This window comes from Physeter macrocephalus, chromosome 19 (assembly GCF_002837175.3).
Source record: "Physeter macrocephalus isolate SW-GA chromosome 19, ASM283717v5, whole genome shotgun sequence".
Lineage (NCBI taxonomy): Eukaryota > Metazoa > Chordata > Mammalia > Artiodactyla > Physeteridae > Physeter > Physeter macrocephalus.
Genome location: NC_041232.1, coordinates 36363338 through 36425764, shown reverse-complemented (window position 1 = coordinate 36425764; position 62427 = coordinate 36363338). Strand labels below are relative to the sequence as shown.

The 62427-nt window shown below is 44.6% G+C and overlaps 1 protein-coding gene across 2 annotated transcripts; it reads right to left on the bottom strand.

Annotated features, from left to right (window-relative positions):
* Positions 1-2432: 2432 nt before the first annotated feature.
* Positions 2433-32773, bottom strand: GATA6 (GATA binding protein 6). Of its 2 annotated transcripts, XM_024120970.3 has the most exons (7): positions 32717-32773; positions 30150-31312; positions 25704-25870; positions 21441-21566; positions 19695-19782; positions 19499-19602; positions 2433-3880 (listed from the first exon to the last, which is right to left on the bottom strand). In XM_024120970.3, exons 2-7 carry the CDS (start codon positions 31273-31275, stop codon positions 3713-3715), a joined length of 1779 nt encoding a protein of 592 aa, XP_023976738.1. In that variant the 5' UTR covers positions 31276-31312; positions 32717-32773; the 3' UTR covers positions 2433-3712. The 2 variants fall into 2 exon arrangements, with proteins under 2 accessions (XP_023976738.1, XP_028336089.1); XM_028480288.1 differs by lacking the exon at positions 32717-32773 and having other exon boundaries at positions 30150-31362.
* Between the last annotated feature and the right edge of the window lie 29654 nt (positions 32774-62427).

Genomic DNA, 62427 nt, shown 5'->3' with positions numbered 1-62427 from the left:
CCCGTCTTACCCCTAGGTTCTTCATGACCTTTTTTTTTTCTTAGATTCCATATATATGTGTTAGCATATGGTATTTGTTTTTCTCTTTCTTACTTCACTCTGTATGACAGACTCTAGGTCCATCCACCTCACTACAAATAACTCAATTTCGTTTCTTTTTAGCAAATTTATTAATTTTTTTTTCTCCTTTTAAATAATCAAACATATCTGACGGCCCATCAGAGCTTCCAAACAACAGAAGGTAACTAGTTTTGTCACCAAACTGACCTGCTATTTCAACCCAGAAACAAAACGCATTTTAATTAGCCTGAGCTGCCTTATTCTGAATAAATGTTTGATTCCTGCTCTGCCCTCCCGCCCTCTCTCCACACACCTCAGAGTCACGGGGATCCGAAGACCCCATGGACAATGCCGGTATATATACTGAAGCCACCACACTGCCTCGACTTGAAAGCAGCCTGGAATCTGGCAGAGCCAAAGACTTGCTGTATTGCCCTCCCAGCAGCAAAATTTATCTACAATCTGAAATTACATCAAATTTCCAAGGACTGGGGAAAACATTTCCCATGAGCAAGAAGTTAATTTATTTGCAGGGGAAAATGAATGGTTCCCTCTGCTTTCCTGACTCTCCCATAGGCACCGGGAAACAACACGAAGTGACCCTGAGGAGAGACCCCAGACAGAGCCCTCACTTATGTAAGATGACCTAAAATCAGCCAGGGCTGACAGAGGACATAAATTCTGCAATGCACAGTAATGGGTCTGAGGAGCCTTTAAGCCAAGATCCAGACTGGACCTCTATTTAAATGTACTCCCTAGTGAGAAATAACTTGTTTTTTTGTATGTTATACTTCGGAGGAGGAGTGCTGAAATTGTGTATTTGGAAAAAATTATCAAACTTATGCCTTATACAATTACAGGTAAACAAGTTATTGAAAAGGCCCAGGTTAGTGGAGTTCATTGTGTTAGGATAGGCCACAAGAAGCCCTCTCCCCCTCTTTCTGCCCCATGTAATTTATTTCACAAATTCCTTCCACTTTGTGTTCAAAAAAAAAAGAAGAAGAGGCACTTTAGAACTTAATGGCATCTTAGGATTAGAAGAAGCACTGTTTGAGACCATCCCCAGGAAAAAAAAAAAAAGATCCTTTGGAAGACCCAATAAGAAAAATTCGTTTTCCAATCAAAACATATTAACTCTAACATCTCCCAACCCACCAGAAAGCACTCAAAGTAATGAGAACCATAAGAAGAGGAAGGGGGGGGAAAATGAGTCAGTGGGAGTAATTTTCTTCTGCTGTTGACCATTCCTGTTCTGTAAAACAATCTGCCAAACTCAGACTAATATCTCTGAAGCAACCATCTCTGCCACCACCTGGGCTGGTGGGGATCCCTCATTTCATTCTCCCCAGCTTTGTTCAAAAGTGCAGGTAAGCCAAGGGACATCAGACTCTCGCAGGCCATAAACTTCAGATACTCCACATGGAGTAAGACATCCAAACACCCATGTGCTAAGAGCTCACACCACCCTCCTTCAAAGTCAAGTTAACACTTAGTGCTGGCTATGTGCCAGGCACCATGCTAGGCACTTCTCATGGATTATCTCACTTAATCTCATGAGTTATATGCCTTATTTTACAGATGAGGAAAATGAGAGCTGGGTAACTTGCCCAAGGTCACAGAGAGCACAGACTTGAAACCTCGTAGTCTAACTCCAGACCCTGCTCTCTTAACCACTGTCCCAGCCCACCATAGGGTGGTACAAGCGAGCTTCACCGACTTCCCCAGACACACACGCACGCACACACACACACACACACACACACACACACACATCCCAGGCCTGAGTCTGGCTTCCAGCACCACCCCACCACAAAGGAAGACTTCCCTTCTCCTGATTCAGACTGGACGCCATAGACCGCTGTAATCAGTACATGAAAAATGCACCACAGTTAGGGAGCCAAAATGAAGTGCCATCATTTTGTGTTGTGAAACAGCCTCCTGATTTCCTGAAATCCATGCAGCAACATAGAAAAGACAAAGCGGCTGTTCAAATCATTTTATATCTTCTGCTGAGTGTAAAGACTTTAACTTCAGATGAGCTTTGAGATATCACAGCACTTTGTAAAAGGGAGGAACTAGAAAGGAAATCATTCTGTTTCTGGGCCACAGAGTATTTTTCATTCCGAGGAAAAGAAACTCTGGCCTTTTTAAATGTTTTGAAGGATTGATCCTAAACAGAATGCTTATAATCACAGATAATGTCTTATAATGCTGGGTCCTTTTCACTTATAAAGTTGTCCCCAATGCAAGTTGAAAGTTGATAACTTGACTCCATGTGCCAACTTCAAATGAACCAAGGTATAAAACAGCTCCAAAAGGACAATTCATTGAAAAGAAAGCCGTAAGGCAATTTGCAAACATCACATGCACTTGCTTTATATGAATAGCTATAGCCACATACAGTATCAAAATGAAACCATAAGGGAAGGAATTCACTGTACAGAAGACAAAACAATACCCTTTTTATTTTTAAAACTCTGGTGAAATAGGTTTCCATATGACATCCCATTTTTTTCAAAATTAACGTAAACCAACCTGCCTGTGGGTTAGTCACACTAGAGACCTCATCATAGTGTGTACAGATGCCTAGAGTATTTACAAATGTTATCTGTTAGGTAGTAAAGTTTTGTTGCCATTTTTCCAGCACATATTCCACAGTAAAATAAAGGGGAGATATTGGTGTTCTTGTACAAAAATTCTTAACAAATGGATAAGGCAATTTACCTGAGAGAAGATTTGTTCTTGAAATATTTCTCTTTTCACAATTGGAAATATAGAAATGGGATGTAGTTGTAAAAGAAGCATAAGAATGTCTAAGTTTACATTTTTTCTTTTAAATTATTTAAGTACCATTAAGTTAAAATGTTTACATTCATTATAAAAAATGTTGTTAAATCTTATGCAAATGATTTAACACTGATTGCTGCAACGCAAATTGCACTTTTAAAAAAAATTATTGTATACATGGAAGAAAAATATCTTTTGTCTGCTACCCTGTTTACAAATTCAGACTGACTTCAGGTCAGTCACACAATATGAACTTTGAGAAACGTCAGTCACAGTGTATGTTACAGTTACGATGCAGTCCTGCAAACCGAGTGATATTTTTGACAGGAGACCTCAAGAACCGACTCAGCCTCCAGAGGCGTGTACCAAACAAATGGTCTTCTCCACGAACGCATGTGAAATCTGGGGGCGGAAAAGGTATGAAGAAATTCTGGAATAACCAAAACCGATCAGAAGACGCACATGAATTGGGGCAATACACATAAAACTTTTGTTAAAAAATCTCTCTCAATATTCCTTAGCAGGCAAGGCCCCGGTTCCCAGTCCAGGTTTCTGGAAGTGGCACACTGGACATCAAATCCCCTGGCCGACCCCCGAAGTGGCCGTGGCTGGGGAGGCTGTGGGCTGCTCCGGCCCTTCTCCCGAGGCGGTCCATCTTCTCCCTGGGTCTTCAAGACAGGGCCAGGGTGCTAAAGGCTGAGCAAGCCTCGCGGGAGATACATCTCTTTCAAATAAAGGCACAGAAATACTGTGTCAGAGGAAGATGTCCAGTCAGCATCCTCAGCCCAGTCCGGACTGCTTGCCAAGATCATGAAGGCGGTCCTGCGGGCCCCGGCCGTGTCCTCCTCCTGTTCCCCACGGCCACTCAGGCCAGGGCCAGGGCACACCAGGAATCCTGTCTCACCGACGATGTGACTTCAGCCGGCGAGGCCAGGCTGACGCCGATGTACAGCCCATCTTGACCTGAGTACTTGAGCTCGCTGTTCTCGGGATTAGCGCTCTCCCCTGCTCCAGACATCACCGAGGCGCCTGCCTGATGGAAGAGGGGGAGACGGAGAGAAGGAGAGAAGCGGAGAGACAGTTACCAATAAATTGTCAGGCAGCTGGTCCCTGCTAGGTAAACATTCGGGGACAAGTGAGACGGTAGCACAGCTGGCAGAGCTGCTCACTGGGCGGTACGGTGCCATTGACCTAACTCTGGCGATTTCTGCTCTTAGAAACAGCGTCCTATTCACGTCATTAACTCGTGGCAGGAACCACCAGGCAAGATGCGCAGCTGGACGCAGGTAGGAAAGGGGAACTGGAGGTGGCCTATTTGTAAAGAGTGCCAAACGCTCAGATCTCTGACAGTGAAACAAACCACACCACGTAGGTCAACAGGCCTTAAGGATGCCCACACAATCTAATCACTGCAAAAGAGAAAAGGCAGAGCACTGCGCGTACACACGCGCGCGCACACACACACACACACACACACACACACACACAGCGGAACCACGAGGCTTAGCAGTTCTATCAAAGTCTCAGAAGGAAAGATACACAGTTCAGCAAGACCTGATAAATGAAATTTTTGAGCACTGACTTCATGGAAAATTAACCCATGCATACACAGGATTTAATTCTTCCCAAAAGCACAGGCCATGTTTGAAGCAGACCATGGGATAAAGAAAATGCTAACATCCTATATCTGTCATGATCGTGGCAATTATTTCTTGAAGCAAAAGGTCACCTTTCTCTTGTTTCATTCCTTCCTTCCATCCAAATAAGAAAAGCCAAATAGCAAACATGATATAATTTAGTAAAATCGCACCAAAATAACTAAAATCATGTTTAGACTATGGTTTGAGAAAACGGTTGCATTTGACTTTTTTTTCTTTTAAATCTAGCCATAATCACATACTTGTGAATCTTGCTTTCTTTCCTTCTAAAAGCTCTGAAGCCCATTATTTCTTCTGAGCTTTCAGGGTTCCATTCCATAAACTACTGGATACTTGTTTTTCAACACAGGTAGAACATCTTGTACTTTTCAAAGCATTCCTTTTCTACATTCACAATCCCATTAAATCCTAAAACATCCATCTGTCTGGCCAAGTTGATGTTACATCCACTTCAGAGAAATAGAGAGCACCAGACACTGAGCGAACTGAATGGAAGGGTCCCAGACCCTCCGTGGCTCCACTCAGGAGCCTAGCAGTCAGAGTGGACCTACCCTCTCCCGGAGAAGATCTGGTCTTCTCTCTGATCCTCACAATAACTGTATGGGACTGAGAGGTAGGATTTGGGGAGGTCTGACCATGGAACTTCCTGTCTGCCCATCCCAGTTCCCTCCCAGCTGGACAGACCAAGTGTGGCCCCTCCACAGGTAACAAATACTTCCCTTTCCTAGCAAAAACGAAGGTCTGTGCAAATCCAGCAATGATAGTCCCTACCCCTGCCCCCAAACTTCTTTTTAAATAATACAAACTTAAAGATGTAAACTAAGGGCTTTGGGTGCCTAAAAAAGCAAATTTCACAACCTCACTGAGATGTCTAAAATTTAAAATAGATTCTTGTGAAATAGATGAAATAATCCTGTCAAAGAAACTAAAGCTATGGATTTAGTTACACGTACAAATACGGTGATTACTTTTAGCTCAGAACCTCGGCTATAAGCAAACTCAACATAGATCCAGATTTAACCCCCAAAGAAATACACAAAAGGATGATATTCAATTACAAAAAGAGTCTTCATTTTAGAAGAGAGCTATCATACAACTAGTAGAAAGAGTGAGCTCCCTTATAAATGACTAATGTCATACCCAGCTTGGTATTATCTACCTATTCCCAAAAAAGGCACATTTGCATTTATCTGACTAAATCTGACTTCGCCACAGCAAGTGCTATTTTCTGAAATGGAGGGGGTGCCTGGACTGGCCCAGGAAGCAGCCCACCTCAAATGGCCAGAAATGCTGAGACAGCAGAGGGGTCTGCCGTCACAAGTCGCAACAAGAGACATGAGCAGGGCACCTCGGCCCTGGGGCCGAGAGACAGTCATTCCCAGGTTGTGTGGGGAACTAGGACACGCACACACATACGTATGTGCCATTGATACTATGAGAATTTTGTTATTGTAGTGAAGGAGCGTGCACCTAACTGAATCTCCCCAATGTCAGCCTTCACCAGGCAAGGTGCCGCCATCACTGGGTGGGAGCAGCCCTACGAACTCAGCCAGAGCTAAGTGAAAACCACCACAGCCATGACCTTATTCTAATCATCACTGACAGCTCTGCGCAGAGAGAAAGCAAGGTGCTCTTGCAGCCCTTCAAAAGGCTCATCGGCCCTTTTTCAAATAAGCCGCATTAAAGAAACCTTAATACCCTGAACATTAGTCTTACACCTGAACAACAGTCCAAAAGCTACTGTTGAAATACCTATTTATTGTCTTCTTTGTTCAGACAAAAATGTCAAGCTGTATGGCAGGCAAACCCCAAATTACGTGAGCGATGAGCTCCTGAAAAAAATATCAGCTCGTTGGAAATCAAAAGCAACATCTGAGTTTGTCAGAAAAAAATAAAACAAGTACTTGTGCCCAAGGTTTGAGAACCTTATTTTTAAATGGGGATATACTATTTAAACACGGAATGCTGCAATGCACAGCGTTTTTTTCTATGTCAGTCATACCTCAGTAAAAAATAACTTGAAATTTCATGTCACAATACATGAGATCATCATGATGAGATCAGATGGGATGGATAACGCCAGCCCCCTCATCCCTGGCTGGCGGGGTTATACTCTGGCACATGCCTTAGAAGGTAGTTGGCAAAGCCATCAAGAACTTTCTACCCTACTTAGCTCTGTAATTTCACTTCTGGAAATGGATTACAAGGAAAAAATTCAAAGGGACGTAAAGGCTCCCCACAGGAAGACATCCATTGCAGGGTTACTTATAATAGTGGAAACCATGGAAATAGTCTAATGTCTCATAATATGAGGATGGTTTGGGAACGAAGGGATATCTGCTTAATGAACTATTATGCAATTATTAAAAATAATAAGATCATGTAACAAAATGGAAAAAATCCTGTAATGCAATGTTAAGTGAAAAACAGCAGGATAGAAATTCTAACTAGGTCATAATTAAACTTACCTATGTGCATGCAAAAGTATTTCAATAGAACCCAGTGGGGGGTGGGAGACTGGGGGCCACCTGAGAGGGCCCAACCAGTTAGCCGGCTATACCTTCCTTTTGAATATTTTAATTGAGTGGCTTACTGCAGTCTAACTCTGGGGGAGAGGAACAGAAACATGATGCTCCAGTACTTGAGAAATGAGCCAGCCTGGACAGTCATAAAGCAGCATGAAAAACAGGGGGGAATCAGAGAGGAGGGAGGATCAGATGGGCCCCCATGCACCCCTGAGGTCGCCTCTGAGCCACCTGGCATAGGCTGGAACCCAGCCAGCCATGCACGTGTGAAACACAGTTCCAGGTACGTGAAAACACCAAACACAGTACACAGATGGGTGCAACAGTATAACATGAGCTCTTGAAACTGGCATTCTAGACGCAAGAGGGAAGAGATATGGGAACATATGTATATGTATAACTGATTCACTTTGTTGTAAAGCAGAAACTAACACACCATTGTAAAGCAATTATACGCCAATAAAGATTAAAAAAAAAAAACACCAAGAAACTGGCATTCTAACAGCAGAAGAAGACTAGAATTAGCACAACTCTCCTTAAGAAAGCTGGCTTGTCACATTGTCATCTTAAGTGCCTTCCCTTCATTGGGGATATTCAAGAGCTACCTCTCAAGAATCAGTTCAATGTGGGGGAAAAAAATCAGAGATAACTAATTAGGACCCTGGACCCAGTACACACACACACACACACACACACACACACACACACACAAATATAAATGCCAATTGATTAAGGTTTTCCCACGTCTACTTAAATCCCTGAAAGGATCAGATCGCAGACATCTCAACACAGCCAAAGCAGGCACGTCACTAACCTAAACCAGCCTAATCCCCCGAAAGTTCCTGAACAACAGTAGAGGAGAGTGCGCCGAACGCCCACAGCCGAGCCATCCTTCCTTCTCTGGGAGGCAGCTCGACAGGCGAGGTCCTGGCTCTTTCTCTGATCAAAGTGCAAGACGAGGGTGGAGCAGAAATCTGTTCTGTGTTATCACTCCCAGCTTATCGGCCTCCACCCTCCCACTGACGACTGAAAATGGAGGCACTTCCTGTTGAAAGAATGTGTTATCAGTACCGACCCAGGCCGGGCTTAGCACTGCAAGTAGGCCGGGTCAGGTGGGGGACCCACAGCAACCGGCCGGACGCCCCCCTCCTAAAGGAATAAATGACTTCAGGGACAAGTCGCGGCTGCAGACCTGGACATGGAAAATCTCCACTCTCCCGTGAGGCAGCAGCACAGTGATCTTTGGATCACCGAGATTGTTTTGCTGTGAAAATAAGCCTTCGCTCATTTTCGGACACGTAACTAGAAGTCAAGGATTTCTGACTTGATGAGCTCCTCTAGCTGATGCCCAGCAGTGTCTGGCTCACAGTGGGCTCACCAACCATGAGCCTTGTCACATCCCATTACAGGCAGGCCCAGAGACAGCCTCCCACAATACCCACGAAGCAGCTCTGGAAAGGTGACATGTCAGAGCAAAGGGAACCCTTAAAGGACACAGCCTTCCCAGAAGAATTACAGAGGTTCTCTGGCTTGTGAATTATAAACAGGAATTTCATTTTTGAGGAAGAAAACCAAAAAGGAGTCCGCTGGGGTGTGCTCTGTCTGCCTGCCATTCCATAATCTCTCCTAATGCTGCCTCACAATCTGGAGAAACAAACCTCGGCACCCCCGTCAGGCTGGGGGAGTGAGTGATCATTCCCAGAGCACAGGATTTTGAAGATGATCACACTGCCTCCTCAGTTTGGATTCGGGCTGTCAGCTTCCATGGCCTCTGGCCTGTCCTTCCTACACATCTAAGCAAGTTGTGGTTACAGCTTTTCCTTGTGTGAGGGGAAGCCAGCCGCCCCTCACTGCCAAAGCTTTCTTCTCTGCTTTCGTCACCTCTAGGTTAGACTCTGTGGTGTTTGATAGCATCCTTCCTCAAAAGAAAAATTAAAAACTAAGTCTAAGTTCCTAACAAAGGAGAAACACTTTCAGATAAACCTCAACTTCCACTCTAAAAACCAAGGTCATTTCAGTTTGGATGGAGGGAACAGGACCAGACACAAAAGTGACCCAACAGTTGAGGAGGTAACACTAGGAAGATACACAAACACACACGGGTTCTATCTCCATCAGGACACATGAAAACCATCAATCACAACAAAACCCTCTAAGTCTCCCACAAGGGCTCAATAAAGCTCAATAAGGGAGAGTCACGGTCACCTCAGCCGATGACCCAACTCAGTGTTTAGCAGAATAGTTTATTTTTTTGGAATTTAGCAAACAAATTCCTTACTGAGGAGAGCTCACTGGCTGTCCCCTTGACCCCTCGTGCCCCTTCTGGGCCTGAGCTGGCAGGGTTATATCCATAGCCAGGATGCTGCTCTTTTCAAGGAGGGAAAGAATTATTCTACACGCACTCTACTCTGGACAAAGGAGCAAACTGTTTTATGCATCTGTACATACACACAGCAAGCATGTTGTGATAAAGACAGGCATGGCCCCAAGTTTATAAGTACTCTGGGATTATCAGTAAAACACTGATGTAGAAATATAAATTGCAAGAAGAAGGGTTTGTCCCACAACTTGAAGTCACCGGCCTGCTAAAGAAAAAGTTTATCTTTGGAAATGAGTCAAAATGGATGGCTTTATTCTAGTCAAGTTCAGTGGTAAAAGATCCAGAGGTAAGATTTAAAACCTGGTGGATTATGATCTTATTAAAGACTGGCTTTTTAGCAGCTTAGATGAGCATCTTCCTCTGGCCATATCTACCAGACAAAGCAGACCACAGTCCAAGAATCAAGCAGCATTTACAAGAAGGCATTATGAAAGTGCTAAGAATCATAACGAATGAAAAATCGCTGCTATCAGGGAAATAAAAGTATTTAAACATGGTTACTTTGTTAACACAACAGCTTTACATCTCTAAATTCCCCCCATTAAGAAAGGGAATGACATTTATGTCTAATGTCTTGGGATGAAAAAAATGCCATGCAAATAAAGCACATCGCTATTAACTTCCAAGGTCATATTTAAATAGTGCTCTTCTTCTTGAGCTTCAAAGTGGTCTGCAGGCATCTCCCACTTATGCTACACTACACTCCTAAGGACCAGATGGTAGGAATTACTCTACCCCTTTAGCTGAAGGAGGAAAACCTTGGCAGTTTGCTATAGTCACACACAGAGCTGGAGCTAGCGCTTGGTTGCCTGACTGCTTCCTTCCAGCTGCTAATCCGTGAACCCCCAGGATAAACTTCAGACCATATTCAGGCTTCACCACGAATCAAGCGACTAAACATAACGAGAGCTTTAAATTGAAAGTATTTGACGTTTAATAGGATAAAAATATGATTCTGGAGCGTGTGCACCAGCTCCGGTGAAACCATGCCGTGCTAACAACTACCAAAAGGGGCAGTACACCAAGTCAATTATCATTTAAATATCATCAGATAATGACTTGGAATTGTTCACTCAAAAGACTCCAACATGACAGTGAAATCCATACCTGTTATTTGTTCAAAGCTTTCTTAAAATCTGAGGTCAATAAAATAATTTCTTTTTGCTGTGGCTCACAAACTCTTTTGAGTACCGGCCCTGATATGATAGGCAGCTGAATCACGAATGATCACATATGTCAACAGCTATCTTTGGAGATGCTTTTTTTAATTATTAAAGTTTCAGAGAAAATTAACAAATAGGTCTAAACACAGAGTTAACAGATTGTATTTAATTCATATCCATTAGATCTTCATATTGCTAGTAACTCTTTTGGCAGACACCCATGAAATGCATAATAAATTACTTTTTGTTCCAGTAAAGGAATTCATTTTCTTCGAAGATTCATTTAGCAATAACATTTCAGAGTATCCCAAGCCAGATTTCTTAAATTTGGCCCTGTTTTCCGTAACATTATTTCATGTTTTGTGACAATTTTTGTATATTCTTATAGAGGCCGGGGGGAAAAAAAAAACTGCAAAGCATCTGTAATCCGCAAAGAAAAGTTGTGTTCTGAGATGAAGCCTTCTAACTTGAGGCCATATGAAAAGGCAGCCCACACTTATTCTTCACCTAGTATTCTGGCTTTCAGATTGTGATAACGAGTCAGTTATTAAACAAACCACAGTCCTGTGATAAATTGGGTGGACGTATATGTTATAAACTATTTAAAGAGCAATACAGTTTTACTGATTCCTAATATACATACAGGGACATTGTCATATTAATGTAGTAAATGTATTTCTAATCACCATCTTCCCCACGACACGCACGCGCACACAAGAAAGAAAAAAAAAAAAAAGAGGGAAGTCTAGAAAAGGCCTTCAGATCAAAGTGAAAGTATGCAAACTCCACATGCTTTCACATTCCCTGCCAGGGTGACGTGTGACTTTCACGGCGAAGGCCAATGTGGTCAGACAGGAACGTGAGTGAGTTATTAGAAGGGTCTGTGAAAGAAGAAAAGAAAGGGAGCCTGGCACGTAAGGAGCGTGAAGATAAAATGCCAACAAAATATTTATGTTCATGGCCAGCAGCAAGTGGCGAGTGGGATATTAATAACTGTGATGACTGCCAACTCCCTGGGAGAGGTGGGAGACATCGGCTCCAGCCCCGGCTGCAACGCAGGCTTGTCTTATGACCTTACGGAGTCACTCCGGATCCTGGTTTATAAATGAGGCAATAATAATACCTAAGTGCAACCCTCTCGCCGACCCTCGTGGGAGATTAATGCCTTTTTAACTCTTTTTATTCATTTAGAAAAAAGTATCTTGGACTATAAACGGTGGGGGGGGGGGAAGTGGACACTTGCCTCTTAAGAAATGCTTTTCTAATGATTTTGTAAAAATTAAATTGAAGGCAATTTGGACATTCTAAAAGTTCCAACTAACTTGGCACTCACTGTGTGTGGGTTTAAATCACACCATCAGAAGGATTTTAATACCGCGATCTTCAAGTATTTCACATTTTAAGGGAGAATTTTTACCATCACATGCACATCAACAACAGTAAATTTTACTACTTATTATTTTTTTCTATTACCCAACTAACAAAGCCTTAGAATTATATAATACATTTTATTGATAAGTATGTTTAACAAGAAAATTTATACAATGTGCCTTGGGTATTTGGTCACAAGAAAATCACTTCTCTAGCGCTATTTTCCTAGCTGTACTTGATGCTGAAGTTACTAACCAAAATTAGTCAGATTTAAGAACATGTTATTTCTTCTCTCTAAAGGCTTCAGCAGCACATATACTATCGCATATTAATCCGGTATATATGCCATAGGAGTAAAAACACTGACTCTGCCTCTGCCAGACCTGCGTCCAAACCCAAGCCCTGCCTCTTAATCTGATACATAACCTTGGGCCTATTACTGGGTCTCACTCCCCCAAATGGAAAACGTAAATAAAAACACTTCATTTGTACGGTGATAATTGGGAACAAAAGAGAAAGGGTACATAAAACATCTGGCACTTAAAAGGTACTTGACAGAAGCTAGTTTCCTGCCTTCCTACATCCACAATCTTATGAGAAAGTACGAGAAAGAGAGGAAACTCCCCCAAAGCAACCGGACGGTCGTTAATCCACTAAGGCCTGGCTCTCAAGTACCCTAAAGGCGAGCGTGGAACATTCAAGGTAAGAGTTAAGCAGGGGGACTTCCCTGGTGGCGCGGTGGTTAGGAATCCGCCTGCCAGTGCAGGGGACACAGGTTTGAGCCCCGGTCCGGGAAGATCCCACATGCCGCGGAGCACCTGGGCCTGTGCGCCACAACTACTGATCCTGCGCTCTAGAGCCCGTGAGCCACAGCTACTGACCCCGCGTGCCCCAACTACTGGAGCCCGTGCACCTAGAGCCTGTGCTCCACAACAGGAGAAGCCCGTGCACCTCAACAAAGAGTAGCCCCCGCTCGCCGCAACTAGAGAAAACCCGCATTCAGCAACGAAGACCCAATACAGACAAAAATAAATAAATAAATAAATAAATGTATTTTTAAAAAAATAAAAAGGGTTAAGCGGGAACTTTGGTCCCCACTCAAGCAGCCTCTTGAATCTTCTCTTCTTCACACTCAAGTTCCCCTGCGTGAAAGCAACTCATACTGTATGCAGGTCCTTCATGAATGTTCCTTTCAAGTATTTAACTACTACAGAAACAGTTAATAATAACAGAAGCTATTATTTTGCGACCAATCATAGTGTCAAGTAAATCCAAACTGATTCAGCTACTCAAAGAAAAAGACAGTGGAATACAGACTTGCTAATAAAGAAATAAGCTACATGACTCAAGCAAGGTTTTCCAATTTTCATCACAGGATGCAAATATTAACATATAAAATAAAATCTATAAAAAGAATATAAAATATTAACCTGCCAAGTACCTAACCTTTCTTCAGAAGGCCTTATAAAAACATGCAGATATCCCAACAAATGTCAGTCCCTAAATCACTGCCCCTCAGCTACTTAAGCACTTAACTCTTTCAAACCACTTCTAGCATGAGATTTAGCACCATGCAGCTCAGAGGTATTACTTCTGACAAGGTCGTTGAATAAAGCTATTACCTAGGACTGACTGCAGTAGGGAAATGGGTCCCGCTAGGCATAGAGCATCCCAGAAGGATAAATGAGGCAGGAATGAAGATACCTATTCAACACTGAGAAACTGACCAAACATGGGCAAGGCCCACCCAAAGGCAGAGAACCAGCCAGAGAGGAATCTGAGATGTGGTCCTTGTCTCAGTCTAAGGATGCCTGCCTCTCTCTCTGTGGAAGCTGTCTGTCACCAACAACAAACCACAAAGTGAGGAAATGAATTACACTTAGACACACCATCCTTAACACATCTCCATTTGGAAGGGTCACCTGGCAGCCACCCTGAAACCATCTTGCCCCAAGGAGCCCCTCAGGTCAGGACATGTCACCAGCTCCAAGGAGGTAGTTTTCCTTATTAACTGTGAAAAGAAACCCTGCTTGTAAAATGTACAAACAAGCATGCTAACATTTGTTTACATCAATTATCAAAATGCGCCCAGTTAAGGATGTTTTAATTGTTGGAGTATAACAACACATTTTTGGACAGCAACACCATAGCGGGTGTTAGAGAAAGTCCATCATTTAGAAATGAACATAGTGTGGACCCTACTTAAGGCTGACTTAAAATTGACTTGAAACAGTTTTAAATATCTGCCTTCCACCTAATTTATCCATCTCAGCTCCTGCCTTTGGCTTTTTCTACCCTACACTCCGGCCACACTGAATTCCTAAAACTATGTCCCTGAAGCATCATAGTTACCATGCTCTTCTTCTTCCTGGAAACCTCTATCCCGATTGTTCCCCCACGAAAATCCTACACAACTAATTCAAACTTCCTCTCCTCTGAGAAGCCATTTCCAACCCTGCGGTCAGAATTCATGGCTCCCTACTTTCGACTCCCAACTTTGTTGCTCACTTAAAACACTTTCAAATCTGACCAGCAGGAAGATCTGTCTAGACACTCGTGTCCCCACGACCACCACGTTACCAACAATCTGATGTCCAGGACCTTGTTTTACTACACTGAAAACAGGGCATCCCGTAGCACAGTGCTTCTTAAATGGAACAATGGCCGTGAGGCAAGGGCTAGGCAGATAGAGTTCATCTCCATTTATTTCCACATTATATGTTTAATGATGACTTCAACATTATATTTGCAGTTTTTGTTGTTTTTTTTTTTTGTGGTACGCGGGCCTCTCACTGTTGTGGCCTCTCCCGTTGCGGAGCACAGGCTCCGGACGCGCAGGCTCAGCGGCCATGGCTCACGGGCCCAGCCGCTCCGCGGCACGTGGGATCTTCCCGGACCGGGGCACGAACCCGTGTCCCCTGCATCGGCAGGCGGATTCTCAACCACTGCGCCACCAGGGAAGCCCATATTTGCAGTTTTAATATAAACTTAAGTAGGCTTTAATTTTTGTTAAATTATTATCTACAGAACTACTTGCAGGCAGGCAAAATACGTTCAGTGATTTTTTTATCCTCAGCCATTGTCTTATTGCTCACTTTATCAAATTAATCCTTCCTGTCCCAAGGAAAATTAAGAGATAACTTCATAAATTGGGGGATGAGTTATAAAGTTTTTGTATATTATATGTTACATACATATATACATATGCATTTTATATATGCGTGTATATATGTAAAGTATCCTCCAGTTTTACAAATTCTTAGTTACAAGTCCTAAAAGGGATAGAATATATAGAGACTACTTATTCACTCTTATTTGGGAATTGCTGAAATAGAATGTTACCATATTTGCCTCCTAATAACAGCAAACGTAAAACATAACTCAGTCAATAAATGGAATTCAATGAAAAATTTAAATATTCTTACAATCCACAGAGACTATAAATGCCAAAGAAAATCTGATGTCTGTTTAGGTCAACTAAATAAACATTTTTCAGTAAATCTACAGATAAAGAAGATTTCAGACTGAATGAAAAAAAAAAAAAAACATTTGGAGGAAATTTACCTTTAAGTTCAAAAGTCACAAAATTAATCAACTGTATCAAAAATTAAGTTCAACACATTTCTTAACAAACACAAAGAATTCCATACAAGAAACTGATTATAAAATTCTGATAGGACTTCCCTGGTGGCCGAGTGGTTAAGACTCCTCGCTCCGAACGCAGGGGGTCACGGGTTCGACCCCTGGTCAGGGAAGATCCCACATGCCACATGGCAAGGCCCCCAAAAATAAATAATTTAAAAAAATTTTTTTAATACAGAGAAAATAAGGAAAAGAAAAATGAAAAATAATAAGGTCTAATGAATAGTAAATATTATATAAATGAAAGCAAATAAATCATTTATTGCAATAATTTAAAAAAAGAATTCCAAAGGAACAAGACAGGGGCTATTTTAATACCAGGCTGCCCGACAGCAGCAACGGGTCTTCCTGTTCTCATACAGGAGACAAACCGCCCTCCCTCCACCTCCAAAACTTACACACCACACCTGCACAGCCCGCAACAGAGAAACTGAGTCATAAGGGAGCAGGTCAGCAACCTGATGACCATCAGAAGAAATGAGACAGAGGTCTAGTTAAAACACAAAGGAGCAACACGTACATAAAGCTAAGACATGCCACAAAGTCAACAAAATGAGGCTTCAGAGCAGTGCAAAAATGCTTTTCCTGTGCTCCAGAATACTCAGCTCCAGCCAGGCTTGCTCAGGTGCCAGGTTACAGTAGTACCACCACTGAATATGCCCACATGCAGGGACATCAGAACTTAAAAGAAGTCCTCTAGGAATGCCTACTGGTGATCTCCGACAGCCGACTTCTCAGAGGGGAATTGAAACAGCAAGTCTGATACGGTCCTGCAACGGTCTCTGTGCTTTAAATCACAGTCATTAAGGAAAGGTGGAGGAGCAGGTATGTTGCCACTTATATCTCTAAGGAGAGCGTGTGGCTCGTTTCCTTGTTCCACTGGGAGTATGCCTACGATTGTCCTTTGTTTTGTAGCTTGGCTGTCCCTATTAAACGAGGACAACCCTGCAGGACTAATTTCCACCCCGTCAGTCACAAGGGCCACTGGAGATCCACGGGGCAGACCCATCATCACTGGAGGTTTTAAATGCCAAGCCGAAGAAGGACCCAACCTTGCTGTGTGGATATAATAACATCCCCCTCACCCACAGCGCTCACAAAATCCTATAAAGCAGTGATTCACAACGCCAGCTGCCCTCCAATGTGATAAACTGGGACCAAAATGGGAAAATGTCACTTCTTTGTCTACACACATGCCTTTCACAAATGCTTCTGCCAGTTGCTCACAGATAACGGCTCCAGCAGGCTCTTCACGGCACCGCCGCTGCCACGCTAGCTAGCCACGCGCACGAAAAACCAGCCGGCCCAGGAGGGTCTGAAAAGTGTCCAGGGACCAACGGACACACACTGGCACTCCTGGGGAAACGACTGAGTCTGCTACAATTATCCTTGGAGGGGACAGTTTCCCAAGGCAGCCAGTCTACTGGCTTTTGCCGGGTAGTCAACACCCACATCAGGAAGGCACCGATGCTGGGAGACTCCGTGATGGGCTGGCCATCCGGAGAAAACCCACGAGCCCAGTGCCAGCCCAGGCCAGGAAGGGCGGGTCCCTGGAGGGAGGAGGGGATGATGGGCAATCCTGCCCCCCCCCACCCTCCCCTCCCCCGCCAAGCCCTGACCTCACCCCACCAGCTTCGGGAAAAGCTGTCAGGAAGCACTTCTGAGGCCACCTGGGCTTGGAGAACTGCCCACTCCCCCCACCCCCCCACCCCGGTCTGCAGCTCACACCGCTGGTTGCCACAGATGCTGCCCGGGCTCCGGGAGTGATGGGGAGCGTGCAGCAAAAGACCTTGTAAGGAACTGCTCTCCAACTCCCCCAATCTCTAAAGTACTTTTTAAAATATATTTTTTTAATACTAAAATTGCTTTGCCTCCTGGCCTCTGGTAGAAAACTGAGCCTTTCATCCGATGGCACTGGCCGACGAGCCGCCCCGGCATGCTGGGTCCCAAGTGAGAGACAGATGCAGGGACACCAAAGCTGCCGTGGGACTAGCTGCTGGACTCCCGAGGTCCTTCTTCCAGACAAGTCCGGGCCTGACCCTGTCACTGCCTTTGCACTGTTCCTCCCCTGGAGGGCAAAATTGATTGGACTTGCAAATAGCCAATTTTGAAATTTTACATCACAAAACCACAAGGGCAAAACAGACTCCGCCCACTAAGGTTCCAAAGCCCATTGTTGGGCAAATATCTCTATTTCTGTGACATTTATCATTCAAATTTAGCTTTTGCCATGCTAAGCTTGGACTGTAGCACCAACAAAAGTGAGTTGGAGCTGGCAGCAATCCACTTTTTAGCCAGGAGAGACAGATACTGAGGCTGAAACCCTAGCTGATCCCTCAATGCTTCAGAAAACCAGAACATCCTTTCGCCTGATTTAAGCTGCGTAATTGCTTCTGAGGACTTGGGGCACAACAAAGGATATTTTAAAATAATATTGACCTTTTCATTTCCTCACAACTTCTATTTACCACTTTAGACCCTTGAAGTTACATCTTACCCTCCTGTAAAAAAAGTCATTCACCAGAGTTCATCTTTATAAAGGCTAGAAACGTTCTTTAAGAATATGTGTCTGCAACAAACAAAAACAGCAAAAAGGCTTTTTCCCTTTGGAAACTCTGAACAAACTTCTTGTTCATTAAAGAAAAAGAGTCCAAAAGGCTTTGAATTGGAGGAGTCAAAGAAAAATATCAAATATACCTTTAAGCAGTTATCAACTTTTTTTTAATGTTTAATTTTTGTTTGTTTAAGCCAGTAAAAATACCAGCTCCGAGGTTCCTGGTTCAAAGACACCTCAAGGGCAGTAGTTTCAATTTCACCTGTGGCGATTGTTCAAAAACACAAATTTCCAAGCCCCACCCCCAGAGACGCTGACTCAGAAAATCCAGGGTGGAGCCCAGGAATCTGTAGTATTTCAAAGTACCCCAAATAAAGCAAAATTAAATGTAGAAAAGAATTACTAAGTAGGAATTTTAATGCTAATGTTTCGTCCTAAACCAGTCTCAGTGTAATCCTCACCCGGGGCTGTGAAATGCTGCCGCACAGGTCGGGCCCTGGATCTCTGAGGACCAGGGTGCGGCCCGGTCATTTTTAAAGGGCATTCCAGGTAAATTTGGGAAACACTAGGGTGGGAAAGTGCTCGTCATTTGAGAAAAACTGACTTTCAATTACAGCTTTACTGAAACGAAGTCTGTGATCTTCACAGAGACCCAGGCACCCTTGTCCTCAGGGGCGCGAAATCACACACAAACTGAACTGCTCACAGGCTGATCACCAGGCTGAAACAAGCCTGGGTACAATCAAGGTGCATTAGAAGATGGCAAAGTCTGCCCAGCCCAGCAGAGGACTGTTAGGTGAAGATCAGCGAATACAGCAGCACATCACATGACTCATTGTGATGAGCTTTGCTTTGGGTAGATGATTTTTTTTTAATGTAAAGAAGGAAGAGAAGAAAGAAGGCTGGAGTTGATAAGCAAAAGCAATTTAAATGCCATGGGCACTGGGATATATAAAACCACTGAGCTGGTACTTTTCCTGATCTACATTAGAAATACATAATACATGTATATACATTAGAAACGTATATACATATACATATATATATAAACTCAGATAAAAACCTGGAAATAAAACAATTTAAAGCACTTCAAACCAAAACTTCTTGCCTTTACTTGGGTTAACTTAACCATAAAAAAATGATGTCGATCTTAATTAAGAGGTTTGTAAAGTACTTAAGTTTGTCATTTTGTTGACATTTAAATGTAATTTCCTCTAAAAACTATTCTTAGGTATCAGCTAACAAAACTGAACTGTTGATTTAGATTATTGTACTACCAGATAAGATAAAATTTGAGATAATATACCGGGAGAGCAACCCAGTAGCTTAGAAGGAGTCTATACTGTTTTAACACTTACCCCTGAGGCTGTCGGTTGTGTCGTAGGGGAAGTATTTTTGCTGCAGTCATCTGAGTTAGAAGAGGTGGAAGTTGGAGTCATGGGAACAGAATTATTGCTATTACCTGCAACAGTCAAAATTAACCTCATAAATATACATATACTCTGCTAAGTTTGGCAAATACTTGACAGTCAAATAGTATTTTGTTATATTTACCAGAGCAAGCTTTTGACTTATTTATGTTCTTAGGTTTTCGTTTCCTCGTTTGAATTCCCTCTTTTTTCATAGCAAGCGGTCGAGGCACCTAAAAAATTGTTCACATAGGCCATGAGTTTAATAAACATTATATTGAAGAAAAACCAAACTAACTAAAGACCCAACCTCAGTACTGAAAGCCCTCATTTAAAAGAACTTGGCAATAAATGTCAATCCAATTTTTACATACACTTCGTAGATGTGAACTGCACAAAGACTACACTTTCCCCATCAAATGCAGAGATTCCTCCAGAAAAAAAAATAGGGAGGGTGATTTGCCAGGGAGAACTTACTCCTTCAACTTAATGTTTATTGTTTTAAACAACTTCAATTACAGAGTAAAACCGCTGAATACATTCAGTGTAAAAACACTGAATACATACAATAAAAATAAATATTTTTATTTCAGAGAGATCATGTATTCTTTTCCCTACATATACCAAGGATAATTTTCTTTTTAAAATTGACATATAATATCTTGCGCTATCCTTAAAATGTAGAATCTAACTATAGCTATCAAATATAGCTATTCGTCTTTTGTATAAATGTATTTGATTGCATTCACATTTTTTAAGCTATAAACTAGTTAGTGTGAATTTCTAGTTGGTTCCATGCTTTTTCTCTTTTAAGTGTACAGTTTTTTAACATATACACACTACTATATACAAAATAGATAACCAACAAGGACCTACTGTATAGCACAGGGAAGTATACTCAATATTTTGTAATAACCTACGAGGGAAAAGAATCTGAAAAAGAATACATATAAACGTATGTAATATATATATTATACACACACATATGTATCACTGAATCACTGTGCTGTACACCTGAAACTAACAAGAACATTATAAATCAACTATACTTCGACTTTACAGCTTTTTTTTTTAAAGCTTACTACCATCTTATCAATTCTAAAATGCACTTTCCCACATTTTAGTATTTCTAAAATTGGGATGTCTTACTATGGATTTGTGTGACAGTTTAATTGGCAGTATTTTTTGTTTCTTACTAGTAAGATAAAAGTTTCTATTATAATTAACAGCACCCTCAAGTCACAGAGGTACATATAGAAAATCAGATTTTTCACTGTTATGCCCTCTCCTTTGCTGATTTTTTAAACTGAAACTATGTACAAACAAGACACTGAACATGTATACACATGAGCAGAGTAGGTGGCGCACCCCATGGAGTTTCATGTAGAGTCCACAAGCATTGCTAGCACAGGGAAGTATACTCAATATTTTGTAATAACCTATGAGGGAAAAGAATCTGAAAAAGAATACATATAAACGTATGTAATATATATATTATACACACACATATGTATCACTGAATCACTGTGCTGTACACCTGAAACTAACAAGAACATTATAAATCAACTATACTTCGACTTTACAGCTTTTTTTTTTAAAGCTTACTACCATCTTATCAATTCTAAAATGCACTTTCCCACATTTTAGTATTTCTAAAATTGGGATGTCTTACTATGGATTTGTGTGACAGTTTAATTGGCAGTATTTTTTGTTTCTTACTAGTAAGATAAAAGTTTCTATTATAATTAACAGCACCCTCAAGTCACAGAGGTACATATAGAAAATCAGATTTTTCACTGTTATGCCCTCTCCTTTGCTGATTTTTTAAACTGAAACTATGTACAAACAAGACACTGAACATGTATACACATGAGCAGAGTAGGTGGCGCACCCCATGGAGTTTCATGTAGAGTCCACAAGCATTGCACACAGGTTCACCCTCGGCGTTTCTGCGCCACAAAGTGGTGGTTGTGGTGTGACAGTTGGCACAGGACAATCCAAGCCGGCGGGAGGAAGGCTAGAAAGCAGCACAAGAATGTAAATGTACAGATATGTGATTTTTATGCATATGCTACATACATCAATGTATCACGTCCCTGCCATCAATAAGCATGTACCTGGTTATTATAAATAAGAGGTCCCTTGAGAAAAAAACCTTGACGTGTAATTAGGTTGACCTTCCTGGACCAAAGTGTGCTCCATCCAATACATAAGATTGATTTGCTCCAGCCCATTAGCATAGATTAAAGCAGTCACAATGCTGGCCAATGCCTGCACTCACTGTTGTAAGCCGGCTGAGACACAAGAGTAAAGAAATGAGTTTCTCTGTGCCCCCTCCTCTGGAATTCTGCTCGCACAAGGGAAACCAAGCTTCCTGGACAAGAAATGTTTTCTATCTGTGTGTATTGTCAGAGGCTCTGGCAGACCTGGTCCCAAATGAGGAAATTGTTCATTGAGAAGAAACTTCTAGATTTTTTTTCTCTTTTTAAAAGATGTTCTAGGGGACTTCCCTGGTGGCACGGTGGTTAAGAATCCGCCTGCCAGTGCAGGGGACACGGGTTCAAGCCCTGGTCCGGGAAGATCTCACATGCCCGTGGAGCAACTAAGCCCGTGCGCCACAGCTACTGAGCCTGTGCTCTAGAGCCCGCGAGCCACAGCTACTGAAGCCCGTGTGCCTAGAGCCCATGCTCTGCAACAAGAGAAGCCATGGCAATGAGAAGCCCGCGCCCCGCAACGAAGAGTAGCCCCCGCTCACCACAACTAGAGAAAGCCCGCCTGCAGCAACAAAGACCCAATGCAGCCAAAAATAAATAAATAAAATAAATAAATTTATTAAAAAAAAAAAAAAAGAAATGCAGTCACAAACCACCTGCCAACATGTTAAGTGGCTTTGGGGAGTCTCTGCTTCACCTGAAAGCTGAGATATCGATCTATTTCTCAGACATGTGCAGAGGAATAAACCAGAAACTGCAGAAGGGCCTATATATATTCACAGAAATGGATTTTGGAAAATGTACAAAAGTTTTGGAAAGAAATATATTTTAATACATCTCATTAATTATCATGATTGCATATTGCGTGGATTTTTGTATTATCCATTTTACAAAGGATTAGCAAATTTTACAACACTGTGTTAGTGCTGACATTGTCTTATATATGGTGATGCTGCTATATTTTATTTAGCCTGTCAATATAGTACTCAACTTTTGTTCATACAAAGGGTTAAATTTATCAGAAGAGGCTAACAGTCTTCCACTCTGATTTCTATGTTCCCTTTATACCCATAACATCCTTATATGGAATTTATTTCCTCTAAATTATTATGTGTGCATTATAAAGAGGGGCTATTTAAGCTAGTATAAGTTCCTGCCTAGAATGACAAAAATCTAAGTTTGTTTTTAAATTACCTAGATAGGCAACTAAAAACCTGCTGTGATTTCAGTAAAAAAAAAAAAAAAAAAAAAAAAAAGCTATGGGGAAAATCCAGGGACCAAAGCAAGTTGAAAGATACAGAATAAGGGAAGTTGGCCATGATGATTAATTTAAGAAAAGAAGTTATAAAGAATGGACAACAAAAACACAGACTGAGCATACAGTGAATATTCAGATTAAAAGACAGAGACCTCCAAAATCTTCATTGGCAAATTTAAAAGCTAAAATTGAATTTTGCTTTTATAACTCACATCCTGTTGTATTGCTGTAGCATACTCTTTACAGACAAGTTGTAAAACCAAAGAGACACTGGGAAGCCTTTTAGTACTGCCACCTTTTTAAGAAATCGGTGCTAAGAAAGAATCAATTTGCCTTTTGGTTGAAATGAATGTCTGGCTGACAGAACTGTTTGGGAAATTGCTTGTTAAAATGATGAAAACATAAAATCTTACACATCAGGGCTTTTTTTTTCTTACTTTATGGTTAAAAGAAAATAATTTCCCAGAAGAGCACTCCTTTCTCTTCATAAATGTGAAATCAGTAAACTAGGGACAGGAAGTTTCATTTTATAAACAGGTCATTTATGACAGTTTCCAGTGGAATTTGGAGCCAATGTGAGGCAAACTTGTTATCAGAATTTGCCATTATAACAAAGAACTTTATGACTGTCAACTGCAGATCATAAGTGAAGCCAGTCCCCATAAACATGTGAAATGAAGGTGAGTGGGTTATAAAAGTTCCTGTAACAAGTGATCTCAGCTATATTCATCACTGACAAGGAATTCAAGTGACACCATAAATCTCTTATTTTGCAATGTATTACAAGTTCAAATTCAGTGATTGGTTCTGTACTGCTAGCTAAACAAACTTGGGTTCAACATTCTGAGAACTAACTAGATCCAGCAAAACAATAAATAAGAAGCCCACAAGGAAAACTAATTGATAGACACACCCTTCAATTGGTATCATTTATAACACATTTACCAAGCACATTGGCTGACCTTGGTCACTGCCAAGACACCTGCTACACAGAAGGAAAACTAATAGATTCAGAGATGTTAAAAACTGGTTTTTTTTCCTGCTAACAGTTATTTTTACTGGTAAGTGCACAAAACTAATGCCGCCATCTAAATATGGATATTACTAGATCAAATTTAAAATGCCACTAGAACCTAAATTCTGCCAGTTTTTTTTGCTCAATCTTGAGAAAATGTTACCTTCTGGACTCAGCTCAATGCGCCTTTCCAAAAAAATAATAATCAGTTTCATTGTTCATACATTGGCTAATACAAGAAAACAAGGAACTTCCTTGGAATATTTTCCGGCAGTACTTTTTCTTTTTAAATATGATGCATGTAGAAAAATGAAAACCACAGGGAGTCAGGCACTGAAGTTAAGGATGCCCTTTGAAGAAAAGTTTAAGCTGTGGGAGACTGTAACAAGTTTAAGGCACATACACTCATTAAATTAACCTCGGCCACTTTATTTTAAATGCATTAAAAACAAAACAACCATAAAACTAATTGCTTCTCTTTAAGGTGTCAGACTTACATTGTGATGCAATTTCACTCTAATCTATTTAACACAAACAACATGTGTAGCATTTGTTCCTGCTAATTAGAGTATAACAATTAAATAAATTACTTGGATACTTAAGATGTCTGGCATCTAACTGTAAAATATTTTACTTTAAAAGGTATTAGAGTATGAGTGCTTGGCTAAACAAATGTTAGCCTTACGGTGGGGCTTGTGAAAGCTTTCATTTATTTTCTCCAATCACTACAGCAGTAAATACACTTTCCTTCTTAACAACACACAAGACAATAAGAGATTGATCCCTGAAGAAAATCAGAATTCCCACACTTTAATAAAACATAGTGAAATGCGTCAGGATGGTGAAAATCCTCTACTTGCAAAAAAACCATGCAGACTGCATTTTCTTCTCAAGTTCTATGTAGTTCTCTGAACAGCCACTTTTCAAAATAACAAAGGTTAGAGTAAATAAATTTTTCACCCGACTCAAGGACAGTCCAAAAGACGGATGGAATTTGGAGCTAAAACTAGTCTGCCTCCGAGAAGAGGTGGAAGGGGCCCAGAGGTAAAAGGGACAGAGTCAAAGGGGTCCAGGAGGATGAGGCTGTGGGGAGAAAGGGACTGTGGGTTCGCTGTTGTCATATCCATTTGAGGGGCCATGTTACAAAGAAGCATGATTTTTTTCAAGAATAAACTCCAAACGAGACCAAAGAGTCCACAGTGAAAAAAAATCTCCTTCCTTCACCTGACCTGGGGCTGTAGCCTCAGTTTTTCTCCCTGGAGGTTACTAACATTACTCATTCCTTGTATCTCCTTCCAAAACTACTTCAGTGCATTTACAAGTACATCTAAAGATTTGTAAATATAGGGAGTTTTGGTACTTTTAAAAGACGGTAGCACAGTACACCTTTTTTTTTTTTTTTTTTTTCCATTTAAGGACGTCACTCTCCTTGTGTAAATTTGGTCGGGGGGCTGCCTCCGTTCCCCGGTCTCAGGCTTCGGGACCTGCGCTCGTGGGCGCTCAAACGACCGGAGAACCGGGCGTACCGCTCGGGCCGGCGCTCGGCCCTCCCCGGGTGCCCCCGCGGGGACAGGTGCGGCCGGGCGGGGCCGGGCGGGGAGACCCAAGCCCCAGGGGAAGAGCGCCGCTTGGGGCCGGGCCGCAGGGGAGGGCGGCGCTCGCACTCACCACGCGCTTCTGCGGCTTGATGAGGGGCCGGCTGAGGCCGTTCATCTTGCTGTAGAGGCCGCAGGCGTTGCACAAGTAGTGGCCGGTGCCGTCCCGCCGCCACAGTGGCGTCTGGATGGAGCCGCAGTTCACGCACTCGCGGCTCTCAGGTAGGTCCTCCAGCAGGTCTGCGGGGACGAGAAGCCGGTGAGGTCCCGCCCGCCCGCCGGTCCGTCCGTCCGTCTCCGCGGGCCTCCCCGACACCCCAGCACCCCGAGCCGCAGTGCTGGCCTTCCCCACCGGGCTTTCTGCTCGGCGGCCCGGCCGGGAGCCGGCTGTTGATGTCATCGCCATCGACCTGTTGACCAACACTTTGTCCAATACTTCTGCACCCCTGGGCGCGCCCAGTGCAAACCCCAAGGCAGTCGGAGACAGAGCTGGAAGCCCGGCCCGAATCAACTGCCTCCTGTCTCCAAGGACCTCAGAGTTGAGCCGTGGGGAGGTCGGTTTGGGTCCTCTGACCCCTTCTTTCCGGCTGTTCCCAAGCTTTTCAAAACTGAAATCCATCATAATTACAATATACCACTTGCCAAACCCCAGCAAGCCTTACACTATTAACAGTGATCACTGACCCCCTGCCCTAACCCACAAATATCACCGGACAAAGTGATGCTGTCTTCTTTACTTCTATCTCAAGTTAACTTTTTGAAGGTGTTTGCTGTATCTACTACTCTTCCTTTTCCTCAGTAAAAAACAGACAAGTGAAATTAGAAATACTGTTCTTGGGCACTTTTGCCAATTAATTAGAAATGACTCAGGTCTCCTCAGGGGTCAGGGAAAGCACTAAAAGATTAATAAACAGAGATAAAATGTTAAGCTTGATTTTCATGCCACAAGGACCAAATACTAAAATATTATGATTTCCAAGTGGGTCTTATTGCTTCAATCTACAAAACGTCTATAAATGGTTGATGCTTTACCAATTCAGAAAATTACTAGGCCTGTCCCAATGCTAAATAAATTTTTACCTATTTTCCTGCACTAAAATTTCAACTTATGTCATCTATTTAAATTATATTCATCATTTGGCTACTTGGTTAGTTTTCCGGAGTTCACAATTAACCTAAACCTGCTAATTTACTCTAAAGAATGGTTTTAACATGTATTACTTCCCCTTGAATCAGTTAAATATGAATAATTATCTAAAATGAGATAGGTTCTTATCAAGCACTTTTTAAATAGACTTTAAAATATCTCCAGTCTAGAGTTACTTATAGTATAGAAAATTTAAATGTTACAATTTTGCTTTCTTTAAGGAGCATTTTTGAATCAATTTTTAAAGTAAATAAACATTACACTTTAAAGTTTATTTGAAGAGTATGCTAGCAAGCCTTTCTATTCTTTCTCTTTCTATTCACGAGCAGTTTACAGCTTGTGTCTACCATCCACTTTTGTAAAGATATTTAAAAGGGATTTGGACATACAAAAATCTTTCATTCCATTAATATTATTTACCCTGCAAAACAAGTCTCCTTCCTCCTCAAGAAATAAGTTTAAAAGAAACTAGCCTCCCACATAACTCGAGTTCAAAGTTGTCATGGGGATACTGCAACTTAGAACACATCACAAAGATTTATTCTTCTCCGCCCTAAAAGCTACTATTGACTACGGTAATCAGTAAAATGCTCAGGACTTCAAGGACACTGAAGTTAAACAAGGTATTTGTCTTTGTTGTTGACTTTAAAATGTTACCTATCAGAGCCCCTCTCCATGGAGAATTGGGGCATTCCCTGGAGAACCCAGCCCTACGCCTGGCCTCCTTCTCCCGGGCTGGGAACAATAAAGTCTCCCCGGAGAAGACAGTGTGAACGCCCCAGGTAAATCTCTTTAGTCAGCTGAAAACCCAGAGACAAAACTTTAAGTCTACTTTGGATAAATAAAATTTAGGAAGTTTGCTTATTTTTAATTAAGTAAAATCTACATCTCCCATTTTGCCTCCACACTTTTCCCCACTCCTCATTCAGCAGCTGCAATCCTATAACTAAAATAAGAAAAAGCTACTTTTTATAAATCACGAAATCTGATTGTGCTGGAAGCTCTCTCACCATTTCCCCCCAATTCATCCTCTGTCTCCTAACCTGGCTGCTTTGGGTGGCCCTGGGCAGTGACAGACTCAGGGGAGAAGGGCAAGGCCAGCGAATGTCATCCCAGGACCGAGAATGGAACCCAATTCAGCGGCAGCTTGGGAGGGCACAGAACTCACCCCCAAACTCCCCACCAGCACCAGCACCAGGGAGAGGTGAATGGAGCAGGTTCCCAGAGACAGCCCCCTACTCCACCCCGCACTGTGCAGGTTGAGAAAGCTCAGGGCTCAGGTTTTAGCCCTGCCCATTTGCTCGAAAAAGAGTGCCTCCAAAAATGGTTTGTTTAAAAAAAAAAAAAAATCAAAGTGGAGAAGCAGAGAATCAGTTAGGAAGCTGGGAGGAGAGGTGCTGCGGGTCGAGGTCTCTCTAGCATGGGAACACCTGTAATGGACAAGTAAAGTTAGGGTCATTCATCTCCCCCACCCCCAGACTGGCTTATTCTCAGCAGCTTCCTGCCTTCTTTAAAGACTCTTTATGCAAAAGCTGGGTGTTCCCAAACCCCTTTCCTTTTTTTTCAAACATGCTCCGAGTCTACACAAGATTTTTCTAACTTTGCAGTGTGTGTTCTACCCAGAAAGGGAAAAAATTAGTGAAAGGATAGGCTAAGTTTAAATTGAAAAACTTACAACCTGTCTGTAATTGCACCCTACCACCTCTGAAAGGATTTTTCTCACAAAACCAATTACTTTAAACATCCAAAGACTCCGATTATGTCTTTTGGACTGCTTCTCTGTCCTGTGTAATGCTGGAAGAGGGAAAAGGGAAATGGAGGTCACGCTAAGGTGCGTCGCCAAGCAGGCAGAGCTGCCCCCTACCCAGCTCACACAACCTTTCGGATTCCCTGCTGGATTCCTGACTGACAGAAACCTCACAGCCTAACCACCACCCCCTTCCATCCTTTGAAGATCCTTCTCCCTGTCTCTCTGCTCCCGGGAGCCAGATGTGGGTCCCTATGCAGCAGGAAGGGTGACAGGGCTCTGTGCTCTCAAGTCTCCAAACTTCAACAGGGCCCTCCCCACCGCCCCACTCTACACACAGACCATAAAGATGGTCTCCAGGACCAGCTTTGCAAGGAGAGGAGAGGGGATTTTCAGCCCAATGTTATTGAGAGAGGGCAATTCAAATAAGATCCTTCACACCTTCAGGCCACTAGCATTCCCAGGCTGTCTCTGAACACAAGGCTGGCAGTTGCCTTACTTGACCCTCACTAATTAGGGTCCCTAAAAGACTTGCTGTCCCTAAGTGAAGGGCTCTCCTGCAAAGCCCAGACCTTGGGCCTGAGAGCGCCAGGTAGGGTACCTTAGGCTGATGTGCCTCCTTGTCTTTGCCACTTCTTGACTCCCACAGCTCCCCTCAAAGAAACAACGGCCAAAAAAGCCCATTTTTTGTCTTAGGAGACTGTCAGGTTATATCAAACAGGTTAAATACAAAGAGAGACCTCTGAAAGCACGAAGAAGGACCCAGAACGCTGAAGCTGAGGAAAGAAACCAACGTGCCTCTGTCAGGCCAGACAACAGTTCACACCCTCCCTTGTCCTTGAAGAGCAGGACGGGCATTTGCAGGAATTTTGACAATTGTGTTTTCCCAGTTCACTCCAAACTGCCCCCAGACACTGGAATGGAAAGCATGAGTGGGATTGGAAAGTGAAAAATTGTTGGCCTGGACTCCGGAGGAAGAATCGGTGTGAGCGCTCCTGGACCCATGGTCCCAGCCTGGGGGGCGCAGGCGGGAGCAGCAGCCCGACACCCCGCCAGCCTGCTGATGCCAAGCAAAAGGGCCCCGTCACCAGCTTTCCCTCGGGATAGTCACAAGGCTGACCTCTCTTCTTTCCCTCTCACTGAGGGTCAGGGAGATGCCAACTAGGTCCTTTTCCACCATGGACCTCTTTAAACACTCTCCTTGAGGAAAACACATGCAACTCCCGACCTTGGGAGAGTTGAATTGGGTATGCCTGTGTGTATTGGAGGAGAGGGTGAATCGTATGCCCAACACGCTGCTCCTAAAGTTACCCTCCAAATGGACTCTCACGCTTCCACCCACGCAAACTGGAGTCTGCGACCAAGTTCAGGCCCTGTCCTTTCCCTCCTGGGCTCATTTTTTCCAACTGCCCACTCCAGGCACTATCCATCAAGTCCCTGGACCTCCTCCCAGACACTGAGGCATATCTGCGCATCTAGTCTCTCTCGTTCAAAACAGAAGCACCACAACAACGCGGCCAGACTCCGGGCACCCAGACAGGAATGCCCTGGAAACAGGGCCCAAGTCAAGTAGCTACTCCACACTCCCTCGCGCCCCGACTCCCAGGCCGCGGCGCGACCCTTACCTGCGCTGGGGCCCCGCGGCACAGGGAGCGGGGCTCCGGCGCGGCTCTGCAGGCTGTGCAGCACCGGGGTCTCGAAGGGTCCGGCGGGCCAGGCGGGCGTCAGCGGTGCACCCACGTAGGGCGAGTAGGCGCTCGGGTGGTGGTGGTGATGGTGGTGGTACGTCCCGTTCAGCGGCCGCGCGGCCGACAGCGAGCCATACTGGTGCTCGCGGCCGCCCATAGCCGCCAGACTGCCGCCTCCACCGCTCACGCCGCCCGCGCCCCCGCCGCCGGCCGCCGCGTAGCCCCCCGGGTCCCGAGCCGCGCCGTTGGCCATGGGCGGGCTGGGCGAGTAGGGGAAGCGCGCCGAAACGTGCGCCGCTGCGGAGCTGGCGCTGCCGGGCCCCGCCGCCCCGCCGGCCGCCGCGCCGCCTCCGCTGCCGTACGGGGGACTGTCGGCGGAGGCCTGGGGCCAGCCGGGGTGCGCGCCCGCGCCGCCCGCGTGATTGGCGGGCCCGCCGCCGGCCCCCTGGAGGTACGGCAGGCCGGGCAGCATGGAGCCCACGCGCGTAGTGGGAACGTAGACTGGGGAGCTCGCCGCGGCCGCCGCCGCAGCCGCGGCGGCCGCCGAGTGCACGAAGCCGCCGGGCGCGCCGTCGTAAGCGGCGGGCCCCTGGCTGGAGAGGGCGGCGAGGGTCTGGTACATCTCCTCGGGCTGCTCGGGGGCGAAAGGGCTCAGCTTGGCGCCGCGGCTGGACCACAGCAGCTTGCTGGCGGTCGCGGCCTGGTCGAGGTCAGTGAAGAGCAATAGGTCCTCCCAGCTCGACAGGGCGCCCCCGGGGCCAGAGATCCCCGGCGCCGAAGGTCCGTGGGGAGCCCCGAAGGGATGCGAGGCGTAGGGACTAAGCAGCAGCGAGCGGGCCGTGGGTCCCGCCGCCGCCTCCGTGTCGAGCTGCGGTGTCCTGCAGTTGCTGGCGCCGCCGGGGCCGCGCTCCCCACCGCGAGAGCAGCAGGAGGAAGAAGAGGAGGAGATGGGGGAAGGCGGCGTAGAGGGCTCCCGCGCTGGAAAGGCTCCGGAGTCGCTGGCGTCGGCAGGCGCGGCCCCGAAGCGCTTCGGCAGGCACCAGCCGCCGTCAGTCAAGGCCATCCACGGTCCGGCGCCGCTCCTAGCTGACTTCTAGCTCCTGAGACCGGATGGGGAGGGAGACAGAGTCGGGAGGAGAAATAAAAAAGGAGTTATCCAAAGCGCAGGCGGCACAACATCTCACCTCCCCTCCCCTCTCTAGCTAGTAAGATTCCTCAGAGATCCCGTTTCTGCCCCGGGCTCAAGGGGTGGGTAAGGAGAGGGGCATGGGGCCTGCGCAGCCGCCACAGGATCTTCCCAGGACCCGGATACCAGCTCTCCCTCACCCGCACGGCTCGGGCCCCTTCGCCCTCCCCTCCCACCCCCTCCGCAGCATCCTTCATCAGCGCGCGCGCCAGACCCCAAGGGTGACTGCGAGGCTGGCCGAGGTTTTCCTTCCGCCCCGAAGTGGCTCCCTCCTGGCCGATGGCACACAAAGGAACTTTTTAAGTAGCCATGCGTGTCGGCGCTGCCTTATCATTCCTCCGTACGGGGGTCGCTCGCCCGGAATGCCTCAATATGAGAGCTGCCCGCGTGAAAATCATTAGCACAGGGAAGGCAACCTGTTCCCGAAAACGAAACCGCCGCGTTCTCCCATACTGGCTTTCCCAGAGCTTCCCGGACTGCGCTGACGAGACAGAACGCGAGCCCCAGAGAGAAATGCAACCCAGCCCTGGAAGGTGGGGCCGCAGGGCGGAGACCGCAGTCTCGGACCTTCGGGACATAGGCAGTTCGGGGTGCGTGCGGGGCCGGAGTCTCCTGCCCAACCTGCGTCCCCGCGGCGCCGCACACCTTAGACACCGCTCGCCTCTGCAGCCGCCAGCGCGTGCGCTCACGCCGGCCGCGCCACGCCGGCCAGAGCACCCCGGCCCACCCCGCGGTCATCCCCAGCCGTGGAAAGGCCAGACCGTTCCGGAATCGGACGTAGCGGGGTGGAGCGGAGCGCAGAGAAAAGGAGGGGGAAATGTAAGGGGGGAACGCGAGACCGCCCCGGAGCCGAGGCCACCCCAAAGGGGAGAGCAGGAAGAATGACAGGGAGACAAGGAGGGGGTGGAGGAGGGAGGCGAAATACAGCCGGACTGGCCTTACTCGGGGCTGCTTTTCCAAATCGCCTGGGCTCATCGGAGATAACCATACTAAAATTAATACCCACACACAGACCGGGACTAGATAGCAAGAAAGAAGTCTCTGCCCGCCTGACTGCCGGCTCCCGCCCCTTTGCGCCAAGATAACTCGGAGATAAGGCTGCGCGCAGATAAGCGCTTCGGGGAGAGCAAAAGACACCAGAAGTCGGTCCGCGGTGTCCCGGGAACCTGGGTGCCTGCTGGGAGTGGAGAAGGTAGAAACCCTCGGAGCCGATCGCGGCCCGCAGAGGGCCGGAGAGCCGAGGCCGACGGGCCAGCGACGGGTGGGGGGTGCAGAGGAGGAAAGAGGAGAGATCGAGCAAGAGAGGAAGCAGCCGAACCTCGGGTGGGCGCTGCGCATGGAGAACAGCCGTGGCGGAGGGGGCTCCAGAGCGCTGAGAGAGGCCGAGGGCGCCGGCAGGCGAGCGCGAGTCCGGGGTCTGCGCGGTGTTGCTGGTGAATAAAAAGGAGAGAGGAGGCGCCTCTTACTGCTCTGCCGGAAAACTGCAGCCTGCGCTCCTGATTGGACTCACCGAGCCCTAAACAAACAGCGCTCGCCGAAGGGTGCCAGGCTGTGGGTCGGAACTGCGCTCTGCGAGCAGCTGGGCGCTGGAGGTGAAGAGGAGGAGGAAGAGGAGGAGGAGGGAGCTAGGGGAGGAGAGAAAAGAGGGTGGGGAGGAGACGGCGGGCGGCGGGGGGAGGGGAGCGCGCCGCCCGGGCAGACAATGAGCCCCGCGCAGCCTGCGGGTGTGGGCTAAACCGCGAGCACCGTCCTGGGAGTAGGGGCGAGTCCATCCAGGGGGCGCCGATCCCGAGGACGCCGGGGGGAGGGGCGGAGGTGGCAGAACGCCTGACCTGGCTGTCGACCCACACCCATTCCTCCTCCCCCAGTTACACGCGCGCTCAAGCGGGGGTGGGGGTGGGGGTGGGCGACGGTGGCGCTGGAGGAGTTGACCGTGCACAGCCCCACGCAGGCACCGCAGCGGGAGAGACGCGCCAGCTCCTTGGTCAGCGCGCCCCCCAGAATAAGGGGGGAAAGTGCTTTCCTCCGCTGGCCTTCCCCGCTCCTCCCTGCACATTAAATGAGCTTTTAGCTCCGCAGTTGTGTGTGACCGACCTCAAACTTTCCCGACCTCTTCTCGAGACCCTGAGGCTCTGGTCGTGGTGGCCGTCGGGGGTCTCGTCTCCTGTGATCTAGGAAAAAAGGAACTCGAGTGCCCAGCTCCCTATTTCTGCCCCGTTTTTTAGAAATGTACTAAATTCCTGGGAAGTTTCGGGAGGTTCACGTGGGCCCTCCCCAGCTAAACTACGGGAACTTTGGGGGTCATGGTGTACGTAAAGGTTAGTCCATGAAGTGTGGAGAATGGAAAAGGGTTTCCACGCCGGTCACCCCCGGAGGTGCTGTCCCAGTTTTGGTGTCCCGTTTGCTCTGAGCTTTCCCTGGAGAACTTCAGGTAAGTCTCAGATAAGTCGTTGGAGAGAGGAGGGGGTCACCTTCCCTGGTCCCAGCGCGAAATACCGCTTCCCCACCCCTACCCTCACATACACACCCCTTCTTCGCTCCCTCCAAATGGTTATCACAACTGTGTACAAACTGATACGGTCCTTAGCCAGCAAAGGGACTGGAAATGAACGTCGCGGGGTTATCAGCGCCAATCTGTCAGCGGGGAGTCGCGCGGCCGCAGGTTCGTCCGCGGCAGGAGCCGTGATATATGTCTCGCTCCCTTTCTCTCACGAAAAGGATTTCTTCCGACAGATGTGACCCTAGAAGACTGTCGAGAGAGAATTTTAACTAGGGCAGGAGCAGTTGTTTGTGGCAATGGATTTTTACACTTTTTTTTTTAAGGTAAATCGAAGTAAATGATTTTCTAAAGGTCAGTCTCCCTGAAAGCGTTTGGGCTGTGTGTGTGTGTGTGTGTGTGTGTGTGTGTGTGTGTGTGTGTGTGTGTGTGTGTGTGTGTGTATGTTTCCAGTTGGGGAAGAGAGAGGAGCCTGAGCAGAGTTGAGCCGGGGTAGGTAGGGCCATAGTAAAATAGGGTTTCGAGAGATTGTGAGACCTCCTGGCTAAATGTATGTTTCCTCTCTGTGTGACTGTGAGCTCTGAACCTGTGAATCCTGGGGGACAAGGGGACTGGGCCTGGCAGAGCGGGGGAGGAAAGAGCGGAATCGAGGAAGTCGGCGATTCTTTTTTTTTTTCTTTCTTTTTTCATTCTTCGTAGTAAATTGCTGCTAAACACTTTTGAATTTTAAATTGCTACCGAAAAGGTCCATAAACCGTTCTCATCCAATTTAGTCACTTTTATTACATTCCTCTTTGCCTCCCCCAATCACTGCGGCGGCTCCCAGTTTCAGCGTGGCCGCAATTCCGAAAAGACTGAAGGTAGAAAACTCTGGAACGGAGACTGACGACTGGAGCAGGATCCAGGGGCTTTAAAATTTAACCTGAGTTCGATCGAATGCGTCGACCAAAGCAGATAACCCGGCGTCCGCCGTCCACTTAACTCCGACCAGGGCTTCCAATGCCTTTCTTTTGTTTTTTACGTGAGTTCCGACCAAATTTTTACGTAGACTGAGTTTTGCAGAAGCTCCTTTGTAATCCGTTACAGAAAGGTTGTGGGCATTTAATTTCCTTTGAGTCCAACTGTTCTTAAATATTTCTGAGGTTTGCTCTCAAAAGCAAAGTTTTCTTTTTAAAAATTCATATCTCCGTGAGGTGATTTCTAATGAAGACAAGTTAACAAATAAATAAATCCTTTGGCTGAGTTGAAGTCCGGGCTGTGAACGGCCTCCAAGCCTGAGCCCCGAGGAGACCGAGCCCCCGGCGCGAACCTGATTCCTGCTGTGTGTGTTTCTTATATTTGCAATTACGTGGGTGACCGTGTGAATTTCCTTGGACAATAGTTGACCCCCAGGGACCGGCTTTTGCCGCCAATCCGCAGCAGCGGGGAGAGGGTGCGCTGGCCCCGGCACGGCTGAGACAGAGGTAATCGGCGGGACGCAGACCAACTCCACAACGTGCGAGTTCTCAGGCTCGACAAAGGACAAGGCATTTTACCCTCCAGGTTCCCAATCAGTTTTGAACATTGCTTAAAACAAAGGTGGGGGCAGGGAGGTCATTGTTTGCTCTTTTGCAGGGTCAAAAGTTGTTTTCTGGTTTTTTAGACTGGTCTTGTTTCTCTTGTCAGTTAACAGAAATAAAACAAAACTGTTTCACCCGTGGAGTTTATTCAGACAGAATGCCAGGTTGCCTGACTGTTCCAGTTTGCAGTTTTCCCAACGCATCGGCTTTGGCCTTGGGGACAACACCCACGGGGCCCCGAGGAGCGGCACATTTTCAAAGCCACCCCCAGGGACCCGAGGCCCGGCGCTCTGAGCTTCCTCTGAGCGCCCCAGCTGGTCCGGGAAGGCCGGGGGGATTAGGGGGGCGCACAGGAAGAAGTGCACCCCAAGAGCTGGCGATGGCTCCCACAGTGCTTCAGGTAGACGGTCATGCTCTTAGAAGTTTTCTTCGTGTTTCCTTTCCTTTCTTTTTTTCCATTTCTTTCCCTAACGCCTCTCTCTTTTTGGTGGATTTGCTAATCTGGAACGAAATCGTTTCTCTCGGGACTGTTGAGACCCAAGGAGTGGCCCCTCCGGAGCGAGCCTGCCTCCGCGAGCGGCCCTCCTCACCCTCGGAGGGGGGCGGGGTGCCTCCCGGGCGAGGCCTGTCCCCAGGGCTGATTTATTTGGGCCGCGCGCGCCACCCCGCTCTTCGCGACTCGAGTCCAGCCCGAACCCAGCCGCCAATAGGGCAGGGGGCGGGGGCCTGGCGGCCAAACTGGAAGGGTGTTTGGGAGCCCAGTTGTGCGCCGCTTCCGGACGAGCCGCGAGACCCCGACGAGGACCCGCGTCTTCCGAGGATCCGCCTTTACGCCCGCAAACTTAAGCTCATCCTCTTATCATTTCACCAAGTTCCTGGGTGCTCCAGCGACGTTTCAGGAAGAAGAAGAATACATACGATTTCTGACTTTAAAGCATAGGTTTTAACTTGAGAGGTTTTTTTGTTGTTGTTATTGTTTTTAACCAGATTTATGGGGCCTTCTCGCTTGTACCATATTTCTTCCCGTCCCGGGGACGCTTTGGCCAAAGGACACTGGGTCACCTCGGCGTCCTCCACCCCCGCCAGCGCCCGGGCCCACTAGCCGGGTCGGGGCGGCGCGTTCTCCGATTCAACTCGGTGGCTGTCACTCCGACGCAGGCCATCGCCCAGACCCCTGACAGTGGCTGGAGGGAGGGGGGGGGGCGTTGTCGTTGTTTTGTTTTTTAATTCTCGAAAATCCCAAAATACTCCTTTAGCAATGTCAGGTGGTGACGGCGGAAGCGCGGGACGTGCGCAGCCTAGAGGTCGCCCCAACCGCGTGCCCCGGCTCCCCGCCCCCTGCCCGCCGCTGGTCCCCGGACTCAGGAAGGCGCAGCGCCCACGCCGGACCCCGGGCGGCCGCGATCGCGGCCCCGCAGCCCCGCGCCGACCCCGCGCGCCGCCGGCGGCCGCCAGCACGGCGCGGAGGTGGGCTCGCGGCGGCGGCGCGCGAAAGGTCACCGCGGTGGCATTCCTCTCCGCGCGCTGTTTACGTGACTTAATGTACTTCATCCGCCGCGGGTAAGTTAGGGCCGCGATAAGGGGGCGGCCGGAGGAGGGTCGCTGTAAAAGCCCCACGCTGGGCGCCTTCCAGCCCTCCCCTCATCCATTAACCTTTTTACTTTCTTCTTCCCTCTCTCTTTTAAAGCTTGTTATCTAGGCCACCCAATGACCGACGAAAGATTTTCCCTCCCTGCTTCTCCCAAGGCCGCTTTAAACCAAATAAATTTAGCTATTAAGGGCCAAGATGTCTGACAAAAGATCGAAAGGTGTCTTTCCGTGATCGCTTAAAGAAGCGAAGGAGAAGCTTGTGGCTCTCGGTTCCCGATAAGACATTCCACACCGGCGCCGGCCTCCCTCCCCAGGCCTGCTTGCGTCCCGACACGCTGAGAACCCCACTTGGTGGCCCCGATCTCGGATGGCCGCCAAGTGGGGAGTGCCAAGCCCTGGGGTCCCGGGAGCCGGGGACTCCAGGCCGGAGCTGGACTCCCCAAACAGCCCTCCTGCACTAGGCAGAAAAACTAAACCGAACTCAGTGGGACCCAAATTACCTCCCATTTGGATTATTTTCTGATACCGAATAATACTACAAAGCCAAACCACTCCTAACCTCACGCCCCTCTCCCCGCGGTTTGCCAAGCGAGGGGCAGTGTTACTCCCCATCTCTGGTCGTCCGAAGCAGACCTTTTGAACCCCAGTCAGAACGTGGTGGGTGGAAGGGACCCGGCGTCGGGATCATACAGAGGCTAACGGGGAGGGTGTGGACCCGCAGAATAACAGTGTCCAGGTTGGAGGCAGCGGTCCAAATAGCCATCCTCAGGTTGAGTTTGGTTATGAAGTGTGGTATTTATTAGTAGTACTATTAATTACTACGGGCTTCACTACATAAAGCCTCGGGCCGCCAGCTGGGCTGAGGCCCTGACCCTGGAGTAATCCCTTCCCTCTCACCAAAGGTGAAGCAAAAAATAATCCAGTTTCCGGATCCAGGACTGAGAAGTGGGCTTGGGGAGTCAGATGCCATGTTTTCAGTTTCCTGCACAGAGCTGCTTCTTCTCCCCTTAAGTAGATGGAGCATCCTCCATACTCCAGGCCCACTTAAGCCTTTTCTACCACTTTGAAATACGGCAGGATAAGAAACTGGGGGTAACAGATGAGACCACTCTTGGCTTTGCTGCTATGGGGCTTCTTCCCACATCTTCTGCCTTTCCCATCTGTTCTTCTCTGGCAACATCAGAGACAGGACTCTGAATTCCAAAACGCAATCCAGTATCTTCAGCGTCTCTCTGTCCTCTCATGCTGGGCCCCAGAAGTTAAAAATGTCTTTCTTCTCACTTCTCCCTCCAAATAAGGTGAAGTCCCAAATCATTCACCTTATCTAATCCTAACCTCTTACCCAGCCTCTGGAGGTGAGAAAAATCAGAGCATCAGAGGGAAAGGGACCATTTATGCTCTCAGGAAGGTGAGAGAGATGCAGAAATTTCCATCCCACTAGACAGACAAAACCTGGGCTTTCTCTGGGCTTTGTAGGTATCACTAAGTGTTTAGGCAATGCCCATTCCAGGGTCAGGGTGCAGATGCCACTGCCCCAGAGCTGTCTCAGCTCAGAGACCTTTGTGACTGGTTTCCTACTGGGGCAGGGGGCATTGAGGAAGCAGAAAAAATGAGATGATAGGCTTTTGGAGATTGCTAAGTGACTAATGTCCTCCTTGAATCAATTAAAGAAAAAAAGTGCCCAAGAAATAAAAAAAAAAAAAAAAAATTTACTGCGTTTGCCACCCAGAAATATGACCTCTCCAGCTGTGCTGTAAATATGCAGAGAATTAGGACCAAAAGGCTGTCTACTCACATGCAGTCCTCCAGTTTCCTGCACTTGCCCGACAGTACTGAGTATGCACTGCACAAAGAAGAACTAGAAGAGGTAGCTACTAGTTTTGAAGTGTTTACAGTCTAGAAGATTTGCAGTTCTGTAGAGCCGGTTAGGCAAAGTACCACAGACAACTTTCAAGATGGAGGGAGATGTCTGAGTCTTTTTTCTTTCTCTAGAAAAGTACCCATGCTCGGATTTTCCTCTAGGCTTCACAATGAGCTTATTAAAAGGGGAGGGTGGTGTTCTAGTTCAAACACTAGGGAATTCCTAGGAGCTCAGACTCTGGGCCAGCCTTCCTGGGTTTGAATCATGACCCCACCCCTTCCTAGCTGAGTGACCAAGACAAATTGCCTAACCTCTCTGCTTCAGTTTCCTCATCTTTAAAATGGGGTTGATAAAAGTACCTCCCTTACAGGATCATTGAGAGGATTAAAAGATGTCTTATGTGTCAAGAGCTAAGAGTACCCAGCATATCGTAAGCACTGTGTAAGCATGAACCTTTTTTACCAATATCTATATTGTAATAGACTCACACCTACTACATCAGATTTCAGTTCTGGGGGAGACCCACCTATCCCCCAGAGCTAAATTAACTCCCAGGCAAGAACTCCTTTGAGCACTCATTCAACTTTGAGACCTGCCATTCACCAGAGGTCTTGGGCTTTTTCTGTGTACCAGCAGTGAGGACTTTATTTATCGCATTATGGTAGGAAAGGGTGATGGGGGAGACAAGCGTAGATCTACTTTTTTTGGTTCCTTTGAAGAGGAAAAATTCCTTGTTCCCCTTGCAAATGCCAGCAGCAGACTACTACAGGACAAAGATAATAATCTTAAGGCTTTTCCTCTGCTCCGAGAAAAGAACTCCAGTCCTCAGAAGCACCCCCCTCCCTGGAAGCTTCTTTCTGGCAGGAGATAGCAGTGAATTAAGAGATGGGGCCATGAAGGAGGGCAACCTTGAGGACTGGCATTAGATATAAGGGAGAAAAAAGAATTAATTAAATTGACCTGGTCGTCTAACTACTCTCATGCTTTTTGCCTTTCAATTTGGTATTGCTGTTTATGCAGGAGACTTATTCTACATTAATCTCATTTTGTTAAGGAATAAAACAATAAATAAATAAAGATCTGTGAGAAGCTAGGGGACCCAATATTGAAAGAGGAAAATCTAGACCGTTCCAGACTTTTTCCAATTGATTTTCTTTCTTTCTGTTTTTCTTTTTCTTATAGCATCCCATCTTCTAAAACAAGATCTAAACTGCAATAACGAAAACTTAAAAAAAAATCCATGGGACATAACAAAGAATACTGTTCTCTAGATAAAATGATGGGGAGAGAGCTTTGTTTTTCAGGAGGCAAAGTCTGGAGGGAACATGAAAGTCTCCCACACTGTGCAGGTTTTCAGCCACGTTTGTGCCCAGAGCCTGTTTTTCTCTTTCTCTGACAGTCGTGATCTTCTCTCCATTTGATTTACTGAGTGCTGTCATTTCTCTGCTCTTTACTTTCACAATCACACATTCAAACCTGATAAAGTTCAAGACCCTGAATAGTTGCAGCTTTCCCAGATTTACAGTCCTGTTGCCCCCCACCCCAGCCAGTGGTCCCCCCGGATGATTGAATCCTCATGGACAAAAGCCATGGGAGATCAGCAGAAAGCCAGCAGGTCCACAAGGGCTGAGGGCTGGATCTCCAGAGAACGATATCCCCCATGTCAACTCTGTTACTCAAAGAGAAACTTGGTAGCTTCCTCCCCCTAAAAAGTGATGTCAACATTCTCTCATTTTAGTTCCAACTTCCAGTTTGTAAACTGCCTGTGGGCAGGGACAGGAACGGTAACTTGCAAATTTTACAGTTGGTGAGAATTGGATGTAAAATCTTGGTCAGCTTACATGATTTTCCTGGATCTACTAAACAGCCTTGTGATCGAGGGCAAGCCACTTAACCTCTCAGTGCCTCAGTTGCTCCATCCATAAAATGGTAGAAATATTACTTTCTACAAATATTAATCACAAACCGATGACTTGAGTCCTCCTCCCTGTGTGTAGCTCTGTCAGGGCCCCAGTAAGACCACTAACACCTGTCTGATCGGCTGTTTGGATTCTCCCAGGTTAAATACAAACCTACAAATTAATCTAAATACTATACCAATGGGCTGAACAAAGGGAATGATTCATCTCCAAAGACTGATCAGTTAAATTAGGCTCAAGTTTTCAAACCGCTGAAATGTCTTATGATGGAAAATGCTATCTAAATAATCTATTCTTTGCCTATAAATATCATAAGTCAACTAAATCACAGAACAGTGACAAAAAGCAATCAGTGACCAAGAATGTCCTTATTGCCAGTAGGGTGACTATATGGGGACTTCATATTTACGACATAAGTAATTATTTTACATGATTTAATGTTTTCATTTATCTTGAACTATCAGAATTTTCTGAGTAAGTTAAGCAGAGATTTAGTAGGTTTTTTTTTAAAATCACTGTTCCAAATCCATGAATTAAAAAGGTGTGATTTTTACCCCCTTTTTTTTTTCATATTCTAGAAAGCTGAACTGTCATAATATCTAAGAGGAAAATTGTATTCACCTGTTAGGAAAGAAGCTGAATTATTGCCTACCTTCTTCAGAAGACATATTTTTAGCTTAACCAATCAGGAGACACCGATTAGAGTACATTACGATGTTGCTTTTTTCCCTGACCATAACAATGTTTACTTCTACAGAGGTGAATAAAAATAGAAACTTGACTTAGTGGATATCAAATAACTTTTTCTGGGTACTCCTGAGCTAGGTGACTACTCTGTTTATAATCCCACAAATTAAAGACATGCAATTATCCAACAAAAACAGTGGGAATATTACACCATTTTTTAAAAGACTGACTACCACATAGCCGGTGCCCAGCCAGCTCTAGCCAAAAACCACAGTGTGGATCCACAGATAAAGCTGTCAGTCTTTGCATTTCAAAGGCACCTTTCTGTAGAGAGCTCGGCTTGCTCTGGGCAGAAGTGAAAAACACTCGGTGAATAGAAAAGGGCCTGCCCAGTGGCTGAGCTGGTGGGCCGGCAGCAGAATCCGCCCACACCTCAGCACTATGGCTAGATTAAGCGCCTGCGTGGAGGTTGAGAGCTGGGGGTCTGGGTTCGCATCCCAGCTCTGCAGCTCACTCTCTGCGTCCTTATGCAAGCTACTGAATCCCTCTATTTGTTATTTTCCTCATCTGTAAAAAAAGGGGTGGTAAGAACAGTAGCCTCCTCAAAGAGTTTTTATGAGGTCTCAATGAGTTAATATCTATTAAATGCTTAGAAGAGTGTCTGGCTCAACATGCAGACTATTTGAACCATTTGATAAACAAGGAAAAACACAAACTTCTATTTCAGGCTGCCTTCCTAGAGGAAGAGAGATGAGGGGGGAAGGAAGGACGCCCCAAGTCCTCAAAAAAGTTAGGTAAGAAGGCAATCAAAGGCATAAAAAAAGATATGAGAAGAAGCCTTTAAGAATGTCAGATATTTCCTACCGGGGGTTATTTAAGGTCATAAACTCGCCCTTTCTGTGTATAAAACCTTCCAATGTGCTGTCTTTACAGTGACAAATGTGCCAATATCTTGATCAGTGAATGGAGTCATAAGGTCTTACCCAGCATATCGTGTTTATATCAGAGGCAAAAGTGAAGGTTGCAGAGGCAATAAAACTCTCAGGGTGCAAATATTTTAACAGCTAACACATGTAAAAATTCTTCTTTCAGGCACGTCGGTAAATTTTCTCACTTGAGGAAGCCCTGCATGATGGCTAGAACTTGGCCCTGGGGTTGCAGCACCAATTCTGTCCTCATGAGCTCCCCAAGTGTCCACAGTCACAACTGGTATGACTTTAATGGCCACAAGATCCATCCTAAAACCAACGAAGGCTAACATGTGTTTCTCCACCACACAATGGCCCTCTCCTTTCTCCACTCACCCCACCACGTTCTCACGATTATAGCCGCGTTCTTGATGCTCAGGCAGCACTGTGGTCATTGGGACATGAGGTGGGTCATAGGTGGGTCATCTCTACTGCGTCCCTGTGCTCCTCTGGTCTGGGACACCTGGGGGCTCGGATCACGTCTCGTTCATCTTTGTATCCTCATGGACACACGCAGTGTCTAGCCAGACTCTTGAGTGTGATCATCATTTTGAAAGTTTTAAGATACCATACTCCAGGCCAAGGCATGAGTTCCAACTTTATCAATATCAGACTTTTCTACACTAGAGATAATGATCTCTTTACTTGAAGTTTCAAAATTCACTCTTTTCTCCTACATCCTCCTAAATAGAATTCTCAACCGGAAGATTTGAACGTCGCCTTTTGGCGGGATTCTATATTGAATAGTGTTGATTATCCAATGATATCTTTATAAGCCACTTTCTGATCCAATACTCCTAATACAAACAAAACCTGACTGTAACCTGTGGAAATTTGCTAATCCCAAGTACTGTACAGTTGGTCCTTAAAGGAGCTATTGTGAGGCGATTATTGCAGCGGACGTGTTCCTTTACCTCCCAGACTCTGTCTCAGTTTTTACGGACTTTATATTTCACTACGTTCTACTACTTCCAACTTCAAAATACTTTCCACCTTTTTCTCTCTTAATTCAGCCACTTGAGAACATTATATTGTCTGTGTTCAGAATTCTATATTGGCCAATAATTTATTAAGCCAATTAGAAAGAGCACTTTAAGAGAAGAATCAATGGCAAACAGTCAACAGCATCTCCAGCACCATGAACACGAATCGGAGGTGTAAGTTCCATTTTGAGTCCTGGCCACGTACTCCTCTTTTGTTTCCATCATTCTAACGTTCAGGAACAAATGTCATTCCTGAGAGCAACTGCCTTTTGCCGGTAGGTATAACAAAGGAACAGATTTATAACTGGCACCTACCAAAAATACAATAGGATAAGGTCACACCAAAAAAAGTTAAACAGCACGAGAGAAACAAGGTCCCTTCTGAAGGATTCATTTGAATACAATGTCAAGTTCCTGTCACTCACGTTTTCCACTGTGTGGTCGGGGCAGTTCAGATTGCTTTTCAGCTGTGAGGACTTGCCAGGTGTGAGAGCAGGTGCCCTATCTGGAGAAAACCAGCCATCAACTGCACCACGGTCCTCCCTCCCTGGAAGCACCCAAATACATGGGAAACAGGGCAAGACATGCTAAGGACATGAAGTTCAAACATTCTCACACAACACCACAAAATATAGAGCACCTTACATGAATACCGTCGATAAAGTTCCTGCCCTACAGAATCCTTTTTTAAAGAATTGTCACCGTAAGATATCCTACCTAATTAGAAGCACCCCGGTGAGATTCATAGCACAGTCCCGGACCCACATCAGATCAACTATACTTCTTCTGTAACCATCAAGAGCAAACATCAGTATCATATTTTCTCATATTTGCTTCATCTCTCACACTGAGGCAGGGACTGTGGGCTGGCTGTGAGGAAGAGGCAAAAAAATAATTGTCTCTCGCTTCCTCCCTCCATGTACCAAACCAGGGGTTCACTGAATCCGTATTGGTTCTGGACGTAAACCTAAGGAACTCACTCAAGAAAAGCAGCATCCAAACAGCTATTCTTTTGCCTACGGAACAACTGCCGGGCCACACACAGGGGTCCTGTTGAAACTTCTTTGTAGGTGACCAAACAGTGAACAACAGCAGGGCAGAGAACGGGGATTGATGTGGACGGAAGAGCTGTTCCAGTCCACACCCTCTGAACCTCATGAAGGAAAACGAGATCTACTGAATCGAGATATATAGGGAAAGCCCAAGGCAACGCTATGAAATACGTCAGATTGTCTTTCAAAGGTCTCTTGTTCCCCTACCCAGTGCTGTGTAGCCAACAGGGACTGTCATCAGTTACCTCACATTCAATCCTTCCCTTCCCTCTCCCAACAGCCGGCCCAAACAGGTAGACACCAGGCTGATCTAAGTAAGGCTACTGGGAGTTCGTGGGCTAAGAACCAGGCCATCAGAGGTGATACACTCTTGTTTCAGCAGAGACTTTGTATAGTATGGTTTCTAAAAGGCGTGATTGGTGGAATTTCAGACTCCTAGGCAGTCTTGTGGGAGAGATTTTGGGGGACGGGTCTCTAGTAACGTGTAATTCAGGTAGGCCATCACCTGCCACACCTACATGTGAAGTACGTTTTACCCAATCACGATCCCAAGCATGGATCCTTTCATTTCAAGGCACTCTCTCTGCTTACTTGACCACTTGTTTTTCAATCTATAACTTAAGTGTTGAGCCCAAAGTATTACGAACCGTTGCATTTTTGTGTTGAAACCATCGAAAGATGACAGATATCTCTGCTCTTAGAAAAAGTCCCTGCTTTGACTAACCCATGGGTAGAGAAGGAGAAAATTACTATTTGCTTTTGCTTAGAAATATGAGCCTGTTTGGATCTCTCAAGTTTCCATAACTCTGACAACTCAAAAAACGAGTTTACTGTAGGAAATAAGGTATATAAGTATTTAGAGGCAAGATGTGAGCACTATGCTAGAATTTCAAAAATGGTTAAAATAATGAGGGCAAATCCTCAACTGCTGTGAAAACAAACAAGATACAGCTTGCTGAATGGCAAATGAACAGTTGGCAGATGCCATATTATTCAAGAACGCTGCCCTGTTACAAGAACTCACTTTTTTTTTCCTTTAAATACATTTATTTATTTATTTATTTATTTATTTATTTATTTATTTTTGGCTGTGTTGGGTCTTCGTTTCTGTGCGAGGGCTTTCTCCAGTTGTGGCAAGCGGGGACCACTCTTCATCGCGGCGCGCAGGCCTCTCACTATCGCGGCCTCTCTTGTTGCAGAGCACAGGCTCCAGACGCGCAGGCTCGGTAGTTGTGGCTCATGGGCCCAGTTGCTCCGCGGCATGTGGGATCTTCCCAGACCAGGGCTCGAACCCGTATCCCCTGCATTGGCAGGCGGATTCTCGACCACTGCGCCACCAGGGAAGCCCAAGAACTCACTTTTACTTACTTTCGCACCCTTGTGAGAAACCTGAGACCAGATGATCCCCAAAAGTTCATTTGTAAGTTGCTTCCAAGAAGTTGGAGCGGATTTTCTTATAGAAATAATGTGATAAATGATGGTTAGAGCTCAAAATACCACCCCTCCCCTCATAATTATACAGTATTGTATACATGAACATTGTTTTCTAGTATTGTTCACTGCAAGTATATACCATTTAATCCACATTCCTGGTTAATATGAGCAATTGACTGCCATTCATAACATGGCAGAAGGAAGATACAGCCCCTAGAGATGGACCATATGATGCCGAGGTATGAGACACCCCCAACCCTCTGTAAAGGTCCCAAGACGCAGAAACTCTTCTCTAACTGGATTGAGCAGTGAGAACGGTCCTGTGTTGATGTAACTGAAGTTCAGAGTCAGTTTAATCCAGGAGCTCCTGCCCCATTTCTCTGCCACTCCCCCTGTATGTGTCTCTCCCTTTTGCTGGCTTCATCTTGAGGTCACTTCTCTCAGGTGGCAAAAGGACTTCTTCTGGCATCCAGCAGAAGAGGAAGAAAACCCTGGTCACAGGATTCTAAGCAGGAGTCCTGAAATTCACTTTGATTGGTCCCTGTAAGTCATATGCAACCCTGAACCACTGACGTTAGCTTGGGAATGGACTGGGCTGATTGGGTTAAGCCGATCAAGAGTTTAGGTTGAGATCATCTCCCCTCAAAGTACACAGGTGATGATGTAAACTAAAATGAAAATGCGGGCCCACTGAGCTGGATGAAGGGGAGAAATGGATAGATAACCAACAATATCCACTCAACCATCTTTCCCTGTTGACCCCAGCCCCTGCCACTGAAGGAACGTGTTATATGGCATGGTGGAGCTAAGGAAGCTAGATTAGCAGGGGCAGGCACACAAGTGTGGGGATAAGAGGAAGGAAATGGAAATGTTCTGCTCTGTTCACTCTATCCTAGAGTACCCTCTACCTCCAACCTCTAGGAGCCCCGTAGAGCCCCACTCTGTCTCAGATCCCAGCTAATAGACCTTCACTCCACCTTAGAACTTTAGGACCTACCACCACCACTAAAAAGGAAAATATCAATAGAAAAATATATCTTTTCCTGCATCATTTAAAAGTGGCTACATGTCTTCCATCTTCCTCTTCATTCCACTTCCTTGTCAAAGGGAAACTCAAGGGCCCTAGGAATTCGACTCATGCTTTCTCCCCTGACAAAGTGGCTCTGGTACCCACTGACTTCCCAGCATACTTTGAGACGAAACTGTGGTGGCTTTGAATCTACTCTTTAATCGTCTGTCTGTAGTCAATCACTCACTAAAAACTGCAAGTTCAACCATGAGGCTGTCTAAAGAAATGTACAAAGGGAGTGGGATTAATACGGCTATCCCAACTACCTCATATTAATAAAACTACATATACCCAGCTTTTGGCAGGGTATCCTCTTTTTGACTAACAGTGGGCACAGTGTTCATCCCTGAGCCATGAAGCTATAAAATATAATAAACAGGCTTGTGATTGGAAAATAGGCTGGAATCAGATTCACGACAATCAATGAAAACACAGAAGTAAAATAAAGGGTCAATTACTCAGGCTTCTCAGCAAAATTGCCCCACATAAAGATTGATTTCAATCTCACTCCCACTGTACTCCAAAAATCCCGCTTTCTAAAATGGTGGTTTCCCACTGCAGGACTGGATCAGAGCCCAGGCCTGTATCTCTAGAGCTTTCCCCAGAGTTGCAAGTAATGCAGCCTTTGCTTGACTGGAAGTGGAAGGCTGGAAATAAATTGTCCCATTAAGTGTTAAATGGAAAAGAGTTAAGCTATTGTATTGCGATAATAATGATTTAGCTGTTTGTAATGGCTCACGGTCATTTGAAATGCTGACTTAATAAAGAGATGGGCACGTGCTATATTTAGAAACTGACCATACCTGCCGTAGGTCCTGAGCAAAGCTGACACCTGCTCTGCAGTCTCGGAGGCGGAATATGCAGTCGCAGAAAGAGACAAGCACCAGAATGGAATTTTCTTTCTGATAACGGCACATAACTTTTGAAAGATTTGGCTTCTATTATATATCATTTTTGAAAATGAGGTTTTTGTTTCCGAATGAAACAAATATATTCCTCAGAGTAAAAGTAAATTTTTTTACAAGTATTCTCTCTTTTTGACTGATTCCTCTCCCAAATAGTTTCGCCTTTTCACTAGCATGATTTTATCCTCTGTAAAGAGAAAATCACTTTTAATTTGGGGCCATGAATACAAGAACAACAATCAGCATAACAATATTGGTTGTTTTGTGTTATTATCGCTCAATTTGGGGTGTCATTGTCGCTTCGCTTTATTGCACAAGCTTTTTTTAAAAGGGCGAACTCTCTCTCCTCCATTTGGGTTGCGGTTTCCAGGAATGTTTTCCAAATTATCCACTCCCCTGTGATTTACCCTTCGCAGGGGCCCAGAGTTAAAGTCTGGAGGAAAAGGTTAGTTCACTCTCATCACACTGGAGGCTGTTTAAATGGAAAGGAGCTGTTTCGAAACCCTCATTTCTCAACTGTCAGCATTTAAAATATATGGGGCAGTCGCAAATGGACTTAAATGGACATAACCTTTTGGAAAGTAACGTGATAATCAGCTTTAATAGCCAGAGAGTTTATTGTGCAACATTGCAACACTCTTGCCAATGGTGGCAAACTGTAAAGAATTTATATGACCCACAACAAGGAAGTGGTTAAACATGGCACATCCACACAATGGACCATTCTATTGCCATTAAAAACATGTTTTTGAAGAATATTTAGTAAATGGGAAAATGTTCATCTTTATGGCCTAGTCATCTCTGTGGCTAGTGAGATAGGGAAGGCTTTATTTTCTCTTTCGTGCGTGCGTGAGTTTCTCTATTTTACATGTATCTATAATGAGCATGCCTTGTTTTTGAAATAAGAAAAAAAATTCCAGGAATTCAGGAAGGCTGAGGCTGGGCCCTCACCCTGGGTGTGAAGTCTGGCTGTCAGTGGGTCAGTGGATCAGGGAGCAATATTTATCCAGCGCCTACTTTGTACCAGGCACAGGGATGAATACTGGGGATACAAAAATGACAAAAATAAAATTAAACGATGCCAATCAACAGGAGTGGCTGGGCTGAGGCACTCGGAGTTCACGAGTCGTGATTATGTGAAACAATGTGGATGCTTGGTGTCTCCTTGGTCAACTCTAATTACTGGTACCCTAAGGATAAGAAGCTGGTGTAACAACAGCTGTCTTAGTAACTTTTTAAAATGCAAAATACCAGGACTTCCGTGGCAGTCCAGTGGTTAAGACTCCAAGCTCTCACTACAAAGGACCCAAGAAGCCATGTGGTGAAGCAAAAAAAAAAAAACAAAAAAAAGAACTCCAAGATACCAATCACCAGAAAGTCCACCTAACCTAAAATTTCTTTCTCCTATGTGCTATTTTTAGGAGAAAAAAATAAATGATAAGAAAACAAGGTAGCATAGGAAGTGAAAATTTTTTTTAAAATCAGCTCATCTCCTACCTCCTTTTTAATGGGACTGTGCAATGAGAGTTGCCTTTCATATTAATGTAAGAGACTGTCTAATTTTTTTTCCAGCCAAATTTCATTCTCTTTTTATTTATAGTAACTTGACTAATCCTGCACATCTAAGGAGTGGCCTAAAATGTGTATTTGATGCTAAAGAATACTTTTCCTACATCTTTGTGTTTGGATTCTTTGAAGAGTGGGAATCCTGCTACGTATAGAAATGTTTAGTTAACTAGAACCTCTTAACCATTCTGGATAAACGGAAGATTCTGTATTTAGAATGTCAGGTCATCGTGAAGAATTCAGCTTGAGATAAAAATAATTTTTGTAACTTATGTCTGCAAGAAGCTTCTGTTTAAATAACTATTGTTGGGCTTCCCTGGTGGCGCAGTGGTTGAGAGTCCGCCTGCCGATGCAGGGGACACGGGTTCGTGCCCCGGTCCGGGAAGATCCCACATGCCGCGGAGCGGCTGGGCCCATGAGCCATGGCCGCTGAGCCTGCGCGTCCGGAGCCTGTGCTCAGCAATGGGAGAGGCCACAACAGTGAGAGGCCCGCGTACCGCAACAAAAAAAAAAAAAAAAAAAAAAAACACTATTGTTGCTTGCAAATAATAGATTGGATTACAATGGGTGAAAATTTACATAATAATTAGCCAAAAGAATGATAGTCTTATTGATAATAATTTTGTTCAAAAGCAACATCTTTTCTTGAAGACATATCATGTTACCAAATACAAATAGAAGTAATGTAATTTTTAGACAGTCTCAGAGAGGAACTGAAAAACTCCAGGCACTGCGTCTGTGTGATCTGGGGTGAAGTATCAACACTCTTCGGTTTCATTTTTCTCATCTGTAGAGTGGAAGTGGCAATGGCTACTTTCTTATTACTTTACAGCGATTATTTAAGGATAAATCACGTAGTAAAAAGTGCCTGTGATTCCTTCGCAGAACGATCTATAATTAGCTGAAACTCAGAAAATCAGGAGTCGGTGCAGATACATGAAGATGCCCCATCATCTCCAAGCCTTTGTCTGGGTACCTCCACCTTTGGCGGTCCCCAGGTGTTTGGGTAACAGGAATAACAGAATAAGCAGTAGGTAAATATTCTCTTTTTTTGCTTTAACAAAAGTATAATCTAGGGCTGTATAGGTAAAAAAAAAAAAAAAATCTATAAAGCCTGCCCAAGGTAAATCACAGCTAATATTCATAGAAAGAATAATGAAAGTAGAAAATCACCATCTGGAAAAGGGCTGTATAGGTAAAAAAAAAAAAAAAAATCTATAAAGCCTGCCCAAGGTAAATCACAGCTAATATTCATAGAAAGAATAATGAAAGTAGAAAATCACCATCTGGAAAACACCACAATAATTGGTTCAGGGATGAATCATCACCGAAAGCTAAAATTAGTTAGTGAAAGTATGATAAGAAATAAGATTTTTACATAGTCTCAAAGTAGTTCCCTATAATATTTACTAAGGAAAAAACAGTAACTTTATGGTGGAGAAACCTGACAAAGACCACCTTAACTAGGTAATTAAAGTTATCATTTCTTGTAATGAGACAGATCTACATCATGTGCCTCCCCACATAGATGCTCTGAAAAGGACCCAACATCACTCTGGTGGTACACAAAAATTCATGAGGAAATACAAGACCACTCAAATTGAGGATCATTCTATTAAATAGTTGGCCAGTAATTTTCAAAAGTGTCAAAGTTGTGAACAATAAAGAAGGATTGAGAAAATGTTCTGAATTAAAGGAGATTAAGGAGATGCAGCCAGCTACTGCAACCTGTGATCCCATTGGATCTGAGACCAGAAACAAATGGTGAAAGCTGAATCAGGTCTGTAGATTTGATAAAAGTGATGCGTCAAAGATAATTTTCCAATTTTGATCATTGCATTATGTAATATGTTAACTTTGAGGGAATCTGGATGAAAGGTATACAGGAATTCTTTGTTCTAATTTGGTGGTTTTTTCTTTTTTCTTTTCTTTCTTTTTTTTTTTGGTACATCTGGATTAAAAAACTGTCAAAGATAGGCAACTAGATAGAAATTTCTTAAAATTGTTTTTATGACAGTGATACTCAGAGGAAATAAACAGAAATATGACTTGATGGGGACTTTCCTGTTGGTCCAGGGGTTAAGACTCCAGGCTTCCATTGCAGGAGGCACAGGTTCCATCCTCGGTCAGGGAACTAAGATCCTGCATGCCGTGTGGTATGGCCAAAAAAAAAGAGAAAAGAAAGACGACTTGATATACCATGTCAGGGTGTCTCAAAAGGCCCCTCTTAAGAATTAGAGAGGGAGAAGATAATTTGAGAAGTCATTTTCTTTTCCCTTTGCCAAACATAGAATCATAGAATCTCAGTACTGGAAGGAACCCTAGGGAGAATATTGATAAGGAAGAAACTAGCCACAACCTTAACATCCAACAATAGGGGAATCATTTATTATGCTTCACACACTCCATGGACTTCTGCAGCCATTAAAAGTTATCCTTATGAGAAATCATGTAGCAAAATGGGAACATGTCTGTACTAAAATTTTATTCCTTTAAAAATCAGATGCAAATTATATGTACACTTTCTAAATCCAATACCTAAAGTATACCTACATGAAGAAAGGCAAAGGAAATACATGGTGAATTTGGTTAAGATGGTGGGATTGTGGGGAGAATTTTTTTCTTTTCCTATTTTCCAAATTTCCATTTGATATTTTAAACATCAAATGTTTTTAAAAAGAAAAAATCAGGGGCTTCCCTGGTGGCTCAGTAGTTATGAATCCTCCTGCCAGTGCAAGGGACACGGGTTCGAGCCCTGGTCCGGGAAGATCCCACATGCTGCGGAGCAACTAAGCCCGTGCACCACAACTACTGAGCCTGCACTGTAGAGCCCGCGAGCCACAACTACTGAGCCCGAATGCCTAGAGCCGGTGCTCAACCACAAGAGAAGTCACCGCAGTGAGCAACCCGCGCACCACAACGAAGAGTAGCCCCCTCTCGCAGCAACTAGAGAAAGCCCACGCGCAGCAACAAAGACCCAATGCAGCCAAAAATAAATAAGTAAAATAAATTTATTTTAAAAAAAGAAAAAATGAAAGTTCTCCTAACTTTGAGCCAAACTTTATCCTCCTCTATGATAAATTCTAAATCTTCTTTCACGCGACTGCCTTGCCTACACCCAATCAGCCATAGATACTGGAGACTTTCACACACATGGCAACCTGACCCAGACACTGGGCCATTCCCATGGAGGCAACCAGCCTTCTTAAGCTCTTACTGCCCTGGATTTGATGCCAGATCTTTTGTGTTTAGGAGATGAGTCCTGGGAAAGCCCATGAGTGCAGCTTCAACATCGCTGAGTTTGCCCCAGATTCACTAGGCTTTATCTTGGTTCCCCTTTTTCACTTTCATTCCTCCGTGGGGTTGAAGTTTCACTCACGTGCTTGGTTGTTACTCTGACATCCTGCCTGGTCCTTGCCAGTCCCCCTCCTCCTCTGGCAGCTGAGCTCTAGTCCCGTGTATTGGTTTGCTAGCACTACTGTAATAAAGCACCACAGGCTGAGTGGCTTAAACAACAGAAATACGTTGTCTCACAGCTCTGGCGGCCAGAAGTCCAAGATCAAGGTGTCGGCAGGGTTGGTTCCTCCTGAAGGCCGTGATGGAGAACTCTGGTCCAGGCCTCTCTCCCTGGCACCAAATGTCCACCTTTTCTTTTTGTCCTTCACATTGTCTTCCCTCTACGTGTTTCTCTGTGTCCAAATTTCCCTCTTCTTAAAAAGACACTAGTCTTTGGATTAGGGCTCACCCTAATCCAATATAACCTCATTTGAACTTGATTACATCTGCAAAGACCTTATTTCCAAATAAGGTCATATCCTGAGGTTCACTGAGGGTTGGACTTTATTTTTTTTAACACATTCTTTTTTTTATTATTTTATTTTATTTTATTTATTTTTGGCTGTGTTGGGTCTTCATTGCTTTGCGCAGGCTTCCTCTAGTTGCAGCGAGCAGGGGCTACTCTTCATTGTGGTGTGCAGGCTTCCCTTTGTGGTGGCTTCTCTTGTTGCGGAGCATGGGCTCTAGGCACGTGAGCTTCAGTAGTTGTGGCGCATGGGATCAGTAGTTGTGGCGCACAGGCTTAGTTGCTCCACGGCATGTGGGATCTTCCCGGACCAGGGCTCGAACCTGTGAACCCTGCATTGGCAGGCGGATTCTTAACCACTGTGCCCCCAGGGAAGCCTCGGGTTGGACTTCTACATAAGAACTTGAGGTAGGGTGGGGAAGAGGACACAGTTCAACCCATAATATCCCCAGGCACTGAGGGACTATGGCTCTAAATGAGATTAGACCACCTGAGAGCATCAACATGCCTCTGGCCTGGCACTTTCTAGATACTCTCTGATAGTGATTTTTTTTTTGGCTGCACGGCTTGTGGGATCTTAGTTCCCCAACCAGGGACCAAACCCACACCCTTGGCAGTGAAAGCTCAGAGTCCTAACCACTGGACCACCAGGGAATTCCCCACTGATAATGAATTTGTTATCAGACCCCTTTTTAACAGACTCATGATCCTTGGCTACAGGGGGTTATTAACCTGGCTAGGGGGGTTTCCCCATGGGTGAGCTACAAGTGTAGCTGAAACTGTGTAACCCAGATTGGGACTTGAACCCACAGTCTTTTAATTGAGATCACACACCTGGTCTCAGGACTTAAGGAAGCTCAGGTTCTTAATGAAGCTCCGTTTCCTGATGCAGAAAGAATTCAGTGAGAGACAAAGTGATAGGTAAGAAGTGGATTTATTTAGAGAGAAACACAGTCCACAGAGAGTGTGGGCCATCTCAGAAGGCAAGAGTGGCCCCAGGGTATGGGGTTGTCAGTTTTTATAGGGGTGGGTAATGTCATAGGCTAATGAGTGGGAGGAGTATTCCAGCTATTTTGGGGAAGGCGTGGGGATTTCCAGAAATTGGGCCACCACCCACTTTTTGACCTTTATGGTCAGCCTTGGAACTGTCATGGCGCCTGTGGGTGTGTCATTTAGCTGAAGTGTTATAATGAGCAATAGTGAGGCTCGAGGTCTGCAATCTTGGACCTATTTGGTTCTAATCAGTTTATGTCATGTCCTCGGGCTATGTCACTGCTTTAAAGGTTGTGTTCTGCCCCTTTCCCTCCTGTTTCATCTGCCCATTGTAAAGAATCTGTCTTGTCACATGAATTTTAACATTATATTTGTCAATGATAAAAAAGGAAGTACTGTTTGATTTTCTATAGTCTCAGTTGTTGAGACTTTTAAATCTTTAAAATTTTTAAATTTTTAAAAATTTTAAATCTTTATAAAAATATTTATTTTTTAGGGGCGGCTTCCCTGGTGGCATAGTGGTTAAGAATCCACCTGCCAATGCAGGGGACAGGGGTTTGGGCCCTGATCTGGGAAGATCCCACATGCCGTGGAGCAACTAAGCCTGTGCGCCACAACTATTGATTCTGCGCTCTAGAGCCCACGTGCCACAACTACTGAGCCCGCGAGCCACAACTACTGAGCCTGCACTCTAGGGCCCACGAGCCACAACTACTGAAGTCCGCACATCTAGAGCCCGTGCTGCACAAGAGAAGCCACCGCAATGAGAGGCCCACTCTCCACAACCGGAGAAAGCCCGCCCACAGCAACGAAGACCCAAGGCAGCCATAAATAAATACATTAATAAATAAACAAGCAAATAAATAAATAAATAAAAGAAATCAGGGTCAGATTTTCCATTAAAAATTTTGAAAGAATTTTATCTGAATGTTTTATACACGTTTGTTATTTAATATTTTCCCTATTACCTTCTGGCCAAATAGTGTGTAGTAATTGCTTTAATACTCTGATCCTCTCCTCCTAAATATTCATCTTTATGCTCTTCCACTTAGTTCCTCTACAATACACACCAATCTCCTTCCCCACCTCATAAATATGCTTCTTTTGAATGGGCATAGGTTTGATTTCATCACCGTATGTCAGTCTTTTTTTTTTGAAAACAGTAATAGTTTCTTTATTTTACCAAAATTAGATCATATTATGTACATCTATTTGTAACTTACTTTGTTTATTTATATGTTGTCATGTTCTTCTGTGTAGATATACAAGGAGTTGTCTCATTTCTTTTTTTATTAATCTTTTTTTAATTTATATTTTTATGTAAGTATAGTTGATTTACAATGTTGTGTTAATTTCTGCTGTACAGCAAAGTACGTATATCAGTCGTGAGTCTACAAAGTTCCAATGAGATCACCTTGTTTACCCCTGGTGTTACAATCTCAAGTTTACTTTGCTTGTTACCTATGCCCTTTGTGTTTGTATATAGACATCTAAGGCCCTAAGTATTGTTTCTGGCCTCCTTCCCAGCTGGTTTCTCATGTGAATCACCAGGCACCTCCCTGCTCCCTTATTCTTTCTGTATTATGCCTATTACTCTTTAGAGTAACTGGATTCACAGGCTTACCTGGGTGCTTTCCTCCCTTCCCTTACGTATTCTCTTTTCAAGCTCCATGGATAAATGATTATTTACCCAGTAAACTCCTGGGTTAATTATTATTTCCCAATTTTTTGAGATGTCCTCCCTCCCAGATCAAAAGTGCATTATTTTCATAACATAACTACCCAGAAATAAGATCCATAAATCCAAATACAGTAAAACGAAACCATCTTCATGGCCTGCCACTCAAGTCTCAGACCTTCAAACTTACAAACATCACTCGTAAGATACAAGATAAATAACCAATTGGGCTCCCAAGTCCTAACTTTTATAGTCTCTTAAAAATGCTTCCTTTCTTTGCTGACAAAGTCATTTGTTCCCACAGGAAGCAGAGTGATCATTTTTCAAAGTCCTAGGTATAACCTTCAAGCCACCCATCTCTTCCACTCACTTCAGCCAATTCACTATCCTGTTCATTCTTCTTCATAAAGGCTTTTTGGATCTGTCGCATTTCTATCTCTACTGTATTGTCCTGTTGGAAACATTGCACTGGTCTCCTTTACAGTTTAGTGTCCACTCTGCTGTCAGAGTTAATGCCTGATGCTTCTCAAAAGTTGTCAGTAGCTCACATGACTACCGCACAGTGAAATTCATCATCTTTGACAATATGGACCCAGCCCTCTTTTCTGGCCTCATCCTCCATTTTGTGCCAATAATCTTGTGCAAAGTGAGCAATTTGCAATTGCCTGAATGTATCATGTGCTTCCATGCTTTGGGGCCTTTTCCCATCCGCTAGTTACCTATTATTCCATCTTTCAAAACTCATTCAGGGAACCTTCTCTGATTCTCCTCCTTCCCCACACCCTGCCAAAGTTAATCTCTTCTTCCTCTAGTTCCTCATTTAGCTCCGCCACTGTATGTCTGTTGTCTGGCAGACAAGGATTGCATCATAACCTTTTCTCCATCTTCCCCATCCTTGACCCGGAGCCTGGCACATAACAATTACTTGAATTTTTAAATTTCTCAGAATTTGTGAGCTAGTTGACTTTACTTTGGTTGCTTGAAATTAGCCATAGTGGAAGTATTTACACCACGGAAAACCCTGTGGTAGGACAACACTACAGTAGGAATTTTTTCTTTTTTTTGGAGGGAGTTGCTTCTTTAACATTTACCAGCACACCACTGATTATACAGGTAATACAAGTAATTTTCGATTGAGTGCAATCAAAATCAATGATCCCCTTTAGTATCTCCCATACTTAATCCTAGTATCCTCCTCAGAACTAAACAGTTTGGTGTATATCTTCCAGACCCTTTTTCACATGTTTTATATATTGTAGCATTTGCTGCATTTAAGTCCTGCTGGCACATTGCCACTCAGCCGTGAAGCTTTCTCAGACTTCCCCTGCCATCGGTGTTGTGACTTTCCTCTCAGCTCCTTCAGCACCCACTACATCTTTTCTAACTTTTGTGTGCCTTGTGTTAGCAAGATTTTAAGTTGTTTGGAGAAAAGTATCATTAAATGCCTGTATTTTCCACTGAACGGCCAACCCTCATTAAAATGAGTAAGTTCTAGGGATCTAATGTAGAGCCCGGGGACTATAGTTAACAATACTGTATTGTATAATTGAAAGTTGCAAAGAGCAGATCTTAAGTGTTCTCGCCACATAAAAAGGCAGTTATATGAGATGATGGTGTTAACTAACCTTATTGCAGTAATTATTTCACAATACATATGTGTATCAAATCATCACATTGAACACCTTAAACTTATACACTGCTATATGTCAAATTAATCTCAATAAAGCTTGGAAAAAAAATTAAAATAAAATAGAATAAAAAGAACAGACCCTCCAGAATGTCAGTGGTTTAATTCTTCGATCCAAAACTTGCTAGGAATCATCCAGTGCTGTCTGAATATAACATTAGATATGAAAGTATGCAAACAATAGGCACTTTGGGGTTTTTTCCTTCATTTTTTTAAATAAAGGACAACTTCCTTTTTCTGCACTGCAGTGCCTCAGTTAGGGAGTAAAAGACAAGGGATGGTGCTGTGTTTTCATCAGTTAGCATGTCTTTAGTTAGGTAAGCTTTTCCGTCTCTTCCTCTGTCACCCCGCCAGCCTGGAGCTGCACAGTGTAAGAAGGAACCTCAGGCTCTCAGCAGAGATTCTCATGCTAAGTAGCCTTTCCCTGTGGATGTGGAGCTGCCGTCTGCCTAGTAAATCTACTCTGCTGTGCCCAGCAAAAGACTGTGATTCAGCTTGAGGGCCAAAATGGGAACCCCGCCTTGGGTTGCACACCCAAATTTCAGATACAGAGAAGAGGTCATATCCAATAAGTCCAGTGCCACTGAATTTCTTTATAACCCCGGAAGCAGAAAGAGTAAGGTTTCTTCCAGCAATCTCTGCCCCACTCTCTGCAACAGTACAATATAAAATTTAGATATCCGAGGAAAGGTGATAGAGGTCACAAATTTTCATCCTTGTGCATTGTTTTCTTATGCGTTTCTCAAGCGTTAAATGAAAAAGTTAAAGCAAATAGGGATATGCATGGGAGGACTTAGTCCCCTTGATTGCAATATGAGAAAAGCAGTTAAATCTTCCCTAGAGATGAGAAATCACAGCTATGACTACCCTGTACCATCAATCACGTAAGAGTCATTTGGAAAAACTAGGAGATGCTGTTCTCCTTTGAAGGAGAAATGAGTCCTGCATTCTTTTAAAAGTCTTCTTACATTTCAAGTGTCATCCTTCACTTCTTTTCAAATAAGTAAGGAGGGTTCATTCCCTTGCATTCAAAACTTAGTTGTAACAACTTAGGGTAATTATACTACAAGGCTCACTTCTGATGGATTCCAGGAAAAGGGAAGCAAGTTGTTTCTAGAGGACGGGGCCCCAAGATCTCACTATGGCCAGGGGTCCCCAAACTTGTGCATTACCAACACCAGGGCAGACTCATCAGCAGAGCAAGCCCAAGAAACTTCAGGTAGGATTCCTGGCAGACCCCAGCCCTGGGAACCATTTTCTTTTTCTTTCCCAAAAAAGTAAAGGCAACCTCTTTACTAATTTCAGAAAGCATTTTGGGCTTAAAACTTTTAGAGTGGTCAGCTTCAGTATCTTCCAGAGCTGGCTCTACTCTGTGGATGGATCTTACACTGGTGCCTGGGCTTCTCTCTGCTCAGAATCACTTACTCCATCACTGAGATGCAGTTCCCCAAATCTTCCAGGCCTTGCCAAATTCCCATGACTTCAGCCATGCTGCTCCCTTTACCTGAAATATACTTCCCTGGAATACCACCATGATCAGGCCATATTATAGTTTTTTTTTGTCTTACGCTCTACCTTGTCCCATTCACCATGAGCAGCTTGAGCTCAAGCAACAGAACTCACTCATATTTGTTTACACAAAGGCTACCAGAATGCCAAACATACAGTGGATGCTCAATAAATGTCAACAGAACAAATCAGTGAGTCTAAGTGAAGGATATCATGATGTCCCTTGTACTGTTCTTTCAACTTTTATATAGGCTTGAAATTTTTCAAGAAAAAAAGGTTGAGGAAAAAAGATGAATTCAAAGGGGTGGGGTGGAGTCACTAAATTTCTGAGTCACGGTGTCTAGGACATTAAATTTGATAAATTTAGTTCTTCCGGGGCTTCCCTGGTGGCGCAGTGGTTGAGAGACTGCCTGCCGATGCAGGGGACGCGGGTTCGTGCCCCGGTCCGGGAAGATCCCACGTGCCGCGGAGCGGCTGGGCCCGTGAGCCATGGCCGCTGAGCCTGCGCGTCCGGAGCCTGTGCTCCGCAATGGGAGAGGCCACAACAGTGAGAGGCCCGCGTACCAAAAAAAAAAAAAAAAAAAAAAATTTAGTTCTTCCTAAAGAGCAGCAGTACTTCCAGGATCTAAAAGCCTCTGAAACATTCAAAGGTGGTTCTGTCTGGTGTGAGTGTGCATTGGAGTGGTTGGGAGAGGGATGGGCAGCAGCCACTGGACACGGGCATGATTATGGAGTAAAATATTCCAGCTTCTATCAGGGGAGGGGTCCCTCCCCAGTCTGGGGTCTGTCCAAGGAAGGCTTGAATAAGGACATTGTAAGTGGAGCAAAAATCTGAGATGCAGAACTCCAACCACTCCATCCCAAGGACCAACCTCTCTATACACTGCCACAGGTGCAGCAAGACCCACCCCTGGGAAGTGGCCACCTTGCCTGGCTCCACAGGTCTCCACCTCGGGGATCACCTTCTCAGGTTCAGAGCCCTCAGCTACCAGGCTGTGCCTACTAATCTGAGTAAGTCAAGGTCACCTACAGCCTTAATCTGGCCATTCCACTACCACAACCCTGATTCTCCACTTCAGAGACTGGGAGCACTTGTATTGTTTATCTCTTGAGAAATTAAGAATTCACAGTATATCTTTGCTCACATCTTAGAAATTTTCAGCCCCAAACTCAACCTCCTCTTCTCTTTTACTTAATGTCAAATGGTGACATTGTCCTGGTGACCTGGCCTTCACAACATCCCTGAGCCCTTCCAAATATAGCTCCCTCCTCTAATAGTAAGCTCTCTGGTCGATGTCAGTAGTAGTCACAGAAGAACACTTGAGAAATCAAAACACTTTCCCTGAGAACTCTTTCCTAGTGAAATGATTAGCTATCATCTATTGAGCTCTAATAGCCTCACATCTGCTAAGCACTAATAATAATAGTATTCGATATGTATTGAGCACTTACTATGTGCCAAGGACCAGTTAGTGCTACATTAATTTTCTCGTTGAATTCTAACATAGGTCCTTTCTGGTGAGTGTTATTTCTATCCTACACATAAGAAAACTGAGACACAAGGAAGTCAGTAAGTCGTAGAACCAGAATTTGAAGCTGGTCATTGTTTCCAAAATCTATGCCCTTCATGCATTATGCTAAAGTGTTTTTTCCTAAGTAACTGATTTTGACGTGAAATGAGTAACTTTAGTTCTAAAAGTGTTGAGGGAATTCCCTGGCAGTCCAGTGGATAGGACTCGGTGCTTTCTCACTTTCACTGCTGTCACCCAGGTTCAATCCCTGGTCGGCGGGGAACTAAGATCCCACATGCCACACAGCACAGCCAAAAAACAAAATACGCAAACAAACAAAAACAGTTTTCCTCTAAGGCTCTGGGCATAAGAATGTCTGAGGGGATGTCAATAATGACTTTAGAATTAACATACAGAATCAATAAAATACTTTGGAATAAATTTAACTAAGGAGGTGAAAGATCTCTAAAAACTACAAGAGACTGATGAAAGAAATCAAAGACAAATAAATGAAAATGTATCCTATGTTCATGAACTGGAAGAATTAATATGGTTAAAATGTCAATACTACCAAAAGCCCTTTACAGATTCAATGCAATACCTATCAATATTCCAAAGGCATTTTTTACAGGGGTAGAAAAAACATCCTTAAAGTTTATATGGAACCATGAAAGACTCTGAATAGCCAAAGAAATCTTGAAAAAGAAGAGCAGAGCAGGAAACACCACATTTCCTGATTTCAAGCTGTACTATAAAGCTATAATCATCAAAACAGTATGGTACTCACATAAAACAAATAGACAAATGGAACAGAATCAAGAGCCCAGAAACAAACCCAAGCATACACAGTCAATGAATATTTGACAAGGGAGTCAAGAATACTCAATGGAGAGAAGACAGTTTTTTTCAATAAATTGTGCTGAGATAAGTGAATATTCACAGGTAAAAAAATAAAACTGAACCCATATCTTACACCACTCACAAAAATTAACTCAAAATAGATTAAAGACTTAAGTGTTAGACTTCAAATCATGTAATTTCTAGAAGAAAACATAGGAATAAAGCTCCTTTACATGGGTGTTGGCAATCATTTTTTGATATGACACCTAAAGCACAATTAACAAAATAAACAATAAATAAGTGGTACTACATCAAACTAAAAAGCTTCTGCACAGCAAAAGAAACCATCAACAAAGTGAAACAAAAACCTGTGGAATGGGAAAAAAATGCAAGCCATCTATCAGATAAGAGGCTAATATCCAAAATCTCATACAACTCAGTAGCAAAAACAAAAGATGAACGACCCAATTTTAAAAATGGGCAAAGGACCTAAATAGACGTTTCTCCAAAGAAGATATACAAAAGGCCAATAGATCCATGAGAAGATGCTCAACACCACTAGTCATTAAGAAAATGCAAATTAAAACCACAATGAGATATCACCTCACACTTGTTAGAATGGCCATCATCAAAGGACAAAAGATAATAAATGCTGGTGTGGATGTGGAGAAAAGGGAACACTTGTGCACTGTTGGTGGGATTGTAAGTTGGTGTAGTCACTATGGAAAACAGTGTGGAGGATCCTCAAGAAATTAAAAATAGAACAACCATATAAGCCAGCAATTCCACTTTTGGGAATATATCCAAAGGAAACAAAAATATGAACTTGAAAATATATCTGTACCCCCATGTTCGTTGCAGCATTATTTATAATAGCCAAGACATGGAAACAACCTAAATGCTCATCAGTGGATGAATG

Bases quoted from the DNA above. Each gene is read 5' to 3' on its own strand.
- GATA6 (XM_024120970.3), bottom strand. From the start codon at position 31,275: ATGGCCTTGACTGACGGCGGCTGGTGCCTGCCGAAGCGCTTCGGGGCC. The intron at 25,871-30,149 runs GTAAGGGTCGCG...TCGTCCCCGCAG, and splicing joins GCCGCGGGGCCCCAGCGCAG to ACCTGCTGGAGGACCTACCT. The intron at 19,783-21,440 runs GTGCGCCACCTA...ACAATTTTTTAG, and splicing joins TCTACATGAAACTCCATGGG to GTGCCTCGACCGCTTGCTAT.